The 69,032-nt window shown below is 65.0% G+C and overlaps 1 protein-coding gene and 1 pseudogene across 3 annotated transcripts; both read right to left on the reverse strand.

Moving 5' to 3' along the window:
* Nucleotides 1–380: 380 nt before the first annotated feature.
* Nucleotides 381–5,563, reverse strand: LOC116870283 (annotated as a pseudogene).
* A 10,585-nt stretch (nt 5,564–16,148) lies between these two features.
* On the reverse strand, nt 16,149–55,665 carry SLC12A7 (solute carrier family 12 member 7). 3 transcript variants are annotated; one of them, XM_032861829.1, is made up of 26 exons: nt 55,523–55,665; nt 55,417–55,477; nt 39,889–39,983; nt 39,453–39,578; nt 36,747–36,893; nt 35,813–35,867; nt 34,742–34,872; nt 33,841–34,082; nt 32,900–33,111; nt 32,512–32,679; nt 31,914–32,012; nt 31,370–31,427; nt 30,807–30,981; nt 29,338–29,456; nt 28,964–29,062; nt 28,477–28,596; nt 27,729–27,833; nt 27,162–27,330; nt 25,051–25,246; nt 24,613–24,782; nt 24,314–24,445; nt 21,965–22,072; nt 20,819–20,997; nt 20,405–20,419; nt 17,808–17,941; nt 16,149–16,749 (listed from the first exon to the last, which is right to left on the reverse strand). In XM_032861829.1, exons 1-26 carry the CDS (start codon nt 55,616–55,618, stop codon nt 16,658–16,660), a joined length of 3,303 nt encoding a protein of 1,100 aa, XP_032717720.1. In that variant the 5' UTR covers nt 55,619–55,665; the 3' UTR covers nt 16,149–16,657. The 3 variants fall into 3 exon arrangements, with proteins under 3 accessions (XP_032717720.1, XP_032717721.1, XP_032717723.1); XM_032861830.1 differs by lacking the exon at nt 20,405–20,419; XM_032861832.1 differs by lacking the exons at nt 55,417–55,477; nt 55,523–55,665 and adding an exon at nt 49,263–49,335 and having other exon boundaries at nt 16,658–16,749.
* Nucleotides 55,666–69,032: the final 13,367 nt, after the last annotated feature.

Here is a 69,032-nt window from a genome sequence, read left to right on the forward strand (position 1 = left end):
GTGTCCCGGGTGGGCGCTCCCAACCCCGTGTTGCAGGTTTTCGGCCATTCCCGGCACACGCTGGGCAGCCACCCCCAGCAAGGTCCACGTGTGGGGTCCTTGGGGGCTCTCTCAGGGGTTAGGGTGTTTTGGGGGTGGAGTGGGTGCTGCTAATCTCCCTAGACCAGGGTGCGTGGGGTTTGTGATCTATCCGTATCTTTCCTTAAAAAAACAAGCCAGAGCATGGCGAATCACGCCAAGGCTGAGACGGTGGGGCGGGGCTCAGGGTCCTTTCTGTTGCCCAGCCTCATCTGGGAAGTAAGTTCTGGCAGAGCTCTGGTGTGTGGACAGACGGACGTGTTTATTTCAAGAGACCCTTTGATCCCCAAATTACTGCGTCTCTAGACATAAATTCCAAACTGGGTGATTACACAGTCTGATTAAACAGCCCTAACGGAGAAGCACCGACGGACGGAACCCGGAAAGGCCCCTCTCGGAGCCTGCAGCCTTGTAATTCTGCAAGAAAGAGCCGGAAGGCATCTGCACCCGCCGGGCAAGCCTGCCGCCCCCCTCCCCGGGCAGCTGCGGTCTCGGGGCCGGATGGCCCTCGGGGCCGAGCGCACGGGTGTCGGGACCTTGAGCACGTCTGAAACTGTCCCGCCGCGGAAACAGAGCCGCAGGCTTCCAAGCAGCCCTGGCGGTTCCTCCGAGCCAGACTCCATCCCATAGCGCCCCCACCCGCCCACCTGCCTCCGCCTCCCGGGTTCCTTGTCCAAACAGACCTTGGAAGGAGCATCCTTCGTCCTTCGACACGTGCGGCAGAGGCACCCCCAGCCTCCCATCTGGTGGCTTTGGAAAGGGCCTCGGGTGCCTGGCTGGTGGGGGCTGGGCTTCTTCTCACTGGGAGAGCCTTGGAAGCAGGGGCCCCTGCCCATCCTGTGAATGGGGCTCCCGTCCCCTCCCTGCACCCGCAGCCCGCCTCCTGCCCTGCGCTCTTGACCTTGACCCTGCCGGCCCAGGAGCTTGTGCTCACTCCTCTAGGGGACCCCAGCCTTGCTTTTTGCCCTTCCCCATGAGGTCGAGTTCTGCATGCTGACCCCAAATCCCCACCTGTCACCCCATGTCAAGCCCACCCCATGTCCTGCACCCTGAAAACCCAAGCAGTAGCCCAGGTACTCCCCAAACTGCTCCAAAGTGGCCTTGGCCACCTGCAGCCCAAGCCTGCTGGGCGACCACCTGGGGGACCCCCCACTCTGGGCCTCTCTTCTGCAGCCCTCAACCTCCTAAGACCCACAGGCCCTCATGTGCCCTGTTACTCCACCATCTCCTGCAGGCGGCTCCCTGCCGTGGCTTCCAGTTGGCTCCCGGCACCCAGCTACCTCCACCCAGCACCCGGCACCCTCCACCTTCCAGCTGGCTCCCAGGGCTGCCGCTGCTGGCAGGACGAGCCCCAGCAGAGCTTGTCCTCTGCTCCCCACACAGCAACCCTTTGCTTCTGGGAGCTCCGAGCCTGGTCAGGCTGTTGTCATGGCTCCTTGCCACCCAGCCACGCCACGCAGCCACACACAGCCACCAGCTGCACCTGTCATGACAGGGGGGTGAGGTTCGGCTACATGCCTGGAGGTCAGAAGGCCTGCCAGGCCCGTGGGAAGCCCTGACAGGGAGGGCTGAGCTGGCATAGGGCCGGGCAGCAGCGGCACAGCCGTGGACAGGCGCTCCTCCGACTTCACGGGGACACTGGCGAACGGCAGCTTCTAGGTGGCATCTGTGTTACAGGGCCACCTTCCCTGAGGTTCCGGGAGGCCCCAGTGGCTGTTAAGAGCACTTGGATCTGGAAAATGGCCAGCAACACATCTGCCTGGGGTTGCTCCCCAGCTCCCCGCACCTGAGCTCCCTGCCCCCTGCTCCCCTCCACCAGGGTCCCTCCCTCCTCTCCCCCACCCATCTGGGTCTTCTTCTCCCTCCCTGCCCCTGCTCCCCCACCTTCTCTCCCCTCCCTCATCTCTCCCTCCCTCCACCCCTGCTTGGACTCTCTGCCCCACCCCCAGCCCACCTCCTGTCCCAGGCCTGCCCCTTACATTCTAGTTCCTAGGGGTCCCAGGAGCTCCAGGTCATGAGGGAGCCGCGGACCCCACTGAGTGGGCCACTCAGCAATTTTTAATGCAAAAGAAGGGGCAGTTCCCAGAGCAGCAGTGGGCAAGTGCGGCTCCCCAGTGATGGCAGGGGGCTCCCCCCACTCCTGCAGCCCAGCTCTCCATGGGGACAGGACAGAATGTCCTTGGATCCTTGCTCCTGCCCCTCCCGACTCAGCACACAGAGCAGGTTTCCGGGCAGGAGTAAACATTTGCCCCAGGGAAAGCCGGATTCTCTGGGGAGTCCCCTTAGAGTCTCTGGGAGCCATCTCCCACTCAGGACACTCTCACGGGGCCTTGGGTTACAACGGACCTGTCCAGGGTGCCCAGTGTTAGTCTGCGGAGAGCGGGCTTTGAAGCAGATGCTTTCACGGGTTGAGAAGGAAGAGGTCTTCAGCCCATGCCACTTGGCTGTGCAGTTTCCCTCGGGGTCTTCCCAGGAGTCCGGGAAATGGGTTTCCAAGGAAAACAGACCACTCTCAAAACCCAGGAGTATGTTTCCTAAAACCACAGGTGCAGGACGCCTAAGTTTGAAAGGCACACTCTCTCTGGGGGGATCGCTTGTGTCACAAAATGCTCTCCTTCCAGTGACCCCATCACCCCCACACCCACGTGGCCTTAAATAGGACTGGTCCCCTGGATGGCCAGCATTGCCACAGTTCCGGAGTGTGGGGGGTTCTCCAAGGGGCAGGGGATGTGCATGGGGTCCACAGGAACGTGCAGCTGGACCTTCTGTCTTCTCAGGGCAGACCCGGAGCTGAGAGTTCCCTCCCAAATTCCCAGCACCTGTGCCCCCACTGGTGGCTGTGAGAGCATCTGGCAGGCTCGCCGGGGCAATCCGGGCCCCTCCAGGACCCAACCAGGCCGGGGGCCGCTAGAAGGGAAGATGAGGACCTCAGGTTTGTACTGAGCTCAGTGCAGAGTCTCAGCCGATGTGGATGGTGGCCTCTGGGGCCTCCTCTGAGAGGCCCTGCAGGGTTAGAGGGACAGGGATGGCACCGGGGGGGATGGGTGGCCGAGGCCACAGCCACCCACCTGTGACTTGTAAGGGACGAGCCGGGCAAGTGACAGATCAGGCTCTGGTCCTGTCCCCGGTGGCCAGCAGTACCTGGCTGGTGCTGGACGATGTGTGGTGGCAGCCAGAGGCAGGAGCGGAGTCTGGGAGAGAGCTTTCCTGGGGATCAGCAGGAGACCTGGCCAGCACTGGGTGGGCTGAACTGCCCCCAGAGGCCCCTGTGGCAGGGACAGAGCCACTGCTGGCGACGGGAGCAAAGAGGAGCGTGCAGAAACCCTGTGCAGGGGGGCTAGCAGGCAGGGGTGGCCAAGGCAGATGGGAGCCAGGCAGGTGGGCAGGGGAAGGGGAGCGAGAGGTGGGGGGAGGGGCTTCATGTTTATCTGTAGGAAACTAGGGCCCCTTGGGGAGAGCGAAGGGCCTGGGTGGGCAGCTGCTGCCCCGCTGGCTGGGGAGGGTGCTGCTGCGGGAGGCAGGCCCTCGGTCCCCCCAGGCAGGGCAGGCGGTGGCCGGCCAGGGGTGGTGGGAGTTTCGATCCGTCCCAGTGAAAGCTCTCGGCCCTCGGTTTACCCAAAGCAGTGGAGATGGAAGGTTTTGTGTGACCTTTGTGATCAGGACGAATCCTTCTGGAGTTGTCGGTCACAGGGACCAGAATTGTTACTTTTCCCCACAAATGATGCCCTTTTCTCTATTTGACCCCCTCTGTGCTTCCGGGGGGCTCCTGTGTGCTCTGGCATCGGGGTGGAAGGAGCTCTGTCACGGAAGGTGGCCGAGCTGGTGTGGCTGCCCCACACCATGGCGCCCATGTTGGTGCCACCCCCAGTGGTGACAACTGCATCCCTCCTGGGGTACGACCTCGTTCCCGCAGGAGACCAGCCGAGGGTCTGTGCTCCGGCCTCTGGATCCCACGCCCCTCACCCACTGTGGGCTCCGGTGCAGCCGTGGAGGCAGCCTCGGGGCTCTGGCTGCCTCATGGGGGACGTTAGTGCCTTCTGCAGAGTTGCTGTGCGCCCTGGGTCCGTCCTCTTGTCCACGGGGAACAGGTCCTGCTGTCCTCCTTACTTCCGGGATTGTAGCAGGATGAGCGGAGGGCTGGGTCATGGCAGAAGCCTCTAGAATCCTGCCGGCTCTGAGCACACGGACCCTTAGCCTGGCAGGGGCCCTGGGGGGTGCGCGGAGCAGGGTGGTCAGAGCCCCGAGGACCTTCCAGCGGGCAGGTTCCTGTCCACCCAGCGGGGTCCCATGGGCGAAGTCTGATGGGGCCTCAGCCAACCACCCTTTGTGACATGATTTCTGTTGTCCTCACGCTCTGTGGACATAACTGTCTGGTGCCCAGTCCTTCCCCGGGGGAGGCCAGCCCCACGTAGGCCACGTCCCGGGATGCCCCACACCCCCTCGCTCGTCACAGAGGCGGGGCCTCAGCCTCACAGCTTGCTCTGTGCTGCAGAAAAAGGTTAACCCCAAACCAGGTTTGGGGAAGTGGCTGGCACCTATCTTCACATCCACTGGGGCAGGAGCTCAGCCCCGTGCCGCAGGTGAGGCCAGGCTGGGCTTCTCGGACCCCCGGGACCCCCTATAGCGGCACAAGGGCCCCACGCGCTCTTGGACTCCTCGGCACGGCAGCCAAAGCTCGCCCTGCGGGGTTGGCCGGTCCTGCCAGGACCCCACGCTTCAAGCACGTGGATGCTGCCTGCGGCCTGTCAGCCCAGGGCAGGCTCCTTCCCGGCAGCCGGACGCACCCGCTGTACACTTGCCCCTCAGCCCGCAGATGTCCCTCTGGGCCGCCCTCCCCGGGGACCCCCTTCTGCGCGTGGAGGGGCCCGTCTGGGCTGGTCCTCCCCAAACCCAGGCCAGTGGGCACCCAGGGCGAAGGGGGCCTCTGTTTCCCTGGGCCCAGGTATTTTCGGTGCATTTCACGTTTCTCTTCAGCACCTCCCACTGAAGCCTGTACATGTGGGTGAACGTTGCCGGTTTTTTCATGATTTTTGCTTTGTTCTTTGTTGGGCCTCGAGTGCAGAACAGACGCTGGAGAGGCGTGACACCTTACGCACTCCAGCTTCGAAGACGGCCCGTGCCCCTTCTCCTCCTGCTGGTGGACACAGGCCACCCATGACGGTGTGGGCAGGAGGGTGCCGGAAGGGCCTGGCGGCGGCACCGGACCTCTCACCGGGCGACCCGAGAGCGCGGCAGGGGCTGGGGACCCAGAACCCACGCACGGGCCTCCGTTCGCTCCCTGCGGAGCCTGGTGCCTCAGGCTGGCGCCTGTGGTTCCCCACGCGAGGAGGCTGCCAGGCCGCCCCTGGGGGCTCCCGATGCTTTGGCGACACCGCGAGGGACCGGGGACGAGGCTGCTTGGTGGCGGACAGTGGCCCCCGAGCTGCCCACACCCGACGTGCCCCGGCCAGCGGGTTGTCACCCGGAGTGCCCCGTGGGAAGGCATCTCACCCCCGTCTGTCTGGGCAACAGGAGGAAAGCTAGAGCGGGGTCCCTCCCCCACCACTGCGGCGCTGACTTCAGGCCCATTTGCAGATGGGAGTGGGGTCCTGTCCCTTCCCCTGCCCACGGCCTGGGGGTGGCAATGGGTCCGTCGGGAACCTTCCACCATCCCTTGCTAGGACCCTAACCAGGCTGTGGTAGACGGAGGCCCACTCCACCCGTTACTGCTGGGGGAGCCTGCACATCTTGGGGGGTCGGGTGCCCTCCTGGGGGGTGTCCCTGGGTTCCTTGCCAACTTGGACCCCAGGCTGGAGTCTGCGGCCCCGGAGACATGGGGGCCCCAGTGGCCTGTCAGCAGAAATGGTACAGCCGTAGGTTCCTGAGGACTCCAGCTGCGAGGCCAGGGGGCCCGTGTCCGCACGCAGACGCGGCCTCCCCTTCCTCCCTCTGCTGGCTCAGAGCCAGAGACGTCTGGGCAGCCCCGGGCACCCAGCCACCCGACAGCCACCCTGGGAAGGGCTCTGCTTCCCAGGGTGGCCAGCGTCCATGCCACCGGGGACCCTTTGATCCAACAGGGCCTCCCTGATCGCACTGCTTCCTTCTCCACGTCGTCCACGTCTGTGCATTTCGGGGACTGTGAACCTTCACCCTGCGGCTGCCCTCCCTAAACCACCCTCCGGATGGGCAGGGATCCCATCTTTCTGGAGCTGGTCTTGAGATGGGCTGAGGAGGCCAAGGGGCTTCTGCCTGGCAGGCACCCCCCAGCCCTTGCCCCTGTTGTCGCAGGAGGCGCAACGAGCGGCTGAGGGGTGAGCCCTCGTCAGCACCTGCTGAGCTGGGACAGGCCTGGGCTCCTGTCCCAGAGAATAAACGGGCACTGGCCGTCAACCCACCCCCAGAGCTTGGGCACGAGGTGCTGCCCGGCGGACATGTACCACACGGACACGCCTCTGGGTCCTGGCGTCCAGGGGAAACCGGACCGTGTGGGTGGGGAGGGGGAGCCGGAAGAGGCAGTCGCCCTCGCAGGGGCCCCTCAGCCGGGGACTGGCCTGCCAGGGACCTTCTCACTCTGGGTGCCGGCGCAGGGATGGCACACCTGGCCCCCACACCTGGCCCTGGCTAGCCTGGCGGAGACTGCCGTGCCCGTGGCTCTGAAGGGTGGGCTCTCAGGTGAAGCCTCGGTGGAGGGGGTCAGAGGCTGGCGAGGCCTCTGTGGCTTTCTGGCCACACCTACTGCACCTGCTGCCCGCGTCCCCATCTGGGCCCGGGAGGGATCCTTCCCAACCCTCTCCTCCCTCCCGCGGCGCTCCCCGCCGGGAAGGCTGAGACCTGCGGTGGTGCAGGACAGATCTTCAGCTTGATGGAGAGAGAGCAAGCCGGGAGGGTCCAAGAGAGATGGACGAGAAGCACCTTAGCATCAACGTAGGCGTTTGCTCCATCCAGCCCTCAGGAGGCCGCGGGCGGTGGGGGCGGGTGTGTCACTGCGGATTCAGTCGAAACTGGGCACCGTGACACCAGAGAAGTTGAGGTGCTTCCCGGGCATGGGAAGGATACAGAAACCCGCCTGGAGCTGGGGGAAGGGCTGGTCTTCCGGGGTGGGGGACAGGAAGGCCCTTGGACCCCAGGGTGACCCCGCCCGCATCCGTGTCCCCGCAGGCACTGCAGTGTGACATCCCCGTGGAGGAGGACAGCCACCAGGAGTGGATGTTCACGCTCTACAGCTTCAATCACAGTGGCCAGGCCACCAGGGAGTGACGTGCCCACCACCTATGGGCGGGACCTGGTACCCCGTCTCTGGAGGGAAGGACAAGCTGGGGCCTCTCCCAGGAGGCAGGTGGTTCCAGGAGCCACTGTCTGTGCTTCTGACAGATCCCTCTAGGCCTCTAGCTCAGGATGGATTCCCCGGGGCGGGCGGGGAGGCCGCAGGGCACCGGCACCCCGTCCCCTACCAGCCTATGCAGCACATGACATCTGACCGCTGAGGGTTCTGAACACAGATTCGGTTTCAAATTTAAGCACCCCGAGATGGGATCCCAGTAACAGCCTGGCTGTGCCCGGGAGGCCTGGGGCACGCACATAGCTGGGTTCGGGGGGACGAGAGGTCGCTGAGACGGGTGTGTGGGGGGGCAGTCGCCCGGAGGCAGCGGAGGGCCGCCTGTCAGTGACGTTGTGGCCGTCCTCAGGCCCTGTCCAGCCTGCTGCACGCCATCCACCAGGCTGTCGATGTCCCCGTGAGCCGCTCCTGTGGCAGCACCTAGACCCTCCATGTGAAGCCGTCAGCCCCGAGTCTTCCTGTGGGAGGAAAGAGTCGCCCCACAGGCCAGGGTGAGGGGCTCCCCTGCTCAGACACCCTGGCAGCCCCCACCCTCACACCCTGTCCCCACAGCGCGCACGCCCTGAGCCTCTGGTTACCAGTCCGTGCCCCGTCCCCCAAGAGCGGGATGTCCGTGTGGTCAGGGGGTGGGTGAGTGGATGAGTGGGGGACACACCTGGTCGCTCTTTCAGACCAGGAGCCCCCTCGATGCAGGCTGGAGGCTGAGCTCCCAGAGGACCCCAGGGGGCCCACAGGAGGCCATGCGCACACGTCACGCGAGGGGCTAGGGTCCGGCTCTGTCCTCAGTGGGAGCAGCCCCGCCCACCGCTTGCTGCCTGCAAGGCCTCAGGGCTGTGCCCTCAGGACAGAGCCCCAAGCTGGGCACCTGGGCGCAGAGATCAGGCTGCTGACCGAGGGGTTGGGCACGGCCGGCCACCGGGGTGAGGGCACCATCTCAGGACCTCTCTGGCTGGAGCTGTGTGTCTTCGGTGCCTGAGAGGTGGGCGAGGTTCAAAGGGCAGTCAGTGGCGGACTGTCCCCGAGACCCTCTATCACTATGCTCTGGCACTCTGGGCATGTCACAGTGACTGGGCATTCTGGAGGGCCTGAGCCGACCCTGTCCCAGTGCGCTGACCCTCTCCCTGCCACGCTGGCCCTCTCCCTGCCACAGGCAGTAACGCTGCAGCTCTCCTGACCCTTGCAGGGCACCCCTGATAGCGGTGCTGGGGTCTTGCTAGGGGCCCCCGGGGCTGGCTGGGGGCTGTGCCATCCCCGATGGCCTTCCTCCTGTTCCCTCTGGGGCAGTGGGTGCTGGTTAGGGTCCCCGCCCAGGACCCTGAGACCGCCCACTGCAGGTGTCCCTTCCGCTCTGAGTGTCCGCTCTGGCCTCAGGCGGCAGCGAGAACTCAGACCCCCGTCCCCGTGCGACACACAGGAGGCCGGGCGCTGACCCCCAGCCCTGCTGCGAGCGGGGCCCCACTGCGCAGACGAGAACGCAAAGGGGAGAAATCACTACCCGACCTGGCCAGAGTCGAGAACTACACGTCTAAGTTCGGCCCGGTAGGTGCTGGAGACCAGCCCCGGGTCTGAGGCCGTTGGGAACCGGAGCCCTGTCTGTGGGTCCTCAGGTCCCAGCAATGAACCCCGTTCAGGTGTGGGGGTCGTACCTGCCCCGAGGTGAGATGTCGGGAGCCTGCGTGGGTCTCACGGCACCCCGTCTCTGTAAGGCCCCCGCCGGCAGGGCAAGCAGGAGCACCCGGGCAAGGCCGCACGCCCCCAGGACAGATCCTGCTGGCAGGAGTCAGACACACACCCTGCACGGAGGCGCAGGTCGCAGGTGCTGGCCAACCACCCGCCGGCCACACAGTGCACTGCCGGGGCCCTGGACGTCCAGCCCTGGCTGAAGGGGCAGGAGAAGTCGCTCCTCAGGGCCCCCAGGAGCTCGGCATGGACGCCGGGGGCACCCAGCAGAGGCCAACCCAGGAGGAGCTCCGGCTACTTCCCGCCAGCTGCCCCACTCCGGGCCCCCGGGACGGCCTCCACCACAGCCCCAGGGCCACAAGCGGTCCGGGCAGAAGAGCAGGGAAGGGCACTGGCCTCTCAAGGCACCGCCCGGCCGGCCCACAGGGCTGGAGCACAAGGTGGTGCTGGCCCTGCGGGCAGCACGGGTCGGGGAGGACTAGCGGGCCCGTGGTCCACCACCACTACGCACCCCAGCGTGGGCGCCACGAGCCGGCAGGGGCTCCTCGGCGGTGGCAGCTGTGGGGGGAGGGCCTCCTCCACCCCCGCTCCCCTCTGCGCTCCACACAGACGTGGGTCCAGAGGGACGCGGGGTCGTAAGTGTTCTAGAAAACACCCAGTGTCTGCGTTTGTCGGATTCAGACGAGGCTGCGGCAGCGTGGAGGGCCCCGTTCAGACGCGCCGCCTGCTGGGGTGCTCGGGGTGGCAAGGGCTCCTTGTTCGGCAGCCCTCCCCGTGATTTATTATCACAGAGGTCAGAGGAGCTGGGCTCCGGGCAGCTGTCCCCCGTGAGTTCAGAGGCCACGCGGCCCCCACACCCTGATGGATGGAAGGAGGGTGGTCCCGTGGGGCAGGGAACTGTCAGGAAACGTGGCGGGAGGCAGCGGAGCGGAGCTGAGGGCCCGTGGGATGCCCCTGGAATCTTTGGGGACACAGACGTGACAGCACGCAGTCTTCTCATCTTGGGGGACACAGACATGGACATGGAAATGCTCGGGCACAGACTCGGTGAAGCTCCCCTTTGGGACACTGGGATTTGCTCTGGGGCGGAGGAGAGGGGCAGCAGACCAGCGGGGACCCGCAGGGAGCCCTGGGGCACAGGCAGTGGCTGCTTCCGTGTTCCAAGGGTCACATTGACGGCCGGCAATGGGCGGGTCTGTGTGGACACTTCTGGAGCCCTTGTGGGGAAGAGCTGACGCACAAGCCCCCCCACCCCGGGCTTATGCAAACACGTTCTGTGCTGTGTCGTGCCTGTGCCCCCACAGGTCGTCCAACGCGTCTGGTCCCCTGTGCCGCCGCGTGTGGCCCAGGTGTGCCGAGCAGGCTGCCCTATGGGTGTCGGCCCCTCCGCACACGCACAGGCACTTGCACACTCCGTACCGAGGGATGAGTGTTCCCCGCGCTGTGCTGCAGAAGCAGACAAGAAGCCCCAACACCCAACACCCAAGCCCCAAACTGGGCTCATGGCAAGGGGACACTGGGTGCCACATCTGGGGCTGCACAAACCGAGGCCGACAGGCAGACGGCACTTCACATCACAAGACCCCGGCTGCAGAGGAGTGGCACCTGCCACAGGCCCCTCCTCCTGACATCCTGGGCCGGGCACTTCCAGTCGTCCTCGGGATTTCTGAGTTTCTGCTGTCTTCCCCAGGGCCTCCACACCCCCTCGCCCCACACCGGCCCCCACCCCTGGGAGATCCCCACACCGCCCCCCCACCCCTGGAGACCATCCTCTGTTTCCTCCTTCCTGTCCCACACCCATGCATGTCTCCTCACTTGGGGAGACGCATGTCCGCGGCAGCAGCCAGGCTTCCCCCTGCTGCGGAACCTCGTTCCATCTGCTCCCGGACACCAGCCTGCGAGCTTCGAGGCCACACGCCTTGTCCTCGGTCCCAGACACCTCACCACACACAGGGGGAGCCCAGAGGGCCCCGGAGAGTGAGGGAACGAGGACCCCAATGCACGTGCCGGTGAGAAGCCGCACTCCGAGCCGAGCCCCCTCTGGCCCCTGCGTGGGCTGCCGTGGGAAGGGCCCCCAGAGGCTAGGAGGACGGGGAGGATGGGCCCAGGGATCCAGGGAAGGTGAGAGGCGTGGGCGCTGCTCGGGCGTGCGGGTGGGAGTCAGGGTGTCTCGCCTGCCCCGCCCCAGGGGGTTTGGGAACACGGATGCCCCCGTCCCGCAGAGCTGGGAGGGCGGGCAGTGCCGGGCACCGGCTGAGGGTCCCAAGTTGGGGCTGTGGGCAGGGGCGGGTGGACGCGGGCCTGGAGTGTCAGGAAGGGTGTGGGCTGCTGGGTGGGGGTTTTGGCCAGAGGTTCTGGAGAAGAGCCGTGGTTTTAGGAAGAAGGGGTCTCAGAGCACAAGAGGAGGGTAGGGGCAGACACCTGGGGGAGGCAGAGGGACCGCCCGGGATGAGCCCTAGATGCAGGACGGTCTCCCGGTCAGCCGGGGGGAGGGGAGGAGGGGGAGGGCGGCGCTGCCCCAGGAGGCAGCTGGGAAGGAGCCTCTCGCTTCCTGTGGCGTCCTCAGATGCTGGTGGTGCCCGCGCTGGGGCTGAGGACAGGACCTGGAGAGGGCGGCCTCTGCCCAAGGAGGAGCACCGTGGACAGGCCAGTCCCCGCAGCACACCTCATCCCCAAGACCTGGGGTCATGGCCAGGCTGCGACCAGCGTCCCTGACAAACTCCCAGGAACCTCGATGTCATTGGTCCAGAACCACGACTCAGAACCACCGGAGAGACTCTGCACACAGCGAGTGACAGTCCCCACTGGACACCAAGACCCTCCCCACACCTTCTGCCTGGGAGCACCAGAGTTTGGGCTGACGTCTATGCAGGTGCTTCTGACCCGGCAGCCCTCCCCGTGCACAGGCACCACCTGACCCATCCGGCCCAGAATGGAACAAAAAGGCCAAGGAAGGACCGATTCTCTCAGCTTGAGCTGCGGCGTCCCGGCTACTCCCACGCACCCCAGAGCTCCAGGATCTCAGGACTCAGGCCTCGGAGGTCACGGGAGCCAGCTCCTGCATCTCCGTGGGCTACAGCGTCTGTTTCTCTGCGGAACCCTAACACGAGACCGCTTACACCAACCCCCAAATGCCAAACGCCTAGACGGACAGGATCTCGGCACCGGCACCGTGAACTCCATCGGGAGTCATCTGGGAAAGATGGAAATGGAGGGGCGTGGCGTGTGCGTGGGAGGGTCAACGCAGGCGGCTCGAGGCCGTAACTCAGTCCCGGTGCGCGCTCAGCCAGATTTCTGATCCTGAAATGCCCAGGAGAGCTAAGGGGTGAGAACACGCTCAGCGCGGTGAAGGCCTGGCCCGCTGGGACATGCCGCAGCCATGGCAATGAACGTGGTGCACTGAGGCCAGGCAAAGCGAGTCCCGGAGAGGAGCAGGAGGCCCGACACAGCCCCTAAGTACAGCCACTGAATTTGTGGCCCTATGGAGGTTGGGCCGTATCTTTCCCCACACAGTGATGGGACAAGTGGGTCCCCACGGAGAAACCGACGCCTGACCGAAACCGGATCCCTCCGGCGAACACGGCACGTGCAGGAGGCCCCAGGGGGCTGGCGGGTGGGCGTGCACGGGTGCGAGCGCCTGGAGACACCTGGAAGCGTGAGTAGGAGCCAACACCTAGTGGCTCCTCTCCTGGGGGTACGTTCAGGGGCACGCGTGGGCCCACGGGGGGGTTCACACAGGGGGGTGCCTCCCGGAACGGAGATCCTCACCGCCCACCATGCCTGCCAGGGCCCCTCTCTCGGGACAGACCCCCTGTGGCAGGCAGGGCCGCTGGAGCCCACCCACCAAGCGGCCCCGGAGCAGACATGTCTCCCAGCCACGTAACCCCACCCAACCGTCAGCGACCACGGGGGCAGACTGGGACCTCTTGGTTCCTGTTCCTCTCACCTTCACCCCTGCCCCTCCCTCGGGGCAGCAGAGGTCACCGCAGGGTGGGGGGGAACCCGCAAAGAAAAGCCAGAGGAGCCGTCTCATGCCCTGAACACCTGTCAAGGTCCTGGTGAAAGTGTGGGGACTGCCTGGCCCCCAGCCGCCCCGGGAGAGGCAGTGGCAGGGCCGGACCCCAGCGCCTGGGTACAGGAGCCGAGGCATGGGGCCAGCAAGGACCACATGCAAGGTCTGGCCCAGGGAGGAAGGGGCCCCAGAAGCGCCAGGCATGGGTGATACCCCCAGGCAGGCGGTGCCACCCAGCCCAGTCCTGCCAGGAGGGGACGCCTGTCCGCCTGGGGTCCCCACAGCAGCCAAGCGTGTATCCTGAGTTCATGTGGGCCGCTGACATCATGGTCTCCACTGAGGACACATGCTCCGCTGTGACTGTCTCCGCCCGGGAGGAGCGCTGGAAACCAGCAGCACACAGCCTTCTCCTTACCACCCCCGCCCCGTGAACACGGCCACGTTTCCAGTGCCACTGGCTGGGCCACATCCACCGTGCAGGCCAGCGTCCCCCAACCTGCCCTGGCCTCACGTCCCTCCCGTCCCGCCAGCCTGGGGCCACAGGTCAGAGGGGAGAGCCTGCAGCAAGGGCCCAAGGCCCAGAGGCCCTGCCCCCCGGTGCTGAAGTCCAGCCCCTCCCTGCCCTGTTGCGCCCTGACCCGCCCTGTTTCCAGTAGGGCCCCTGCCCCCTGCTGCGGGCACCACAGCCTCCAACGTCCACACCGCAGGCACGGCTTCCGGCTGCCTGGCGCGTCCTGCCTCAGAGCCCCGCCCCCCTCAGGTTGTGCCTGTTCAGGGCCTTTGCACCTGCCCTTGCCTGTGCCCGGAGAATCTGACCCTCCCCTCCGCCGTCTGTCCCAGCTTCCCCACACCCAGGGGCTGGCAGAGGCTGCCTCCCCGAGCCATGGACAGAGGACGGAGGGTTCACAGCTGTGCAGAAGCGTCTCGGTCACAACTTCAGGGCACAATGGCCACTCCGGCTCGTGGGGGCTGGAGTCCCTCTTGGCAGTGACAGGGCTTGCCCACCTTCTCTGAGGCGCTGTCACACCCCATCTGAAGCCCCAGGGCGGTCGCTCTGCTCTGCTGCCCACACTGTCCAGACTCCCGCAGCTACAGAACTGCCCGAGGGCACCGGGCACCGGAGGCGGAGTCAGGACCCCGGATTCTCCCAGGTCCTCCCCTTGCATCTCCACCAGCATCCCCCCAATCCCGCCGTCTCCATGCCTGTGACATCTGGGTCCCCGGCCACAAAGGCCAAGCCTCCACTCCAAGTCACATGTGTGGGCGCCCCGGGCTGGGCCAGGGCTCCCAGTGGGACTGAGGAAGGGTCACTCCCCAGGGTGCCCAGCCCCTTAGTTGTTCGGAACATGCAGATTTCACACCCCCCCACGGCACACCTATGTCACCCCCTAAGCAGCCCCGTGCCTGCAGTCACGAGTCCCCACTGTGCCCACGTGCCCCCCCAGGGGCGGTCACCAGCTTGCTCCTGGCCCCGTCTATTCAGGCGGGCATCACGCGTAAACGTTAGCCTAGGACGTGTGCCCCGATGGTCTCTTTCTGCGTGACCCCACGTCCGAGGCAGCTAGAACTTCGTTCCCCGGAACGCACAGACCCCGTGGTTTCCCCCTCACCAAGGGCTGATGCCAGGCTTCTGCACGTTTTGGCTGCTGTGAGCACGTGGGGACACCAGGTCTCCCTGCTGCGGCTCTGGGAACGGGAAGGTGGGGTCGGGAGGGTCTCACGGTTCGGGAAGCGCCTGCACACGCCCCCAGCCACGACGGTGGGCTCCGGGAGAGCGTGGTAAGCACTCATGCCTGGGCCTGGACGCGGGAATAAGGGGTCCCCTCCAGTGCCGGGTGTTGCCCACGGAGCCCCCCCTTTCTAGAAGGTACGACCTTGGCACGTGGCTGCATCCCATTCTCATGCTGAACGTCTAAGTTCTCGGACTTTCCCGCAGACCCAAGCCTTGCCCTTCCCTCCTCTTGCACCAGCGATGCAGCCTGAGACAGCTGTGGTCAGACTGGAACACCTGCAAGCCAGGGACCCAGGCGCTGTCCCCGCCGGCCCATCTACACGAGACCCGTCCACCGGCTCAGGTTTTGTACCATTTATTCTTCTAACAACAAAATCATACAAAGCCAAGGCAGCTACAGAACCCCATGGGGCCCTGACCAGCGGCTCACAGGCTTCCTCGAGGCTCCGTGTGGACAGGGGTGCATGCGGCTGAGCCCCCACCCCCGCAGCCGCACAAGGTCTAGGTCATGGGTACAGGGTAGGGGTCCCGGGGGTCCCAGGGCCATGCCTCCGACCCCGACACACGAGGGGAACCGAGGGCCAGGGAAATGGGTTTCACCACTGACCCCGGTGCAGACCCACGGCAGGAGAGTATGGACACTCCAAGCCCGGTGTGTTGGTTTGGCACACGCTCTAGCCATGGTCACTCTGATGCGACGTGGACCCTCCGTGCCACCCAAAGGCGCCTCAAAGCGTCTGGACACACACATTTAGCCTCCACCCAACCGGAAGTCTATGGACCTGGCCGACTTCCCTGGGGGTCCAAGAAAGCCAGGAAGAGCCCAGGACGAAGCCATGGGCTTGTTCACAGAACTGGTCTCCTTACAGACACCCCGAATTATCACCGGAGAGCCCCGAGGTGCTTTCATAAATAAGTACACCATGCAGTGAGGCCCGGGCACAATGACCACGACCGTCGACAGCCTTGGACCATCCCAACAGCCCCCAGTGCCCTGCGCGTGGCTGTCACCATCCTGTGTGCTGGCCGGAGGGGCAGGCACGCGGGCTCCAGCTCAAGTCCCCCAGGACCTCACGCGGCCCCGCGGCCCCTCCGTGGAGCCTGGTGCGTGGCAATGGAGGACGATGGGCGTGTGCATGCCGGTCGGGGAGCCGTGGGGTGAACACACAGAGGCCGGGCCTGGTCGCCTGTGCAGGACGTGGCTCACGTCCCAGCTGCAAACCCAGCTGGGCCTCTGTCCCTCAGGCAGCTTCCTGGAGCCGGAACCCCCAGAACATGCCCACACATGATGACCACCCGCGTCCTCCTGCAGACGTTCCTGCACTGGGCAGGCAGGCTGACCAAGGCCACCTAGCTGAGCCCGGACGGACGGCTCTCCTCGGCCGTAACTTACAGGAACACAAACAGGCACTCACAGGGACAGGCGCTGAGGAGGCTGACCAAGGGACTGAGGCCCTCGGCCACCTTCCTAAACAGACCTGTGGCACAAAACGACCCTAAGTCTGAGCAGGGTTTCTCGTGAGTGTCCTGGGTGGGGCAGAACTTAAACATAACCATGGCAACCAGGTAGGTCTGGCCACAGAAACCACCTTTGGAACCCACAGTCTGAGCGTGTGGCCAGTGCTACTGGTCTTGTCCCGTGTCATCGTGAGCCTCCCTCGGGGGCACATGACATGCTGAGCGCATCCACGCCTCCCCTCCACACGAGGAAATCTTTGCAGCTGTGTGCTGGCTCTTGGCCTAGGGAGCAGAGCTGTGGGGCTATTCTGGGAACTTCTGTAGGAAGCCACATGTGGCACGATCCCCAGCCTGCCCAGTGTGCTCCTGGGTGGGCTGAGTGTCAGGAGTAGATGGTGACCACCTCCCGGCCACTGCCCCGGACCAGAAGGACCCTGTCAAGCCCCTCGGTCAGGACCTCGAGGAACTCCATATCTGGGGTGACCGAGTTAAGGACACAGCTGGCTGTGCCAATGGTACTCCCTGGCAGAGAGATCCACACACGGGAAGACGGCCCCGCCACGCAGGCTGTGACGCCAACCCTGCCCACCACGGGCCACAGCCAGGTGCCCCACAGATGCTCAGGGTCAACAGCTCCCCCACCTGCCCAACTGGGAATGGGAGGCCGCTTGCACCCTGGGGCCCCGGGAGCAGACAGTAGAGTCTGCCAAGAACCCACCGGCCCGCCAGTCCCAGTGTGTCACCAACCAGGCACAGGCACAGAGTCCTCCAGCTTATGGTCAGATCAAGGCTCGAAGCCCAGGAGCCACCTGCTGGCCCCCTCCCCTGCCTCCCATGGTTAGAGAGGAGGGCAGGGGCGTTACCCGGAGGACACACGGTTAAGGGCGTGAGCCCAGCTCCGGGTAGAGCCAACCTGTGACCTCCAAGGTCAGGCCTGGCAGCCTCCACCCAACCAGGAGGCACCCCAGCTGAGAGGGACTGGGGGATGGGGAACCACATGTACTGTGGCTTGTCTAGGACAAACGGGACATGGGGCTCCACATCTCAAGGACGACATCCAGCATGGGAGCCGACCAGACAGGAGCTTGAAGCCAGCACCAAACCTGTCCCAGGACCAGAGGTCCTCACTGTGCCGTGGCGCGTCCGGTCCGGGGTCAGGGATGTGGTGATGGGCCCCATGGTGGGCGTTTCGGGGCCGGGGCTCTGTGTCTGCATTCTGCTCACTCGTGGTCTGAGGCCCTGTGCGTCCCAGGGTCTCCACTGAGGGTCTGAGTGGCCCAGGACACCCCCCAGGTATAGACACTCGAAACCAATCAAGAACCATTCACCTAGGGCCCCCAGATGCTGCTTTCTGGCACCCAGACCGGAGGGGGCAGTCTGCTCCCCATGACTCCGAGGTCGCAGGTCCAGCCCAGGGGTGGAAGTTCTGGGCCCCCTACCCCTGCCCCCACCCCAAGAACCCTCAAGCAAGAGAAGCCGTGCCCCACATGCCCCACCCATCCCCGGGGAGCGGGCTGTAGCACAAAGGATACAGTTCTCGTCCCCCTGACGGTTCCGGGGGGGCCCTGGCATGTTGAGCAGGACCAGCTGCGCACCCCGGGACCTGCTGAGGACGACCCCGTTGAGCTTCACGGCCGTGTGCATTCTCCGGACATTGGACTGGTTCCTGTGGGAGAGGGTCACCCAGGGCTCCAGCCCAGCCCCAGGGAAACAGAGCAGGAGTCAAGTGGGGTAAGCTCCCCACAAACACCCACAGGGGAGGAGCCTCCATGTGTGAGGCTGGGAAGCCCCAACCGGATGTCACCTGCCCACGAGAGTGCTCCGGTCTCTCAACGTTCTGGGCGGGGGGGGGCATCACTAAAACCCCAAGCTTCTGCATCTACGCGAGTCCATTGGACACTGCGCGTTGCTGGGCATGAAGGGCTCTCACTCGTGCACCCCAGCCAGAAGGCCAGGCCCAGCCCTGCCGCGCATGTGGCCTTGAGCTAAGCCCCCCAGTGGAGCACACAGGGGCTTCTCATTGGTCCCAACAGGGGCAGGAGTCCCCAGAGACCCCTGAGACGCCATGCAGAAGCAGCCCAGGCACCCGGCACCCAGGCCAGGGATTCCGGTCAGAAATGAAGCCAAAAGGGTTCACACTGGGTCTTGGCCGCCTGGACACTGCTGCCCTCGGCAGAGGACGGATGGACAAACTCTTCTAACCCCTTGTCACAGGCTTCCACCAATGGTCCTCCAAGCATGCCGGGCAGACTCCTGACTGCTGCCTGCACTCCCTGGTGCTCAGGCACCCAGGGGGCCTCATCCTCATCTATCCCATGTGCACCACGCGGCCACGGGTCCCCGCAGTACTGAGCATGTCCCAGGAAGCACTCATGAGACGCTGCCATGGAGGGCCGACTGCCTCCAAGATGTCCACCGCCCCCTGAGCTGGAAAACCCTGGAAATTCCGCCGGTCCCCGGGTGAGCTGCACGACAGGATCCGCGGGCAGCCCGGCCACAGCCCTGCTGAGAGCAGGTCACTGCACCCCAGACGGGTGGATAGACAAGAGGCCACTGCACAGTGTTCGTCGGGGAGGCCACACCCTGTCACCGGCTCAACCAAACACACCCCATCACAACCACCAGTTCCCAGGAGGAAAACAGGGAGCTGGACCCCCTCTGTCTGTCTAGTTTCTCCTGATGAAATTACAGACTGGGCACCTGTCCATGGCACAATCAGGGACCTTCCATCACAAGAACCACGAGTTGGCTGCCTGGATAGACCACAATTACCAGTGTCTGGGGACAAGAGCCACTCCAGAAATGAGCATCTGTGATATCGAAGGATCCCTTACGGCTAAAAGTCTGAGAACACATATAATCTTAAAATCAGGGGTTTGGGTCTGGCTGGAAGGGCTCTAAGCTCCAGGATGACGTGCCCTGTTGAGGTCACAGGGGTGCGGAGATGGCCAGCATGGCCCCCGTGTTTCCAGGAAGCCAGCAGAAACCTGCTTCTGCTCCCAGCAGCTGGCCGAGAAAGAACCAAGAAAGGGGACTGGTCACCCTCGCACTGAATGTGGCACTGAAGCACTTTTGAAACAGCCTCCAAGTGGACTCTGGGGGTGGTGGGCTGCCTGGGGCCCAGCAGCGGCTGCCGGCCATGTGCCGGCACATCGAGGGCTGCATCAGACAAGCAGCTGTGTGGACAGAGGCCCCAGAGCACAGCCAACCACCCCTGCCCACAGCCAACGACCCCTGCCCGTCAGTCCCGTGCCACCTACAGGCCAACCTCCGCTCCTCCTGAAGCTACCCCAGCCGAGCCCTCAACCGGGAGCCCCCACGGACCCCGGCGACGGCATTAGCAGGCCCACCACTCACACGGTGTTCTAGGCAAGAAACCCTATGCCCGCGTCTCCGTGCTTTTGTTTTCTTGAGGGTTCACGCAGGAGTGCGCCTGGTTTGCAGGCGACCAGAACAGACGGGGAACCGTGCACCCGCCTGCCCTGCAGATCCCGCCACACACGGCTTCACATGCTCCACGCCCATGTGCGCCCATCTCCGGGGTGCATGCTCCACGGGGGCTCCAAAGGCTACAGAAGAAGGGCAGCCGCCCGCCGCCCCTCCGCAGGGGGCACACCCGCAGGCGCTGGGGGGCAGGGGGCACGGCAGCCTCAGGCAGGCCCCCCGCCTGCCCGCCCGGCTGCCCCCCAGCACTGCAGCACACACGCAGCCCGCCCATGCCCCTCCCCACGCCCCGGCCAGCAGCTTCCTGGGTGAAGGGGACCCAGGGCCGGGAGCAGGAGGTTCCGCAACCCCCAGAGCGGAGAGACTACCCACATGCTCGAGCCCCGGGGACGCTCAGCCCCCCAGATGCGGACGGAGCCGCCGATTGCGCCCGCTCCTCTCTGCTCTGGCGCCGGCTCAGGACCCGCCTTCCCCACGGCACCGTCCGTGCCTGGAAGCATGGAGCCCGGCTGTGCCCTGAGCCGTCGGGACAGATGGGAGCCAGCGACGCCCAACTCCGCCCCAGGCACGTGCGCACACGCACACACGGCTGCACACACGTGCACACACACTTCCCGAGAGCCACGTGGGCAAGCATGCGAGGCAGCAGGTCTGAGAAGCACCCTAAATGAGCGAGAGCACTTACAGGCTTCCCCATTCTCTAGGCAGGAGAGAAAACACAAAGAACGAGTTACTTCGGGAATGAACGTGAGGAACACTTGTGAACACTGGGCACATCCCCACTGCCCACCCCAAGCCCCCCTGGTCCTTCTCCATGAGGGGGCCTGACCCCCGGGCCCTCCCCCCACCTATGCCAGCCCTGGGGGTGCCTGGCCCCATTCCACGGGCCGAACTCTGTCCCCCGTGGGCAGGCTGCAGACGGCGGGGTCACAGCTGGGAGTCCCCAGCCCCCATGAGCGCTGACCGCCAGCGGCTGGGACCCGGCAGAGACAGACGCCAGAATCCCCGTGACTGCTGTCCCCGGGAGTGCCTGCAGCCAGTAACCCTGAACCGTGAACCCTCCCCTCCCCAGCCCCCGGGCCCGTGGGCCGACACTCACGGCTTCAGGCTGAAGAGGTCCTTGAACCCGGAAACGCCCGGCTCCTTGTTCTTGTACTTCTCCGCAATCAGCTTCTCCTTGGTCCAGGTCATCTGCACTTTGTCTGGGGTGGACGGGGCCTGGGTTCTGGTGACCACCACGGAATGGGATGCGGTGTTCCTGTCATGGATGAGCTGAGCCTGGCGGGAGAGCAGGGCACGGTGACAGGACCCATTCTGTGACCTCCTCGCTCTAACTCACTCCCAAGACACGGGAGGATGAGATGCCAGGACCCAGGGACCAGCCCTCCCTCGCAGGGGTCACGATGCCACTCCAGCCCCAGCTGGTCCCCCTCCTCCTGGGCATCCACACCAAACTCAGCCCTCTTCCTGCCCCAGCTCTGAAGGCCACTGAGAATGGCCCACGCCTCCATGACAACACAAAGGAACATTTGCACCCGAAGTCTGTACTTTATACAGCACCACACACACAGCCCGCCCGAGCTGTCCATCTGTCTCTCGGTCCTTTGTTCCCCGTTTTTCCGTCCACCCACCCCCTCACTCGTCAACAGCACAGAGAAAATCAGGGAGCCCTGGTCTCGGGTGGGGCAGGTGCGGGATGAGGACGCTGGCATCGCCAGGACAGGCTGGACAGGCCATGTTCAAACAAGACCACAACCCAGAGGTGCGCTGATGGAGTTGGGGCCAAGGGGATGACAGGAACCAGGACAGAGAAACTGTGGGGTGACGTAAGGGAGGTCCAGGATGGCGCCCGGAGGAGGCTCAGCAGGCCGGCTCTCGGGCTCACCATGGCTCCCGGCCAGACGAGGGACAGGAGGGAGGAGGGAGGCCCGGTGGGGGCCACTGCGGTTCGGGCAGGAACAGAGCTGGGATGGCCGGAGGACACTGGCTCTGGGCAGACCCGTGTGAGCGGACAGGGGCCCCGACCCTAGCCTGGGTGTGAGAGGTAACAGGGGCAGAACCGAGCCTCCCAGACATTCAGAAAACCAGGCGTGCGGACAGATGGTTCCTGTGATCGCCAAGACCTGGTGCTGCAGGTCAGGCCTACGCGGTGCGGCTGGACACTCACAAGGACGCGGCTCAGGGGGGCTGTCGCCGCTGTGTGTGCGTGGGGGGCCAGGCGCCCACCCACACTCTGCGCGCGCACCTCTCTCTCCTGCTCTGTCTTAGACAGCTGCATCTGCTTCAGCATCTGGGACCGCTGCTCCATCAACAGCGTCTTCTCGTACGTGAACGCCGAAATGTCGCTTTCAACCTGGGCAGTGGGGGAAGAGCACACGTGATCACGTGCTCAGGCTGCCGAGCGCTTCCGTGGCCGTCTGGGCTGTGCCCGGTGTCCCCCGCCCCCATCCATGTCCGTGGCGGCACCTGGTGCCTGTGCCAGCTGCCCCCTGCCCTCAGCCTCAGTGGCCCCTGAATGGTGCGTGTAGGTGACCACCATAGCTGCACTGTGTCTGCTCCTGCGTCTATCTCCGACGTGCGCCACGGCCCATGGGAACCCCACACCAAGTGTGCACCCCGCCCCATCCCGCACGCAGGAGGCACGACGGACAGACGCCATCTTTCGCGCAGGGCAACCAATGGCCTGCACAGGATGTGCCTGGCGCTCGGTGTGCCCGGGGACCACAGGGCCAGGATCCTCTCCAGCCCCTGGCCTGACCCTAGGCAGGTGGCCCTGGGTCCTCCCACCTGTCCCGGGTGGGGTCCGCGTCGGGCAAGCACCACCTCTGCCTTCTCCGGCCTGAGAGCATGGAGTGCCCTGAGACCCTCCATGGGGCTCTGGGCTCCGGTCCAGCAGGGCCACCCACCACTCCCACAATCTGGCTCCCGTCCCACAAACGTGAGGGGAGGGGCTCTGACTCATCGTTCCTGCGTCAGTCCACCTTACTGAACTCTGTCTTTTCTCGGGTCTTCCAGACAGTTGGGGGACATCGTCCACACAAACATCTCCTGCCTCTGACACTTGGGCTCCAGCACCAGCTTTCCAGAAAGGGAGATGGGCGTGGGCAGCCACCTATTGCCGACCTCTGGGGACATTCACGGGGGCTGGTTGTGGCCCAGGAAACCAACTCTGCCAGCCAGACAGCCACGGACCCTGACTCCCCTGGAGCTCCTTACAAGATCTGTGAACTCTGCTCATTGTGAAACAGATGTTAACGATAAGCCCAAACCCTTCCTGCCCACACGCCCGGGCTCGGACGGCTTTTTCTAAGTCACGCTGACCAAAGTCATCTCCCTCATTAGGGACCCTGGCTGGCATTCGACACTGGCCTCCCCTTCGCCACGGGGCTCCCTGCCTCCCGAGAACGGCGCCCTGGGCCCTCGCTATCCATGGAGGTGGGCGGGCTGTGCTGGTGAGCGGGGCACAGGGTGGAGGCTGGCCCAGAAGCAGCGCAGGGACCCTGCCCACCTCCCAGTGGAAGGACCTGGAGAGGCGGGTTCCAGCCACGGTCTGCTCACGGCTCCCACAGGCATGTGTGGCCACGTGCGGCAGGACAGTGGCCCAGTCTCACGAAATAGAGGCACCGCGTCCCTTAACGCCACTCCCAGCGAAACTTCTGAGACTGAAATCAAGCAGGGCCACGGATTTTTGCGGCAAGTAATTATGCACCAAGTACAACTTGGGAACCTGAGTGAAATCAGCAGCTTTAAAACACAACTACAGGGCGCCTGGGGGGCTGCAGCGAAGCGTCTGCCTTCGGCTTGGGTCCCGATCCCGGGGTCCTGGGATCAGGGAGTCTGCCTCTCCCTCTTCTCCCTGCCCGTGCTCCGCCGCCAACTCTGTCTTTCAAGTAAATAAAATTTAAGTCTCAAATATTAAAAGAACTGCAGTTACTGTAAAATCACGCGTGTTCATGCCCCATGGTGCGATCCTGCCACACCCGCCCGACTGCCTCCACCTCGGTCCTATCCAGCTCCCAGGACCCAGTCACATAAGACACTGAACACGGACGGGAAGGGCTGGCAAAGTGACAGCAAGGGACAGAGGAACAGAGGAGCCACCTCGAAGACGCCAGGGAGCCCACGGCAGCATAGCGCAACGGAAACACCACATGATCCAGTGTAAGGCCTGAGGTGGGGAGGTCGCATGAGTGCACGTGGACATGACCGGGGGAAGCCACGCTGAGAGATGCTGCTGGCAGGAGAGCGCGCCCCTGCCCCAGGGGGCCCGCTCCAGGGCACGGTCTGCAGTCGGAACACTGGGAATTTGTAGACCAGGAGCCTGGACCACAGGTTCATGACCTGCGATGGGCCGGCTGCCACGGCTGCCACGGCTGCCCGCAGGACACACTGAGGAGGGTGCGTCCCTCTGCTCTAAACCCGTCAGCCCAGGGCAGCCCTGAGCCCGGCCAGGGTAAACCAAGGCACAGTCTACACAACGCGCCACAGCTCCGCAAACTGGCCGCGGCCCAGAGGAGCCACGGAGCGTGGGTCCCGGGCAGGCGCACGAGGGCAGCGGGCTCAGAACCTCAGGGAACCCCGCAGACCGCCTCACCATCTCCACCACCTCCACCTCCGCACTGATCCTCAGGTGGTACAGGAACATCTGCAGGTCCTTCTTCATCTGGATGCTGTTGTCATCCACCTGGGCCACCGTGAAGATGCGCATGCGGCACTTCCTCCACACCTGTGAGCGGGGCGGGGCGGGGCGGGGCTGGCAACCGATCAGCTGGCGAGCCCCGCCCCCGCCACAGACCCTGCCCCCAACCAGTCCTGCCCCCATGCTGCCCTGGGACCCCGCCGCCCAATCGCCACCACAGACCCTGCCCCCATCCGCACCCCGGCCCCACCCACCTTGTGCTGCCGCAGCAGGAAGGGCAGCAGCATGAGGAGGCCCCCGTCGTGCACCACCCACCACACGTCGATGTCCCCGTCGCTGAAGCGCTCCTGGTTTTGTGGAAACAGGTCCACGTTTTTGGCCACAAGCAGGGCCTGCTGGGCAGCCGTGGTGTCTCGGACAGTTTCTGTGGAGAAGCAGGTCGCCCCGTGGACTTGCGGGCTCCGGCCGGCACGGGAGGCAGGCAAGGCCACGGCGTCCCCGTGAAGCCCCAACTGGCCGCACGCTGAAGGCAGCCCACCCCGGCCAGCCATGGTGCCACCAGCCTGAGAGGGGCGGGACCCCCGGGATCCGCCACACCGCAGGGCTGGCCCACCCGGCAGTGAGGCTACCGAACCACGGGCTGCTTTCCCACGGGACCCCACATGGCCCACGGGCCTGAGCGCAGTACCCACCCACAAAGTTCTTCCAGGAGAAAGTGTTGTCCTCCTGCTTCCAGGACTCGGGCCAGGCCATGAGCACCGTGTTGTGCGTCATGCCCCCCAGGCCGGCCGACTGGATCAAGTGGGACATGCCGTCCCTCAGGTTGGAGGACACCACGAGCTGGCAGAAGCCCTTGGTCTTCTCCACGCCCATCAAAGAGCGGATGTTCTGGGGAGACAAGCTGGGTCGGTGCCTTCTCGGGAAACTGGGGGGCCAACCGCATATGGCCCCCAGCCTCTGGAACGCCACCTTGCTCATGCCCCCGGGAGATGGGACGAACTCCCCCTTCCCCACATGTTGGCTGGCCCATGAGCCAGCTCCACGGAGGCTACATCCCAACGGGAGCCAGCCTGGCCCTTCCCCGAGAAGGCCCCACTCAGTGAGCAGGGACACCAAACAACGGTGGGAAAGGTGGGGGACAAGGTCAGGCCCAGCCAGCTGCTGCCACTTATATGGCGGGATGAATGCCATGTGCCCCCCACCCGAGCTGAGATGCTCCTGGTCAGTCCAGGAATCGGGCCAGGTGGCAAACCTGGATCCTTGTCCCGAGACAGCCACTGCTCCACCACGCCCACGGACGGGGCTCCCCTCCCTTCAGGGACACCATGGCTCTGGGCCCCCACTGGGGCTGCATGTCTGGGGTGAAACCCAGCTGGACCACCTCACACGTGCTCTCTAGACTCCCGGTGCGGGGACAGGTCCAAGCCACCAAGACACGACAGAGTGGGGCCACAGCAGTCCCTCAGACACGCTCACGCAGACTGCCAGGTGGACCAGAAAAGCGGAATCTGGCGCAGACTCCGGGAGTCCACGCCACCACTGACCCCATGACGTCCTCCTACAAACAATCCCGCGGCAAACGAGACGAGTCCACGGGCTACTTACCAGACCGCTCACAACACGGAGACCCCAGAAACCCTCCCAGCACGAGCGCAGGGGCCTCGAGGCACAGAAGCCCAGACACGCACACGACAGGCCGCGAAGCTGACACCAACACACATGGTGCTCACAGGGGAAACCGGTGTCTCACCGCCAACGCCACGGGAAACGCGATTTTGTGGGCAAAACCAGAGAAGTCCAGGCCTGGGCGTGTGCACGGACAGCAGTCCCTGTCTCACAAGGGGAACGGACGGGGAATGCAGCCACACCACAAGCGACCCAAGCCACGGACACCCCCCACCCCCACAGCGGGGAGAGCTGCAGCCGGCGACCCCGCGGCCCTCATGCTCCGAACCACACCATGGCCTCTCGCACACCGCAGCGGCTTGGGGCCGGAGCTTGTCGCCACACGCACGAGGCCATCCACGTGGCCAATGCCCACCCAGTGAGTGGCTGTCCCGCCAAAGACACGATAGCGTGGAGAGCACAAGGACAACAACGTCTGAACCCACAGCTTGTGGTCAGCAATCTCCAGTCCAGAACCCACGGGCTTGGGGTCCCGTGGAGAACAGTGGAGCTTCGGGGACATGGAGCAGCACCGAGCACATCTGTGGCCTCCCGGGACTGGGCTGAACCCACAAGCCGGCGACAGCAAGGAGCTGGCTGTCTGGCGGAGGAAGGAGCCAGGAAGTTCACACACCACTGCCCTGCACGCCCTGCGCGGACCCAGGGAGCCTCTGGCTGCAGCCTGATTCGGATGCACAGACGTGTGGACACAGCAGCCCACCCCGACGCGGGGCTGCTCCGCCATCCGGCGACAGGGACGCACCCGAGAACAAGAGACTGAGCTGCGCCGCCTGCACGGGTGAGAGGGGAGCACGGACCAGCAAGGGACAGAGCCCAGGCCGAGTTGTGGGGGGCACAGGGGAGCGAGCTGGTGGGCAGACGTCTCCAGGGCCAGGGCCTCCAACCTGCAGATGCTCCACCCCGTGTCTCAGTGCAGTCCTGACCGAACCCAGAAACCACGGTCCTCCACAAAACCAGTCGGCGGGCCAACACACAAGGCCGTGCTCACAGGCGTAGAGCCTCAACCGTGCAGAACCTGCTGGTCCGACCTCCCTGCACAGGGCAGGCAGCGGACGCCGCCCTCACCTGCCCATTGTCCCCACGCTGCCCGCCGGCCGGCCCCGCCACGCCTGCCCACCTCCTCGGCCCTCTGGGCCTCCACGTGCTTGTCCAGGTAGGTGCCCTCCAGCACGGAGCCCACGATGGTCAGGCCCTTGCCGGCCTTGAGCTGGGCGGTGAGCGACAGGAGGCGGGGGTGCTTCACGCGCTGCTCCTCGTCAAGGCTCAGCATGACCAGCACCTGGGGCCTGCGGCACAGGCGACGGTCACCCTGCACTCTCTAGCAGGGGACAGGCCAGCCCAGCCTCCGGGCGCCTCTCAGCACAGAGATCATCCCCGTCCTCCCAGAAGCACGGACACGCGGCTGGCGGCCCACACGCTTACTCCCTTCCTTGGCAGGACCCCAGGGAGGGCAACTCAGCCCGTGCCCCACTCACCACACTACCTGGGTCAGGCCTGGTGCCCAGAGGCACGCTGACCACGCCCCGGCCCACCACTGTGAAGTGAAGGAAGGTGCTAGAAACTCTCAAAATAACCACTCCCAAAAAGCAGCAGCAATGTCTTTTGTCTCTGAAGCGTAAGACTAGAGACGACACTCCGTGCCTTCAGAGGGCGTGAGGCCGGTTGGGAAGGCTGGGGTGCTCACCTCCAGTTCTTGGTGTGGGGGGGGCCGTGCTCCACACGCAGCAGGGCATAGTGGGCTGCGTTTAGTGACAGCCCCCTGATGCCATCACCCCACTCCTTCTCGGCCCTGTGAGGAAGGGGCAGCAGTGAGGTACTCGTGAAGGGACCCCAGGGCCAGGGCCCAGAGCTTCATTGGACCACAGGCCTCCTGGGGCAGCCTCCCGGAGCAGCCGGTGTGGGGTCTGTGTGGACACGGGGGACACTGACAAGCGCAGCTGGCTCGGTGGCCCTGGCCTCACCAGGAGTGGTCACATCCCGACACTCCTTGACCAACCTGGGAAGAGCTGGAAGGGGGCCTCCAGGCAGTGGCCAGGACCCCTCTGACCCCACCCTCCAAAGAAATGCCACAGGGATGGACCGGGTGCGCTGGGATGTGCTCTGGGATGCAGTGCACTTTTGGGAAATTCTGAAATCTATCACACGTCACTGCTCTCGTCGGACAGATTTCGAAGTTCTCAGAAGTGTCACAAGTAGCAAGGAATCGATTCAAAGTAACAAACGCGGGTCTCCCCTGCCGGGACAGAGGCATGCGGCTGGACAGAGCAGCCCAGCTGGGCCCTGGGACAGGGGTCTGACTCTCGCTGTGAGGGTCCCCAATCCCCTGGGCTATGCCGACCCCATAGGGACACCCCACACCCCCCCCACGCCAGGTGACGCAGAGCCCACGCGGACACCCCGCAGGGAGCCCGGCCCCTGGCCACGGCGCTCACCCGCGGTACTCGATGTACTTGTAGATGCACCCCGCGATGAGCATGGCGACGAGCGCGTAGTACCATGAGCAGATGAACATGAGCGCGAGGCACAGGCTCATTCCCAGGAAGGACAGCGCCCTGGAAGGACACACAGTCGCTCGCCTGCCACACCCAGGACCCCTGAACGAGGACTCCACTCAGCTGCGACAAGGCAGCAGCAGTGACACAGGCGACCACGTGCCCCCGCCCCCCTTCCCAGGGCACTGGAGCACCCCACGGGCCACAACGCACAGTGGGCTTCCCATATCCGCCATGCACCCTGGCGGCACGGAGACTGAGCAGCCCACAGTAACAGGTGCTGAGGCTGAGGCCCCAGCGGGGACCGTGTCCCACTGGATGCCTGAGGGGCCTGGGTGACCCACCCAGGCCCTGGGTCCGCCCCAGCTTGGCTGCAGCCGGTTCTACAGAGACCATCAGGGCCCCTGTGGCCAGCGGGCCTGCTCACCAGTGGTAGTATCTGAAACGTGGACGCCAGTTAGGTGTTCGCAGCAGGGTCTGCACGGCGCACGCCAGGTTCACGAACATGTAGCACATGAGGAAAAACCTGGAGGCCCAACGCCAGGACCACAGAAGCCAGGTCAGGTCCCATGGTCCCAGCCTTCAGGAGCTACATGGTCTTCCCACCCTTCCCACTACAGCACGGTCCCTCCCGTCCCCCTCCCATCCACGGCACCGTTCCACGAGGGTCACGTGGCTCCCATGACCATGTGCATCCACTCTCCCCAGAGCAGGGCCGCATACGCCTCCTCGTGGACAAGCGGCAGCCCCATCTCCGTGGCCCGTCGCCTCGCACCTCCTGCTGTGCCCGCAGCCACTCACATGGACAGGATGGGGGCCACGCTGTCCAGGGAGGCGATCAGGATGCCCGTCTCGCAGATGAGGGCCGTGAGCAGCAGGGCCCACGTGGGCTCCCCATTGGCCTTACCGTGGCCAAACACCTGCAGGAGAGAGCAGGTGGGCTGCGGGCACAGGGCAGATGCCACGGGAGCAACCACCCGCGTTCCAGAAGCCCAGCATCTCACGTGCAGCCCCAGCGCGGCTCGGAGAGGACGGAGCCTCCTGGACCCTCCCCAGCTCAGGCAACAGGAAAACCCAGCATCCAGAGCCACCACCAGGCCTCCCAGCGCTCAGGTGGGGGGCGAAGGTGACCCCTCCATGTGCTGGAGGGCAGCTTCCCGGGCATCCTAAGGCCAGCCTCGCAGGGGGAGATGCAGGGTCCCCATGGAACAGGTACTGAGAACTCCACTAGGCCCCCCTGCAAGGGGCCTGGACCCTTCGTCCTTGGCCACACAGGGAGGACCACGTGGAGGCCACGCCTGTCTCTAGGACTCCAGCTTCCAACGCTTTTCTAGCACAGTCCCTGCTGCCTGGGGGCTCTGGGGAGGGACCTGCACAGCACACTGCAGAGACACATGTGAGGACCCCAGAAACAAACATGGGGGCTGGGGCACCAGGGACACTGCGACTGCCACCTTCACTCCTGACAGCAATGCCCGATCCAGGGTCCCGGGGCAGCCAGCATGTGACCTTGTCTGCACCTAAGCCCACGATGGGAGCTGTGGAGTCCGCTGGAACCCTCCCGGGAGCGGAGGTGAAGACTGCACCCCAGAGCAGGGAGACCGGCCCCACACCCAGATGACAAAGGGGCCTTCCATGCCCCAGAGCCCCACAGAGAAACCCCGGCCCCAGCCCCTCAAAAGGGACTCGACTTGTGTTTACAGATGTGAGCTTTACAGTGACTCAGCCCGCCGGGAAGCCCTAACCCAGATGACCGACGTCCTTGTGAGAAAAGACGGAGACAGAAGCACAGGAAGGCCAGGTGCAGACTCGGGGCAGGTGGTGTCTATAACCGAAGACAAACTTGCCCTGCCCACACCTGTGTCTGCAACTTCCTGCTCCCAAAATGTGAGCAAATCATGGGTTGTCTGAGCCCTAGCCTGTGGCCTCTGAGGCACTGGCCCCAAGACACTAAGGCATCAGCCCCTCGAGCTCATTCCAGAAGCCTCCGACCTCGGGGGAGGACACTGCATCCCAGCAGGATGGATGCTGGCCCTGCAGGAGGTGGGGGCTCCCTGCGTTGCTCCCACAGCCCTGGGGGAGAGGGGCCATTCCCCGCCCCACTCCCACACGCACCTGCACCCTCAGCCCGTGACCACCTGGGGCAGGACTGCCGGCAGTGGGGATGCGGGTCCATTAACCGTGAAGCTCGAGCTCTGGACACACACTCAAGACCCGGAGACACACCCCTTCCTGCAGGTCCCTGCTCTCTGGGCGGCCACCCCGCTCACCTGCAGGAAGGGGATGATGCCGTCACGGGCGATAGCTTGCAGCAGGCGTGGTGCCCCCGTGAGGCTCTGCAGGCCGGCTCCGCAGGTCGAGAAGAAGGAGCCTATGACGATGACCCAGGGGGACGGCCAGGCCAGCATGCCGATGACCAGCTTCCCCTGCAGGGCCTCCCCGAACCTGCAGGCGGGCAGGCTTTCAGATACCAGCTGAAAACATAAACGTCTTCCCACGTTTTGAGCCAGAATGAAGGCACTACCACCCTAACTGTCCTCTCTCACGAGCAGGGAACCACGTCACTCCTGAGAATGGGCGCTGGCACAGCCCTGTTGTCTGGGGCAGCACTCCCACGCTCTCAGGGAGAGAGCTCCCCTGCTCCAGGCTGAAGCAGGACAGGACACACACCACGAGCTGAACAGAAGCCCCCAAGAGGGGCCACAGGGCTTCCTGCTCTCCCCTCAAAGCCTCAAATCCTGGGGGAGGTCCCAAGGTCAACGCTACCATCGTCTATGAGAAAACAGATGCTGACCCGAAAGCTTACAGAAGCCGCAAACGCAAACCAACATACTTATCTCGTAAGACCACGCCTTCAATGCAGGCCCCAAAGAGCACGATGCAGGACAGGTCTGTGTCGGGTGTCAAGGAAACGGTGGACCCGGCGTCATCCGCAAGGTCCTGGTTGCAGATGCGCCTGAAATGGCCTGCACCCATCCTGCTCCAGCCCAGCGCACTGCTGTGACCCCACAGCCCTCAGAGTGACTTCATCACTGTCCCACCCTGACTACCGTGGGTCAGGCTGCACACGGCCCGTGGCATCACGGCCACGGGAGCCCAGCAGAGACAGAGCGTGGCAGCCAGCATGCCACCGCCGTGACTGTACACGGGCCCCACGCACCATGCCTGCAGTCATGGGTCGCTGCCACATGTCAGCTTTGATGACACGGGGGCTACCCGCAGTTTAGAGAGAACGGCTCGTGCGCAGCCAGCCGAGAGGGTGGCGTCCCTGTGGCGTCTTCACTGTCCTCCAGCAGGCAGACGCCAGCTGGCTCCTCAACCCTGGGGCGACAGCGGGCAGAGCATGGGCTCCCGCACCTCGGCCCCTCTGAGGATACAGATGAAGGACGTCGTCACAATGGCCAGGATGGTCCCTGTGGGGATCGACTTCTGGGCGTCCCTGAGGTCCCCAGACCGGTTCGAGCCCGCCATGATACCTACAGAAATCGCCGAAGGGCCCACGGTGACCACAAACCCGCCGAATGCTGCCCGCCAAGCCCACGACCCACGGAGAGGGTGCCGCGGGACTGAAGAGACGCACCGGGGACCCGCACCTAGCCCCTGAGCCGCGGAGTTCCGGCTTGGGGAGGGGAAGCCCAGGCGGCAGCCAAAGGGCCCAGCAGAGGCCAGACACGCAGACGGCTGCAGGCGCCAGGCCACGCGGGGGCCGCCAAAGGGCATCCCGGCGGGGGTGAGGCACCAGTGCGTGCCAAGGGTTGTCCCAGAAGGTCAGCCGACTGTCGCATAAGCACGACCCGAGGGTCCACGTGTAGCCACCACGGTCTGTGACTTTGAGTGAGACAGCTCCACGGGGGGTGCTCAGGACAAAACTCCTTCCCACACCCCAATCAGCATGCAGGGAGCAGAGACCCCAAGGCCCGCTGCCTATGGGACGGGGGCAGGTGTGCACCGCAGCGGCACAGGACGGGGCCTCACCAGTCACAGATGGGAAGTAGATGCCGACCAGCACGGTGAAGTACGTCATGATGTCAGTGAGGACATAGGGCAGGCCACTGGTCCTGCTCTCCTCCTGCACAGACACCGACAGCGAGCCTTTCCTCTCCACCAACGCTCCCTTGTCCGCATACGTGCTCCACAGGTTATCTGCAAGCAACAGGCCAGTGGTAAGACTCCGGAAGGCAGCGGGGGCGAACCACTGACCAGCTCCCATGGGCTTCCACCCGACGGGAGGAAACACAACCTGTCCCAGAAGAACCAGACAAGCCCCGTCATCCCTACCACAACCCTGTGTGCGCCCGGCAGCAAACCCTGAGGAAGAAGGGTCGGCTGCCTGTGGCCCCACGCGGAACCCCGGGGCACTCACCCAGCAGGACACCACTAGCCACGCCAGGGATGCCCTGGATCTCCGTGAGGTTGTTCTGGGCGAAGTACTCGTCGCAGCTGGCGTTGGGCATGGAGGTGTTGCAGAAGAGGCCCCAGAGGGCGGTGGGCACCGTGCCGTTGTTGGCAGCGTGGAACTTGGCACACAGGTCGAAGCCGCGTCTAGACAAGGTACGGTTCCCCAGCAGACAGACCCTAAGGCGGGGGTCTGGCGTGAGGGGGGCGCACAGGCCCTTCTCGGGCCACTGGCGTTGGGCACAGCAAAGCCACTTGTCACTCCACCCTGGGCGCCAGGAAGGCCACGTGAGCTGTGCGGGGCGGGTGCCGCAGCAGGACCCCAGCGGTCCCTCGCAATCCTGCTCCCGTTCCAGGCTCGGCCCAGTGCAGTGCAGAGCTCGGCACAAGCTGGGGCGTCTGATGCCGGCGTCTCCCTCCGCACAAGGAGCCGGGAGGGGTCGGCACTGACCACCACCCAGCTGGCCAGGCCCCTACAGCGTCAGCCCTGTGGGTGTGGGACCCACATGCCAGCCTGACAGACCACAGCCCGCTCCCCTGTTCTGTGACCTTAGCCCCCTTCCTTGAGACTTAGGCTCCACATCCAGAGGACAGACAGAAAAGAACCCACGGGGGTTCCTGGGAGGACCAGGGGAGCCAGGGTACAGGGAGCACGGGGGGATGGGCCACCCCACGAGGAGCTCAGGGCTACCTGAATGCCCTTGTGATCAGCAGTCCCCATTGACCTTGACCGTCACCAGACCCATCCCACCTGTGCAGACGGCACAGCCACACAAGAACCCTGTGGGCTCAGCCCTGAGCCGGGCCAGAGCAGAGCCGTCCGCACCCCCAGCACGGCCACCCAGACCGCCCACATGGTCACAGGCACACGTGAGGCTGGAGAACTCGCTGCCCAGGCCCCAGACTCACGGGATGTCTGGCGGGTCGAAGGCGGTCTTGATGACGCCGGCGTAGATGGCGAGAATGGACAGCACCACGCAGGCCAGGAACACCAGGGCCAGCTTATTGACGTACTTGACACCCACAAAGACCACCATGGCCATGAGCGCCAGCGTGCACGTCCCATACACACGCATGTTGTGGAGCATGGCCGCGGCCTCGCCTTCTGCTGTCTCCGCCTGGATGATGGCCGCGCCGGGGGAGATGTAGGTCTGCAGAGCACAGAGGGTGTCGAGGAGGGCTGCCAACCCCCCACACCTGGACGGTGGCCCCGCAGGGCCGGTGCCTCTGTCTGCAGGGCTGGGCCCTCCCCTGCTGTGGGCCCACCCGCCCGGACGCGTTGACAGCGGGCCCTGGACAGCGGACAGACATGGAGGCTCAGAGACGCTGCCCCTGCAGCCCGTGTTGTGGACGCCAGCCCCTGGGCAGCCTCAGCTCACCTTGCAGGCCGGGGGCCACCACGACCTAACAACCTGGGAGGGAGCTCGTCTCTGGGGGGCCCTACTGTGTGCAAGAGGATGGACCGATTCCTCACTGAGGAGCCGTCTCCTGGCCGGCCCTCCACTCGGGGCTACAGCCCATCACACACCCAGATGTCAGCCTGGCAAGAGCCCTGGTGGCCGAACCGAAGGGCAGCTGGGGGGCCCTGGTCACTGCCACCAGCCACGGCCAGCACGGACAGTGAGGCAGCCAAGGGACAGACCTCGGGTCACTGCCATCATCCACGGCCCGGCACCAGGAGAGGGACGCAGCCAGGCCCCTGAGAGCCCAAGGAGGCAGGTGTCAGAGTGAGGGGGCCCGTTGTGGGGGTCCGTGTGCCTCAGGAGGGACTCCTCGGCATCCAGAAAACCAACCCAAAACAAGAACTTACCAAAAAAATCTCAATGGTCCCCAAAATATACATGGCCCCGGCGAAGGTCGTGCCCAGGTAGAAGCAGAGGCCCACGGCGCCCCCGAACTCAGGCCCCAAAGACCGTGATATCATGTAGTACGAGCCACCGGCTGCCAACGGGACAGGGAGCAGCAGTTGGCGTCGCCCGCTTTACCGCGATGCCCGCGCGGAGCCCAACACCGCGGTTCTGTGCGCTTCGCCCCATAAAGGCCACGAAGTCTGCGGCTGCTGGGCACCGTGTGCACCAGAGCACGGCCAACCCCAGACCCCAAGGCCAGGCGGCTCGGCCAGTGGACGGGGACACGGCCACTGTGGATCCACACTGGCCACACCGGCGGCCTCCCCAGAACCTGGAGGCGCAGCACAGTCCCTCCCTGTCCTGGCCTGCAGCTCCCGCTCACCCAAGCCGCCGCGGTCCCTACAGGCAGCCGAGCCTCAGGGCTCCGAGGCCAAGGAAGCTCCCCACAGACTGAAGGCTGTCCCCGCCCACGGTGGCGCTTCAGCTGGTTTCTAAATAACAAGGGTCTGCGAGAAATTAACTCCAGAACCAGGAGCAGGAAGCGTCTCCGACCACGGAGCTGATGCGAGATTTCCTAAGGAAGCACCGTCCCCACGGGGGCAGAGTCCCACTGTCACAGCAGCTCTGAGAGCGGGGTCAGGCACTGGGGACAAGGGTGCGCCTTGGTCTTGGGAAGGCCCACAGTGCCCTTGGGGAAGACACCCAGGACACCAAGCACCAGCTCTCGGTGCGTCCGTGCACCGCTGAGAGCCAGGAACCCACGAGCACCTCCGCCTGGAGGCAGGGTCCCTGCGGACAGGGCATCCGGGAGAGCTGGCTGTGCTGAGGGTGTCCCCAGCCCGCCTGCCTCTCCGTACCTCTGCCCGCCAGATGTGGAGGTCTGTTCTCTGGGCTGGCCAGCAGGCGGGTGAGGGCACGGGCACACTGGGGCCCTCTGGGGCAGAATGCCGGCCACCTCAGCAGAGGCCAGCGGTTGGGTCCCCAGCACGGCTCAACTCGGGACCCTACGCGGCCTGCCCTGGCACCCTTACCTGGGACCACACCGTTGGTGGCGATGGCACTCATGGAGATGGCAGTCAGCATCGTCTGCAAAGACACAGGTGATCCTCTCAGAAGAGAGGCCACTTTGGGGCTACACCTGGCCCCATCACAGACAGGCTGTCCCACAGGCAGGAAGACAGGCTCCAGGACGCTCAGGGCTACGCCTGTTTTCCCCCTCGACTGACAAAGCTGAGCTCCTACAGGACACCCAGGAGTACCTAGCTCGGGACCCCACCTGGAATGAAAGGCTGGGCACCCGTCCACCGTGAAGTACGGGGGACCGTGTCTGGGCGCTGTGGGGTACGGGGAACCTGTCTGCATGCTTACCCACTGTGGGGTATGTAGGGGACCCCATCTGGGTGCCCGCTGCCCGGGGGTGCATGGGGGACCCCATCAGAGCACCTGCTCTGGACAATGGATGCAGAACGTTCCGAGCTGTCCTGGGGGGCTGCCTCGAGCTCCCACCTGGCTCAGGAAGCAGCCACACCACAGGCTGGTGGGCAGTTTGCAACCAAAGGGCCAAAACGAACGGCCTTGGGAAAGCTCAGGGCCTCAGTGGTCACTGCGGTCCTGCCGGGTGCAGCCTTGGCCGGGGGTCCTAGCAGGCATGCCTGCTCCCTCAAGAAGTCCCTGGTCTTCCCCCGCCTTTTCTCTGGTGTTACGGCAATTTCTCCAGACGTGTCCAGAGTATGCCAGGGGACGCAGCTGAGATGGCCCCACCCGTGAAGCCGCAGGGGGATGGGCCGTGGGGCCTGAACCCTTGGGCTGGAGCCCTCCGGGGGACGCCTGGGGGACCAGAGGGGCCGAGGTCCGCTCCCCACAGCGAGAGCAAGGCAGGAGAGCCCAGGACGCGCGGGAGCCACGGCCGAGCCAGGAGCGGTGGGGGGAGGGCGGGGTGCTGTGCGCGGGGCTCTGGGGACTCACGCAGGTGCAGCACACGGAGACGATGAGGAAGGACTCAAGCACGCCGGCCGCGCCCACGATCCACGTGAGCCGCAGGAAGAGGATCACGCCCAGGATGTTCTGCAGGCAGGGCAGGTAGACGCCGATGAAGGTGCCCATGCGCGGGCTCTGGAAGAGAGCACAGCGGTGCCCGGGAGCCCGGGGGCCGCGGCTGGGATGCGGGGGGCACGCTCCGGCTGCGCGGGAGGAAGCCGGGCCACTGCGAAGGGAGGCTTTGGGAGAAATCCTCCGGAGCGTGGGTTCCGGGAAGACCTGAGACCATGACACTGCCAGGGAGCGGGACGGGGCGCCACAAGGGCAGCCACGGCCACATCGGGGAAGCTGAGAGCAGGACGAGCCAGGCCCCGTCCGGCGGACAACAGGTCAGGGCTGCAGAGGCCCAGGCGGCCACTGACGCAGGAGGAAGACGGGAAGCTGCTCCCCAACTGCATCAAGGGCCCCACAGAGCCAAGTTCCGCAGAGTCTGCCGTACCCTGAACCCGTGGGAAGAGTTCAGACGGGACGTGCAGCTGCGTTGAGCTGGGGGACTTGGGACGCGGTGCTGGGAGGTGCCCAACAGGGTGTCCTCTGAGATCCTGGAGGTCCCAAGGCTCGGCACACCAGCCGGGTGGGCAGCAACCAGGCCAGAAGCCAGCATGAGGGCAGACGGCGCCGGGTCCCAGCCTGTCCTGCCCTGCAGCAGGCGAGACACCGCAGGCAGGGGGCACACCCAAGATCTCGGGGCCGACGAGCCACCAGAGAAGGCGAGACGATGCTCCACGGGAAGGTGAACAAAATCGGCACAACTGGGGATTTGCTTTGGAGACATTTGCTACCAGCGAAGAGCTACAGGAAGGCACGAGACGTCAAGGGCGCGGGAGAAGGCTCTGCGGGCTCGCCAGCCCCAGCAGGCTGCACCCACACTCAGGGAGGCAGGCGGGCTTCCCGGGGCCAAGGACTGGTGTGCACCCAGAACGCCTGTCCCCACGCCGGGACGGGGCAGGGCCACTGAGCACCGAGGGATCCCCCAGTGTGGCGCTCCCAGTCCACACCTGCCCCCCCATGGGGCACCTAATTCTCTGTGAGCTCCTGGAGGGGTCCCAGGGGAGACCCAAGTCACCAGGCAGGCCAGGCCTCCCATTCTCTCCTACAGGCAACTCTGATAGACCAGCCTGGCTGACGTGATGAGCCCCGGAAATGGTACCCTGCAGTGGGGGCTGGTCTCTGGGCACAAGCTCCTGTGTCCGGAGGGACACAGAGACAGGAAGGGCAGTCCCCACACCCCAGGACCTAGTCAGCCCCGAGTGGGGTTGCTGATTCATCCCACCCAGAACCCATCTGCCTGTCTCCAGGAAAGCTATGCTGCACCGCTGTGACCGCAGCCCTGCCCCTGCGCCCCCAGGGAAGAGACACCAGACAGGGCCCCTGCCTCAGGGACAGGACCTCCCAGTCCCAATGTGGCCATGGCACCAAGCCACGTGCTCTGCAGACTCACCCCCGCGGACGCTTAGACGACATCTTGGCAGACACGCCCAGAAGCCTAGGGGTGCACTTCTGAAGACGGTGCTGGGCTGTGCCAGGCAACAGGGGACAGCGGGGGCAGTGGGGGACAGCGGAGGGCAGTGGGGACAGCAGGGGACAGTAGGGGGGCAGTTGGGGACAGCAGGGGGACAGCGGGGGGAAGATGGCAGGGGCCACAGGAGGGTTCTAAGAAGCAGTAAGACCCAGGCCACCCACAGGAAAGCCCCATTCCTGAAAGCAGCGGACGGTGCCCTGGGACACAAGCTCCAGCACACAGAGGGACAGACGTGTGCCGACTGCATGGGAAAGGCCTGCGCCTCCCAACATCTGGGCCCGAGAAGAGCCCAAGAAGCCCCAGGCAGTGCCCGGGAAGGAGCAAAACCCCAGAAACACACCAGTGAGCATCTCAGCCGCAAGCGTGGTACCCGATGCCACAGCACCCACAGCTGTCAGCTCCCCACACGGTGTCACCTGGGCCCAGCGTCCCCACAGCCCTCTGCCCCAGGAAGCCGACCAGGGCAAAGCTGTGCCGAGTCACACCCCAGGTCTACCGCTCAGTGCCGAATGCAGAGCAAACACCCCAGTGTCAGGAAACCCAGCGTCTGTCCTGCTGCATTTACAGTGAGAAATCCCTTCTACGGCCCGACTTCCTAACGGTCCAGGTCAGGCTGGACACGCATGCTCAGGGAGCAGGCAGACCCCTTTGTGCGCCGAGGGCCTGGCACCTCGGGCACGAGGCTGGCACCACAGGCAGGGCGGACAGAGGAGGGAGAGGCAGGCAGGGAAGCAGCCATCAGGACACCCAGGCCTTTCACCAGCTCCCATGCTACCCCAGCCAGCTGGCGGGGACCCCGCAGAAACGCTGACCCCTCAAGGCCAGCCACTCAGACCTCTGCTCCCCACGCTGCCTTTGCCTGCCCCCGTTCGTGGAGGTGGACAGTTTCCACTCTGAACTGAGCCTCAGGCAAGAGAGAGGAAAGGAGTCACCTTTCATGGGACTCGGGGACGGCCCCAGGGAGGGAACAGAGCTATGGGGGAGGGTGAGGACAGGGGGACATGGGGAAGGAGTAGAGGAGTGGAAGGGATGGGGTGGGAGAGGGCGATGGGATGGGGCCTGGGGGGATGTGGGGGAGGACAGGGGCAGGACCGGCGGGGGGCAGGGCGCACCTTGACCTCGCGCCTCTTGCTGTCCTCCTCGTGCTCCTCGTGCTCCACGACGCCCTGGCTCAGGTTGGTGTAGTTGGCCAGCTTGTTGAGCAGCGAGGACACCATGGGGTTGCTGTCCATTTCCTCCTGTTTGGGGCCGAGGCAGGGCTAGTCCCCCGGGTCCCCACACCCACTGGGGTTCCCACGGGGCTCCCAGCGCTTCCAGCTCCAGAGCCGTGATCCACGGGGCTGAGGTGGGCCCGCGTCACCCGACCCGTGCACACCAGGCCCCAAGCCAGGGGTCCAGGGCTCCCCAGACGGCCCATCCTATGCAGGTGGTGGCCACAGAGGCTCCCGCGGTGTGCGGCGTCCGGTCAGGCGGGCGCCCCCACCCCACCCCCAGCTCCTCAGCAGACCACAAGGTCTCGCGTGTCCCAGAGGAGGGAGTGCAAGTCACCTCAAAAAGCGCCATGTTCTTCCCTTCCAAGAAGCTCTCCTGGTCCACGTCTGTGTGGCTGATGAACGGGCTGTTCTCTCGTGGGTTTCCATCTCCTGGAGGGGCGACCACTCAGCTCAGTCTTACAAGCCCAAGGGCCTGAGGGGGGCCTGAGGGGACACTAGGACCCTTGGCTCCCCCAAGCCAGGTGCAGGACAATGGGGGCAGCCGCTGAGCCCCGAGAACACAAACGCGCGTGTCACCTGCAGACATCACCCCGTGCCTGGGATCCCGCCAGCAACGCTCCTCGGGGTCGTGGCCCTGGCTGCTGGGACAGCTGCTTGTGCCCGAGCAACCCAGCCCTCCCTGCCTCAGTTTCCCCACCTATGAGACACGACTCAAAGACACGAGGACTGAGATTAAGTGACAGAAGGGTCACCCTGTCCCAGGTGGGGCAGGGCTGGGGCGGGGTGGAGTGGGCTGCAGTGCCCAGGGCAAGAGGCGGCCAGGCGTGGGTGCGAGCCCACATGGGAGCAGAACAGGCTCAGCAAATGCAGAGCTCAGGGCCCCATCCCTGCCAACTGGTGGCCCGGGTGTGGACAGATGGTGACAGCGAGTCAGGCCCTGTGTCCCGCCCCCCATATCAGACCCCCACAGGGGAAAATCACATCATCCTGTAAGCCGGACCTAGGTCTGCCACATTCACGCCCTGGCACGACCCCCACCTCCAGCAGGACCTCCTGACCCCCTTCTCCATCCAAGTTGAGCCCCCACTGATTCTCCTGGAGACCAAAGCTGGATGCCAGGGTTGGGGGTCGGGATGTTACCACCACACCCAGGACCCCAGCGGGACAGCGGCCTGACCGCAGGGTAGACAGCCTACCTTGTGGCCGTGGCGCCATCCGCCAGGTCAGCAGCCCACACAGGGGCGCGTGAGGTGCATCCCCACGAGAGACAAGCCTGCAGTCTGCAGGAGCCCCACTGCCCAGGGCTGGAGACTGCTGACCTTTGTTCCTGAAGCCGGGGTCCTGGCCCCACCACCCGGTGCCCTGCCTACAGGCACGGCCTCCCCCTCAGGATCCTGCACCCCCGCAACCCCCCACCAAGAGCCTACCCACCGCACATCCGTCACCCTGTGCCTCTGAGGAAGGAGGTGACCTCCGTGTGGGCCCGGGCCAAGCCCAGCCCCTAGGCATGGCCGCTGATTCTCCCATTTCTGCGAGGTGGTTCCAGGCCGGCACCAGCTTGCAGCACACAGCCATGTCTACAGACCCCAGAGCTGACCAGACACCTCCAGCCCGAGACACCCCGTGCCCATCAGAACAGGAAAAACCCGGCACCTCGTGGCCCGTTAGCAGGCACTTGGGCTTAGATGTGGCTCGAGACACAGTAAGGCTCTGTCCTTATCTCAGACATGGGCCACGGTGGACACAGCTGTCAGGGGAAAAGCAGGAACAGGATGTGGCCCGTCATGGGGGTTCAGCCTCCAAGAAACACACAGCGCCCACTCCCAGGTGCCGGGCTCCCAGGCAGCGCAGGCACTATCCGCAGGGGGTCGAGGAGAGGGCCCTGGGAGCACCGCCCCCTCAGGAACGTCAAGTCCTGAGATGTCCCTTGGGTCCCACGGTGCCCCCCGACTCCTGGGGACTCACGGCCACGGCCTGGCCAGAACCGCCCCCAAAAGGAAAGCCAGCATGCTCACACAGGGCCAAGAGGAGGAGTGATGCCAGCCAGGCACGCAGGAACACGGAGTGCTCAGGTCCCAACCCAGTCCGTGGGCTCCCGACCCAGTCTGTGGGCTCACTACCCAGACCCCGAGACCGGGCACTGCATCCTGAGGTCCAAATGCAAGCAGAGGGACGAGCTACAACCCCTGGGTGACAGGAGCCCCATCGCAGCCCCACGTCACCCGGGACGGTGATGCTGCCCCACATGCAGAAGCCACGGACGGGGACAGGTGGTGTGAGCAGCCCGGGGACCGCACCTTCTTGCCGGGACCCCCTGCGTCCCCCAACACCGTACCTGCCTAGGAGTCACCACCCCCAAGGAGTGGGGGCTCATGCCCGGATGTCCAGAGTTCAAGGAGGCGACCCTACGGAAGGGCAGACACCCGCATGCAGGAGGACCCCCCCTGGGGTCCAGTCCTCAGTGAGGCAAGAGACCCTCAAACCCACAGCACCGGCTCGGGCCACCTGGGCCTCTGACCTGTGACCACTGATGCCAACTGGACGGCTCCCCAGCACGGAGGGACAAGTCTCCACAACTAGCGTTCTCAGGCCCTGCGGCCCCCAGCGCTGTGCGGGGACTCACGGCAGGTCCTGTCACTCCAACATCCCAACAGAATTCCCACAAGGGCCTCACAAGCAGGTAGGCCGGCCTCAGGGGTCTTGCGAGGGCCAGCCGTGGGGACGGCGGGTTCTCGAGGGTCACGTGTGGGTACTGCGCTTGTGTCTGGGCTGCACGGTGTCCGAGCTCAAGGTCACTGTTAAGACCTGTCAGCTGCCGGAATCTGGTCACCGTCCTCCCCAGACACTCGGGGGTGGGGCTGGGGAGGTCCCCAGTGCGTCCCCACAGCAGCTCAAGGTGACAAGGGTTAGCAAGAGCGGGCCGCCATGCTGGGCACAGGAGAGAACCCCCATCCTCCCCAGCCGAACAGCCCCCGAAATCCAGGCACACCCTGTCCCTGATGGCACACCCAGCCGCCCAAGGCCCCCCCAGACCCTCAGGGTCCCAGCCGTGACACCCACCCCCCACACCCCCACACCCGTGGCTGCCTGCCTGGTCAGCGCCACACGGCCTCTTCCAGACCTCGGCCCCTGCACTTGTCAGGACAGCGGCTCCCTGACCGGCTCCTGAAACTGCACCCATTTCCCACACCGAGAAGAGACCAGGAGGACGGACAAAACACCAAGCAGAGTACAAACGACCGTATTCCAACCGACCGCCATCATCACCGCACACGGGGGCTCAAGGAAACGGCCCCACGCCCTGAGCACAGGCAAAACCCTGCAGTAACCACCCCGGAACACCGGGGCCCGGCGGGGGTGCCCCTTGCAGACACGCGGGTGACCTCGCCCAAGACCAACCTGTGTGTGAGCGAGCGCCCCAGGCGTGGCCGCGGCTCCCTGCCTGGCGGGGGGCTCACCGCCACCCACACCCCCCGCCAAGAGGGCCGGCGTCTCCCAAACCCCGAGTGTCAGAGTGAAAGCTCACAGCACACACCCAAACCCCCGCTGCAGGACAGGGGCAGGCACACCCACCGAGGACCCAGTGTGGCGGGGAAAAGCCCCCGGACGACCGTAGAGCCGCCTGCGCCACCCACAAGCAGACAGGAGGCCCGGGCCGTGGCACCTGCTCGTCACCAGGCAAGCACACCCATCTAACCAAGGTCACGGTTAAGCCAAGTAAACACCAGGGTCACAAGCCAGCCAACACCCGGAACCGAAAACGTGTGACAGCAAAGACTTCAGGAAGCTTGAGGCCACCCAGACAGGGACCCACAGAGAAGCTGCGCCTCAGGTACGCCACACCCTGGTGGACAAAGACAGGCACGGAAGGTTCTGGAAGCTGGGAGACCAGCGTCGGGAAGGGGAAGAGCAGCTTCTGCCTGGGGTTCCTCTGAGAAAGGACGGCACTGGGCCGGCTGGTGAAGCCGGAGGAAGCGTGGTCTCGCCTCCCAGCGGCTCGGGGACACCCTGCAGGGCAGAAGGGGGCAGAGAGATGCCATCAATGCCCGGGCAACTCGGGCCAACAGGTACGCGGGATCCTCCAAGCACTCCCCATGCCCCCAACTCCCGTTCGAGGCAAAAGCCAAGCTTAGAAACAACTGTTCAAACAGAAAGGAAACGGCTTCTAGCAGGGCCCTCGCCGAAGGGAAAGCCCAGGCTGGCCGCTTGGGCCGACGGCTCAAGGCCCCCAAACCGCCAGCCGCACGGGGCCCGCCGGCCCTCAGCACCCCATAGGCGCAGCCTGAGCACGCCGCGCTCCCGGGCGTCGGGCACGCCGAAGACCGTGTGCCCAGCGACAGGGGCCTGGGGACAAACCTGGGCAGACAGCCCGGCCCCACGTCCTGCCAGGACCACGCGGACGGACAGCGGCAGGGGCAGCGGCCCACGCAGCCCGCCCAGCCGGCCGCCGCGCGCGGTCACAGGACCGGTCCCCGCACCGCCCCAGCAGGCTCCGCTCCCTTCCTGCCGCGGGGAGCCCGCGTGGGGCTCGCCTGAGCCCTAAGGACTGAGTCCGGTTCACAGAAATCTGCTGAGAACCTGCTTGTTGTACCCGCCCGCGGGCGGCACTGAATTCCCAACACTGCTGAGCCCCGAGATCCCCTCAGAGCGAGGCACAGCGCCCTAGAGCGCCCCAAGCCAGAGCAGGGCACGGTCCTCCGTGGAGCACGGGTCTCGGGGTGGGAGGGCGAGCCCCAGGGCCATCCCCCGAGCCCGCCCCTGCCGCTCCTCTGCTCACTGGGGACAGACTGGGTTTACGGTCATTTGGCCCGCACCTCCCGTGGGGAACAATCGTACCCGGCCCCGCGTGGGCTGCTCCCCACAAGCTCGACCACAGGCTGCGGTGGGGACGGCGGGCGTGGCGGAGCCCTAGGAACGGCGCACAGGAGGTGCCCAGGACGCTGGCAGAACGGAGGAAGCTCCCTCTGAGGGCGAGAAGCGGGGAGCCGCCCACGGGACCGGGCCAGGGAGCGTGTGCCTGCACGGCGGCACCATGAGGGGCAGGGCTCGTGTGCCAAATTCCAGAAACGCCAGCTCCCGCCCCGGCGGGCACTGGGTTTGCGGCTGCGGAGGCTCTCGCCGTAAGGACTTGGAGGTGGTCCCGCGTCAGACCTGCTTTTCCACGACCTGGCAGCGCCTTCCCAGAGGAGACACTGTAGAGCCCCACAGCAGTCACAGCGCACGTCCCCCCACTGCCCACGGCCACCGCCCTCTGAGCACTTGGGTCCCGAACCCACAGCCTCACGAGAAAGCAATGCCACAGAAACTGGCACAGGCCAGGTCGCCGTGGGGACCCCTGCGGCAGGACAGACACGGGGATGGACTCGGGGCACTGACCACGCAGGGCCAGGGAACGTGGCATCCGACCAGTGCATGTGCAGGCTCTGCAGGTCCAGAGCTGTGCCAGACATAAAACTCACTCAGCAAATAAAGAGATAATTTTTAATCTCAAAGAAGCCAAGAGAACGCTTACAAACAGGCCTGAAGAACAGGCAGGCGCCATTCATAAACACGGGCACACGCACGGCCAACGACCACGTGTCACCAACATGTGGAGGGATTGCGGCAAAAATCCACAAGATCCTACAGCCCCTGGGGGAGAGGGAGAGGGGACGGGTCCCCATATAGTCAGTACAAAAGGGAGGGGTCCAGTACCAGGGTCACCTGAGATCACCTGGGCAGTAAGACAGTGACCCCCCCCATGGCGTTCCTGCCACAAAGCATTTCTCCTGCAATTTATACCCACGAAATTCATACCCACAAAACGGCCACGTATAAACCCTATGGCATCCTACAAGGCTCCTGACCCACACTGCCCAAGTGTGCTGACAACAAGACAGCATGTGGCAGAAGACTCTAGACACAGGCCGGCAAGCTCCCTCTGTAGGCAGCCACGCTGCCATCCACACGCATGTGGAGCGCCACGACCGTGAACACACCCAACGGCGAGGCCGTGTGCCAATAGAACTTTCTGGACAAACACAGACAGCCAAGCCTTGGCTTGCAGAGCCCAGGAGCAGAGCAGGTCCTCAACACTCAGCTGTTTCCGCGTGGCCACAAAGCAGGGAAGCGGCCATCCTCTCTCTGCCCTCCCCGCCAAGTCCCCAGCCTCGGTAGCGGTCTCTGCCCACCGCACAGCATGCAGAATCGGCCTTTCAAAGCTCCTCAGCCCGGGGACCTCTGTGGAAGCCAGGGCCTCCCGCAGCACTCCTCGCTGCACCCCGAAGAGACCGCAGGGGCCACGCCTGGCTGCCGGCCCCCCGGGTTCTCAGGGAAGGCTGGCGGCACACCTTCTGCACCTGTTCCACACCCTCGCCCCCAGGCCCGGGGCCCAGAGGCCACAGATGGGCTCCCCCAGGAACGACCAGACATGCTGTCTGCTGGGCCCAAAACAAGGTTTCAGGAAGACCTGGAGCCTGGAAGGGACACCGGTGGGCACGGGGTGCGAGGGCCTGGGTGAACCACCACGGCTTCACCTTGCTCTCTTCTTACAAAATGTGCACCACACGTTCCATGAAAGCCCCAGCACCCCGAGCATGGACATACATCCTGATGCCTGTCTGTACTCACGGCAGTGACCAGTGCCCTGTGTCCCTGACCCCGCAGGGACAGAGAGCCCGGGGAGCCCCCCATCAGTTCTGACGCCCATCTCTGACGCCACGAAACATGAGGGCCATGAGCACTCGGCATGACCAGGAGCAAGGTCATCCGGGCCAACCGCACCCCCTTCCCCAAACCCGACTCTGGGCACGCCCCAGACTCCAGACTTGCTCTCTGCACAGCCCAGCGCCCCGTCCCTGAAAGCAGCATGTGCATCCCTCCCATCCCCAAGCAAACACAGCAAGTCCGATGCCAGGAGGGAGGCAAGGCCCGGGGGCAGAGCGGGGGGGGGGGGCTCGCAGAGGCAGGGAAGCGGCCGTGACCCTGGCAGTCTGCTCCTGAGGCCCGTGCAGAGCCCTTGTTCCCGCAGAGGGCTGCGGCCCCACGCAGCCCCAAGTGCCCCCAAATCCGGCCATGCTCAGGTTACAGCCTCCGTCCGCCCATCCACCCACCCCGCCTCCTCCGGAGTGAGCCAGACATCACTGCCGGGCTCCTTCCGCTTCTGCGTGTGTAACTGGGATGTCCCCCACCTCTCCCCCAGGACGGCTCTCAAAGCAGCAGCAAAAGAGACCTCGTCGGGACAGCATCCACCCACCGTCCTGCACCCCCCAGCATGGAATCCCGTCAGGTGACCCCCTGGCGCATCCAATGGCCAGACCCCGGGGCAGCCCTCGTGGCCGGATGTCTCCGTAGTTCCAGCCGGAGTGAAGCGTTTCTGGGTTCCACGACCCGAACAGTGGACTCGTGACACCCCCACCCCACCACGCTCCACATCCCGGACCACTGCTGGAATCTGAAATCCAGGCCAGTGGGATTCCCCCTGTGGTGCAGAAAGACGTCTGCCTTCAGGCCAGGAGACCACTGCCAGGCTCAAGGTCAGAGTCCCCATGGCTTTCATGGCAGATTTCTGGCTAAAACAAATACTGTGTCAAAATCAGAGCAAGTATCGTGAGGACAAGAGCCCTCAGAGGGCCCACAGCAGAGACGGAGCTGACACCGCGCAGCCCTTCTTCAGGGAGGACGGACGACCCTTTCCCGTCCCAGGGCTCCCTGAAAGCAGAAGGAAGGACGCCTCCGGAGCATGCCTGGCCAGCGAGGAAGCAGAGAGGAACTTGGGCTGATGGGAAAGGGGACGCCCTTCCTGCCGGCCCAGCACCAGCTCATCCCAGGGCCTCCTCAGCGCCCAGGGCCTGCAGGGCCAACCCTGGGGTGGACGCCAGAGTCACTCTTTCCCAAGTTCCACGCAACGGTCTCACATCAGCACGTTAAACCTGGTCTCCTTTGCCCCACACCCCGCACGCTCCCCCAACACAAGGCCCTTTATGTAAGGCCAATCACACTTCTGCTCTGGGGTCCCTGATGCGGGACGGAGGCACGGCTTGCCCTGACGCCAGGGTCCACCCACGCATGAGGGATGTCCACGTGGGCACAGCATCTCCCGGAGACCAGCACCCCACAGGGGCATGTCCAGCCCGCAGGGGCAGCAGGGCCTGCACGCTGCTCCGAGAAGGCTCCCCGCAGGGACACAGCCTCGCCTGCAAAGCATCCAGCACTTCCTGGCCCAGCATGCTTGCGACAGCAGGAGTGACCCGAAACCACCACCCGCCAGCAGCCTCACGGCCAAAGGGCAGCGCGACCACAGGCTCCAGGCCCGCTGCATCCAGGGGCCTCCCGCCATGCCCGTCTCCCATGCACCCCCCACTCCAGAGGGGGCTCCCTCGGGAAACAGCTTGGGGACCTCTGGCAGAAGGGGCTGGGAAGGTTCCAGACACCAGAGGAACACAGTCACCTTCCAACAGAGACCAAGGCCGCCATGGCAGCTCACTACGGCTACTCACAGGGCCTTCGGTCCCCAGGACCAGCCAGTGGCCCCATGCGCAGCACGTTTCCTTTACGTCTGCCTCGGTCCAGAGAGGGAGGGGCATCCCAGGACAGGTTCAGGTACTGAGAGGCGGCAGGGCCCGGAAGATCCCGCGGGCTGGACGCGCGCACACGTGTTCTTACACACGTGGACGTGGGGCCTCTCTGGGGACCCGCACCCTGAAGACCTCACCAGACTCTCCCCCAAAGGGTGTGTCCCCAGCGCCGGAAACGGGGGACCCCACTCCCCAATCAGTCCCTCGTCTGCACCGATTCTGGTCCATCCTCTCCCACGACCTCTCCCGTGACTTCTCCCACATGGGGACCCGCCGTTGGCACACTGAGCCCCAAGGAGGGGGTGGTGAGTCTGCCAGGGGCACCAAGCCCTCCCCCTGCCTCCTGGGGCAGATCCTGTTACGCACGCCGGCTCCTGTCTGGCGGCCACCAAGCCGGGCCCCTACGGCCAAGGAAGGAGGAAACCCGAGACCGGCCTGCGGCTCCTCCTGATCTCCGCCCCACTCGATCCCTCCCCAGTGACCGTCCGGGCTCCCAGGGAAGCAGCAGGCCTGCGGGCACCACAGCCAGAGGGAGCGGAGAGGTCACAGCCACCTCGGGGACAGACCCGCTCCTGGACGGGGAAACTGAGGCACAAGGCGCACGCACTCCTCAGGGCCCCCGGGAGCACAGGCTGGCGCACATGGGGCGTGGGACAGCCAGTGCACATAAGAGAAGTCCCCACTCGTGCCAGCGCCCGGCTACCCCCACCTCGCAGGCGGCGCCAGGCCACGGCCACCAAGCGGGCACGGGCTCAGCTCCCAGCTGTGCGCACAGCCCATAGCAGCCCCCGCTTCGCGGAAGTGAAAGCAGCTCTAAGTGGCAAACACACCGAGATGGCCGTGGGCCGCAGGCCGTGAGCCACACCGGCGGAGGGGGGCCACATCCCGGGACGCCGCTCGGTGACCCAGCCCAGACCACACAGGGCTCAGGACAGCACCTCCACCCCCTCCAACTGTTCCTCAAGAAACCACCCAAGAGCAGAAAAGGAAACAAGCCCCAGGCACGCCAGGGCTCCAGGGCCTGCCAGAGACCCAGGCCAAGGTTCCAGCCCTAACACCTCCCCTCCCAGCGCGGATGCAGCCTCCCAGGTTCCCCCGGTCCCCCCAGGACACAGGGCCACCTGCTTGGGCCCCACCACCGGGGCCTGCTCACCGGGACTCCTGAGAGGAGGTTCAAGGACCCACATCATGGCAGCAGCGGGGGTGCAAACAGGACAGGTGGCCAGGGGACCTGGCTTCGTCTGTCCCTGATCTTGGTCCTGCTGAAGCTGCCTGTCTTATCTGCACAGTCCAGACCTCTGCTCTGAAGACGAACTTCCCTCTTTCTCGTAAGGGGAAGACATTAAGCCTCTGTGCTGTCTCAGCGACAACACTGGCCCCAAGTCCCCCCGGGTGCCCACAGGTAGCTGCCCGACAGCCTGGACGGCCCCAGGCCCGAACTCCCACGGCTCGGGACACGCGCCCCACTGGGCTCTCGTCAAAGGCTCTCCCACCCCCGCCGTCGTCCCCGCAGGCTTGTGCTTCCGGAGCCGCGTGGACACAGCTGCCCTGCCCAGCTCAGCTGGGGCTACAGCAGCAGTGGACACAACCCGAGGAGGGCTTGGCTCGCAAAGCCAGTGGAGACGGAAAGTGCCTGGCGCCGGGATCGGGAGTTAATACCTAACATCAAACACCGGGCACGAGTCTGCAGCAGCTGATGGCAGAGTTCATGTCCCAACTTGGGCGACAGCAGGAGACCCCGACACAGGCCGGCGGCACACACACGACCAACAGAACATGGGCCCCATGTCCCATGTCCTCCCCACTCACCGAGCCCGGCCCTGCTGCTGCCCCGCACGGGTGCCGTGGTGAGGATGGCGGCCCTGGAAGGTGTCCCTGGCCCAAGGTCACCTGTCCCTGATGCAGGAGCCTGGGCCAACCCAGGAGCCACCCTGCCAGGGACCCTGACAGAGGGGACTCCACTGGGCTGGGAGGGGAGGATGGGCGCCTGCACGGTCCCACCTGGCACCGCGCCACCGGACCCAGTGCAGCCACCCCGTGCCTCACTGACCTGCTGTAAAGACCCCTGAGCCAGCCGCCTTGCCCGCTCCAGGTGGCTTCAGCCCTGACCAGCTCCGTGCTCACACGAGGCACCACCCTCTGCAACGCCCCCAAGAACCCATCCGCACCCCCGAGACATGCGGTGAGCCTGTCCTACACCTCTGGGAAGGAAACATCTGGGACCCTTTACCTGAAAGAAATCCCCTGAAATCCACAAGCACCTCCACCGCGGGGAGAGGCGTGGGCCACGCCACGGGGCTCCCAGACCCTCAGCAAGGGCGAGGAGGGCTCCTGCCCCCCGACAAGACCCAAAACACCCACCACTGAGGCACCACCAGTGGGTTCCCCAGGCCCACCCGACCCCACCGTCTGCCCAGCGCAGAGGGGCAGTTGAGGGCGTGGGAGGACGCACAGCACGGCGGCCCCTCCACACCCAAGCCCTGTCGCTTCAGAGCCTGCTCCTTCCTGGAAACAGGCCTCAGTGAGGGGCCCCAGACGCCTGGGAGCTGCCCAGCCCGCGCCCCTCCCGAGGCGGTGAGGCCCCACCCCTGCTGGCCCCTCCAGGAATTCCCCTGGGCCAGCTCAGTGTCCCGTGGCTCCAGAGCCTGAGGCATCGCGCCCGTCTGGGGCAGGCTCACGCCCCGACCAGCGCTGGGGGCAGGCTGCTGGTCCCGTCCCCATCCCACGGTCTGACTCCTGAATGCGGGGACAGCCACAACCCCACGTGCCCACGTCACCAGAGAACGCGGAGGGAGCAGAGGCTCCGTCTGTGGGGTCAGCTGCCTCCCGCTCTTGGCCACAGCTCCCCTTACTGAGAGCAGCAACTGGTGGGTGGTGTGAGCCCCAGGACGGCCCAGTTCCAGGCTCCAGAACACCCCCAGCCTACGGGCAGGCTGCAGCTCAGATGTGCCCAACGTCCGAAGCCACACAGCAAGGGCCACAGAGGCCCCAGGCACATGGTCTCCAGAGGGGCCCTGCCCTGCCTCCCGGCCACCCTCGCTGCTGGAACCCTCGTGCCCAGCACCTCATGGCTCTCCATCGTCCCCAGTGCACCACAAATCACGTGCTGGTCTCTGCAGCCTCTGTGCCCGCAGGAGACCACAGACTGCTCGGCTCACCAATGCACCCAAGGCCATGAGGGACCTGCCAGGCTGCAGACTCCACAGGCTCAAAGAACAAACGGCAGTGGCCGGTCACCAGCACCCAGCAGACCCCAAGGTGCGCGGCTGCCCTGGGAGCCAGACCCTCGGAGGCGTCCCTCATGCTCACACTCAGGGCAGACACCGCACCCCACCCCCCTGCCCAGCAGTGACCACCACCACTGGTGTCCACGGCTCAGCTATCTGCTCCAGCACAGCGGGTAACAAACTCAGGTCTGGAGAACTTTCCAGAACAACACAGACCTGGATCTATGCAGCAAGGCTCCTCGTCCAGGTCCTGGGAACAGAGATCAGAGGCACAGACGTGTCTCACCACTGCTTCCGAAGCCTGCCCCGATGCCCTGGAGGCACACCTCCAGCCACTCCACGGGCGGGTCCACTGAGGGCAGCAGCCCGACACCGCGCGACCACCAAGCCCCCGTACCCACCTCATGGGCATGCACACACATGCACACACACAGGCCCGCATGTGTACACAGCAAACATGCGTGCGCCCCAAAGACCGGTGTGTGACACCCGTGGGCTCTGAGGGGGACTTACTCAAGGGGAGCGCCTGTCCCCAGGGGACCACCTGGTGCTTAGAGGACAGGGGAGCCAGCGCCCAGCCACACGCTCTGCTCGGTGTTTCCGCTTCCTGCTCCTCTGCCACTGACAACCGCCTCTGGTACACAGAACGCTGTGGCGGCCCCCACCCACCAGCGGCCATCACTGACATCTCCCACACAGCCTGGGGACCACAACAGCTTGTCCCCCGCAGCCGGCGTGGCCTTCCCTGCAGCACCCAAGGCTCTGTCAACGGAATGGCAGGGACACCGGTCCCTTCTGCTCCCACAGCCGGCGTGACACCTCCCTCCCTCCCGGAAACCCACATCCTCGCCCGGCACAACCAGACCATGAGGAAGCCACGCTGTCCTCACTCCGCCGCCGCACCAGTCACGCAGGCCCTGCCCAGCCTGCCAGCAGCCACACGCTCACAGGACCACAGCGTGAGGTCCGGGGCTGTGACCTCAGAGTGCGGCCCACACTGCCCGATGGCCGGCCTGCCACACACCCTGGCAGGGCATGGGCAACGCTCCCCGGGACCGTCTGGGTCGTGCCTCCGGGAAGCACGGGCCCACTTCAGAGGGTGAGGGAGAGACCCCTGGGTGCCCAAGAGGAGCCGAGCCACAGAAAAGTCACCAACAGGACAAGGAGGCTGGAGAGAGTCTCAGCAGGGGACAGAGGACACAGGGCGGATAATCCAGCCTCCGCGGGCTGAGGCCCGACCTCCACCCGGGCCCACAGCCTGTGGTCACGCCTCACTGCACACCTGCCCGCTCCAGGGCCCACCCACAAGGCCCAGACGGGCCTCCACCCAGGCCCACCAGTCACACGGCTAAAAACCCCACGCGTGGGACTTAGGAAGACAACCTAATCCTCACCACCCCTGCTCCTAAAGACGTTTCTCCAAAAACACAGCACAGAGGGACGCAGAGCCCCTCCCACTTGCGATCACTAATCACAAGCAAACGCAGGACCAATGTCCCGGAAGACCTACAGGACCCCAAGGAAGGCAAACCTGTCATTGCAGAACACACCCCACCCCACTGGCCCAGGGTGGGGAAGCCGCTGCGGATCCCGCCTCCACACCCCCCGTGCGTGCCCAGCCTCCCTCTGCCCAGGCCTCCACGGACCACCACTGGCTGTTGCTTCCCATCTTTCAGGCTCTGAAGCCAGCCATGGGCCTGCGGAGGCCAGTTAGGGTCAGTGCTAGGCTTCCTCCCGCCTCAGCACTGAAGGCCTGTAGCTGGGGGGGCCTCCCACGGCCAGAAGACAGGACCCGGCCTCGCCCTGCGCCTGACACACAGCGCTTGCCTAGGGTGCGTGGAGCAGGAGCCTGGGGGCGGGGGCGGTGTTCGGGCTCCTTCCAGCTCTGGTCCACGGTTCACCAGTCCTCACTGAGGCTGGGCAGACCCCACGGTCCCGCGCAGCTATGCCAGACTGCCCAGGACAGTGCCGCTCCTCCCGACCGTCAGTCACTCTCAGCACACACACTCTCAGCTCACCCTCCAGTGTCAGGACTCCTCTTTCCAGACAACTCAGGGCTTCCAGAAACACCCCAGGAATGCCTGCTGAATCTTACTTCACTGTCACCAACTCCAAAAGGCCCATCCACAAAGCCAGGACCTTCCCCAGGGCACTGGCCAAACCCGCGACAGGGCCAGATGTGGCCGCTGTGGAGACCCCAGGGTGCACGGAGGGGCTCCGGCCTGGCCTCCCCAGGCCCCTAGTCATGCTGGTGACTCGGTGCCAGTCACAGGGTCACTCTGAGCCCCAACTGCACTCCGGGACCTGAGAGGAAACGGCAATGCCCACCCTAGCAGAGGCCCCAAAACACGAGTGCAGTGACACACGCAGGACACCACACCCCCAACCACCGTCCGGGGGACAAGAAAGAGCGTAGCACACAAAATGTCAGACCCAGATGACCTCTGTGCAGGCGCGGCTCACAGGGCAGGCTTCATGGGGGGGGGGGCATGAAGCCCCCATCCGCATGTGCCCACGCTCTGGGCCAGACATCACGCGGGGCCATGAGATCCCAGGAGAGCCCTCGGCAGGAAGGGAAAGGGCGAAAGCTGAGAGAGCAGGCGGCACTCAGTGAGGCCAGCTGGGGGCTCAGGAGCCCGGCCGCCCACCAGCCCGGATGGGCAAGCCGCCCAGCCCTCCTGGCAGCCGCAGCACCTGGCTCCAAGCCCACAGGCCCCAGAGCCCAACATAGAGCTCCTAAGTGGAGGGACAAGGAAACGAGCAGGAAGAAAATTACCCCGGCTTCAAAACAAGACCCACTCCAAATCTGGAGAGAAAGGACCCCAGTTGGCCCAAGAAGGGGCCAGTGGACGGGGAGCGGGGCAGGCAACAGGGAGCCTCCTCTGGAAACACGATGCACGTCTGGAGGCTGCGAGGACACGGCTCATCCGGAGGACGATGCCAGAGCGCGCTCACAAACAAGGAAAGGCCGGGTGCACAGACCCTGCCTTCTTCACCTGCCTCCTGTCAGGAGCCCTCAAGCCAGGCCCCAGGACACACACAGAGAGCTGGATGGGGGCCTGACCCCACAGGCAGGAAAGGACACCTAGGGAGGGGGCTGCACCCCACGGGTGGGTGCTCTCAGAAGGGCCGGCCCTGCCAGCCAGGGCAGGGGGCCTGCAGGGGTCTGGGCCATGGGAACGGGGAACCTCTGCCCAGACACAGTGGAGAGCCACGACTGTGGACTGCTCTCCCACGACCCCCAGTTCTAGAGAGTAGCTACCGGAGGTGACCCAAGGGTTTGGAGCCTGGAGGACAGAAGGAGCGGGCCTGGGGGATGCCCCCAAAAGAAAGTGAAAGCGCTGGGCACCTCCAGAAACAAAGGCGGGGGAGAAGGACCCTTGGCCCTAGCACGGTTCCGCTGGGATGGGCGGCCCCTCCCCCAGCCCCGCCGGGACCCGCCGACCTTCCCGTGATGACCCCGCGGAAGAGAGGGCCCGTGGGCAGTCAGGCGGTGCCCACAACTGGGCGCTCGGCCGGGGCTTATCGGGCCGGAGGCCTTTGCCCCAGCGCGCAAGAGCAGAGCAAAGGCAACAGGAAGGAAGCAGGAAGGCACGGGGGCCGCCCTGGCCGCGGCCGCCCGGGACCCGGGGGGCCCGGACGTTCTCACGCAGGGGGAGGCCCCTCCCCGTCTCCATAGCTACCCCGGGCGTCCCGGCCCCGCTCGCGTCCCACCCGGCGAGCGAGGAGGAAGGAGCCGGCGGCGGCCCAGCGGGAGCGGCGCTCGGACCCGCAGCCCCGGGAGCCCTGGGCGCGGCAGGAGCCCTGCGCCCCCGGGACGAGCCTGGGGACGGGGCTCTGCAGGCCGCTGCAAGGGTGCGGGGGTCGAGAGCGGGCTCGTGGGGGAGAAACGTCGAGCGGAGGAAAAGGGGCCGCTGGGGGGACCCCGAGGGAAGGGGATGCGAACGGTGCGTGGAAAGTAGCCCTCCCGGGCCGCCCCCTCCCCAGACCCCGCCCGGGCCGCCCCTCCTCCCGGCCGTCCGCGGGCCCCGCGCAGCCCGGCCCCGCCTTTGTCCCGCGGGCAGGTGCGGCCGCGCTCACCCGGGCTCTGGCAGTCGGGCTCGCCCTCGGGGGGGCCCGGCGCCTCGCTCCCCTCGGCCCCCTCGGCCCCCTCGGCCCCCTCGGCCCCTTCGGCCGCCGCGGCCGCCTCGGCCCCCTCGGCCCCTTCGGCCGCCGCGGCCGCCTCGTCCGGGCCGCCGTCCGCCCCCGCGTCCACCGGCACCACAGTGAAGTTGGTGGGCATGGCGCCCGCTCCCCGCGCGCTCCCCGCTCGCTCCGCGCTCCGGCCCGCGCTCCGCCGATGCGCCGCGGGACTTGGGCGCAGGGGCGGGGTCCGCGCGGTCCGCCCCCGGCCCGGCTCGCTCCGCCCCCGGCCACGTGACCTCACCTGCCGGCCCCTCGGCCTCCGGAAAAGTTTGCGCGCGGCGGGGCGGGGCGCGGCGGGGCGCGGCGGGGCGGGCGCCTCCCGCAGAGGTCCCCTCCCCCCGCCTGCGCTCCGGGACCGCCCGCGCCCGCAGGGTGCCCCCTCCCCCGGCGGCGCCCCGCCGGGAGCAGGCCCTCGCCCGCCCTGTCCTCTCCAGCACCCTGCCCCCACCCCCGCTGGCCCCTGCCAGCAGGGTACCCCCCACCCAACCAAGCGGGGATCGGGTCTTCCCTCTCCCTCCGCGCCTGACTCAGGCGCCCCCGACGCGGTGGTTTCCAACCCGAGGGAGCCGTGCTTCGGGCGGGGGGAGGGGTGGAGAGCGAAGGCCACTGTGCGGGCGGCCGTCGGGGCTGCTGTGGGGGTTCCGTCCTCAAAAGACATAACCCAGGCAAGTTACCAAGGGTCTGAGACGGGTCCTGGCCCACAGAGGACCCCAGGCCTTTCCCCTCAGCTCAAGGGAGTGCTTCCCAGCCTCTCTCCTGGGGAGCCCTCCCTTTCCTTCGTCGAGGCCAGACTGGGGCAGCCATGGAAGGAAAGGGAGGCCAGGCGAGGGAGGGCTCCGGACCCCAGCCAGGCACCCCCCCACCCCCCAAACACCTGGCACGTTTCTGAGCAAAGGACGCATGGAAAGGAGGGAGTAACAGCATGTCCATCCAAGTGGAAGTCAGTTCTGGCGTCCGAGCTGTGACGGCGCCCAGGAGCAGTAGCCCAAAACGCAGGCCAGGGTTAGGGTTTTCCAGCCAGAAAGCAGAGACGCGGGGAGGGCAAGCAAGGCCACATCACACCAGTAACCCAATGACCAGGAGGGGCCGATCACAGCTGGAAAATGTGCCTAGAACAGCCAGCAGGAAGGCCCGTGGCTCTGGGCCTCGGGGTTACAGAGGCCTGGGTTCTCTCTGTATGTTTCATATTCACAACAAACGCTATAAAGCCAAATTCAGAAAGTCCATTCTCAATCAAAAACAAAAGAAGCCGGTCGGGTGGCCGGGCTCCTCTTCTGTCCCAGGCTCCCGCCCCAGCCGGCACCAGCACCCCAGCCAGCACTAGCACCAGCTTCCCCAGGGGCCCCAAGCCAGCGGGACTGCACTCGGGAACCCTCCTGGCCCAGTCTCCACGGAGAGATACGGACAGATACGGTCCCGTGGCAGGGGTTGGGAGTGTCAGATGGCAGAGGTGCCCTCAGCTGCCCTCCTGGGGCAGCAGCAAGAAAGGTGGGGAGAAGGCCACCCCCCCAAAGGACAGAAGGGTTTTCAGGTGTCCTGCTCGGGGAAGGCCAGCTTCGTTGAAGAAGTCTGGGGTCCATCAGCAAGACTGCAGAGCACAGTGCTTAAGGGTGGGCGTGTGCGAATGGAGGTTTGCCTGGCCCTGAGCCCCGGTGACTGCAGGAGCGCCCCAGAGGAGCCCAGCCTTCACTTTAGGATGAGGACGTGAGCCCCAGAGGTGCAGGGTCATTCTCAGGTGGCTGGGGGGTTGGGGGGGCTCTCTTCTCTCTTTTTCACGGCCTATGGAAGATCCTCCAACTCTCATGTCCCCAGAGTTCTGCTCATCCTTCCCGGCTGGGAGCTGGGAGCGTGCTGTTGGGACCCACCAGGGAGGATGGGCGAGGGACGGGGTGCTGACTGCCCCGGGGTCCAGGGCAGATACCAGCCCTGGGAGGCTGAGACCACCTCTCCCAGGAAGTGTGGGCCTGGGCCAGTCCTAAGGAAAAGGCTACCTCTTGCCCCAAAGGGAGAAGATGCCCTAGGACACTCCTGCACTGATTGTGAGGCCCACAGGAGGGGGGGGGGGGGGGGAGAGGGAGGAAATGAGGGGCAGGGAAGAAAGGAGGGGAGGCAGGAGGAGAGAGGGAGAGCAGAAGGAACCTGAGAGGCTCAAGAGGTGGGAGGAGGGGCGGGAGACCCCTTCACTTAAAACCAAGTGTCTTCTTCTGAGCAGACCGTGTTCGTTGAGCCGTCCCTGGCCGGGGCAGTACAAGGACAGCAGGGTACAGAAGTCCGGGACGGGAGAGGTCACTTCAGGAGCCTTTCATGGCTCTGTGGCTACTGGACTCTCCTGGCTGGCAGGGCGGGCAGCATTCTCTCTGCGGCGCCACCCAGGGCCGTTGTGGCCTCTGAGGTCCGCAGTCGGTCCGTCCTGCTGAGGCTCAGGAAGGGGCTGCTGAAGTGCAGGCGGTGGGAGGGGGTGTGGACGGGCAGGCCAGAACCGGGCATCTGCCCCTCCCCCGCCCCGGCTGCAAACGGGAGCCTTCGGGCCCCAAGCGCACACCCTGTGACCGGCCCTGTGACCGCTGGCATCTGGGTGGCTTCCTGGATGCCCTGCAGCCTGCCCTGGGGACATGACTCCGGCCCTGAGGGGGGCAGGGCAGGCTCTCTGTCCCGAGCACTGAACCTGTCTGGGGTTCTGCAAACAATGGCCTCACTCCTCCAACACGTCATTGTCACCTGAGGACACAGAAGCAAGAACCGGCCAGGCCAGACCAGGGACAGCTGTGAAGGACGTTATGGGACCATCTGGGTGGTGTGACAGCCCTCACACTAGTCTTGCACTTTTCTGTAGCTTGGAAATCTTTCAAAATAAGATAATTTTAGGGGCTCTTGGGTGGCTCAATGGGTTAAGCCTCTGCCTTTGGCTCAGGTCATGATCTCAGGGTCCTGGGATCGAGTCCAGCATCGGGCTCTCTGCTCAGCGGGGAGCCTGCCTCTCTGTCTCTCTCTGCCTGCCTCTCTGCCTACTTGTGATCTCTGTCTGTCAAATAAATAAAATCTTTTAAAAAAATAAGGTAATTTTACAGCTCTAGGAAAATCTCCTCGTTTTCAAGAGACAAATGGCTGTATGTTAAAAACACTAAGCTATGCATGACCTCCACTGCCCCCTGGAAGGTTCTCATGGCCACGGCCAGCTGTCCCCACCTCAGGACGTCCTGCGGGGGACTCTGGGGCCACTGGCCCAGGCGGTGCCGAGGGAGGGCCTGCAGCCTGGAGTCGGAAGCCAGGAAGCCGCCATCCCACCTCCTGAGCTCCGGAGACCGTGCCGGGCTGTGTTTTGTGAGATAAGCCAGTAACGGTAAGAGGCCCTGGAAGTTAGAAAGCGCTAACCAGGCTTTATAAGCCTTTCACAGAACAGGATTCCCCTTCAGCCACGGCCGGGCACCCCACAAGGCTGGCTGGCAGGAGGCCTTCCTACCGCCCCCAGGGCTCCCCTCTGCTGGGAGCTGGTGGGAATCCTGTGCCCCTCTTCCCACCTCGTTGTTTACATAACAAAGGCTTCCTTCCCACCCTCTTCAGAGCGAGAGACGCCAAAACACCGCTTTGGCTTCACACCCTGTTCTGGTTTCACACGTCACTTCTTTTCAAATAAATGTCACTTCTTTTCAGATAAATCTTGGTGGAAACTCGAGAAGCCTCTTGCAACACAGGTGGGGTTTGAAAGCCTGTGGACAACCGAGCTGAGATGCTGGTCCCTGACGGCTGCGGCCACCTCCTCCCCACACCCCCCCCACCTCAGCCTGGATGCAGGGCACCCACAGCCCTAAGCCAGCACCAGGCCCAGGCAAGGACCCTTAGGCCTCCCCGCACCCACATGGCACTCCCCAGGCCCCTGAGGGCCGTCGGCTGGACGATGCACCCCCACCCCCAGAAATGTCTGAAGCCACGTAGCCTCAGAGTGACCTCTGTATCCATTCCTGCCCGTCTCCCCACGACAAATGTCCTGGGGCCCACGACAGTCAGTGTGCTGGCCTCAGCCCCTCCCGCGGGAGCTGGGGTCATGGATGGTGGTCAGGAGCCACAGAAACCGTCAACAACAGGGCTTCGTACCAGGACTCTCTTGTCTGCCCCTCCCCCAGACCCTGCTCCCCGGGGCCCTTCGCCCACGCTCCTGGGCACTGCCGTGTGGCTCCCCGCATGGCTCCTGCTTCACGGACTGTCAAGGAGCCAGGAGCACCCCATTCCCCTGGACGTCCCCCAGGGAGTTCCTGGGAATGGGCAAGGTGGGGACAAGAGTGTCTGGCTTTGGGCTTTTTGGCGCTCCTGACTTCCCTTAAGGCACAAACGCCTCGTTGTCCCCCCAAGGTCCACATGCAGGCAGTTCCCAGCCACTGCTCCCTCTAAAGGCCTCCCACATGACTCCCAGGTTCCGGAGTGACTCCCAGATCCATCAGGATGTGATGAGGCAGGCCGGGGTTCACCCCTCAGCCTGCCACAGAGCCCCCTGCAGACCCACAGGACATGCCAGGGGACCCCTGCGCTGGGCTGGGCCTGGGTATGTGGGGACGCCATCAGGGAAGCCCCAAGCTTGCGGGAGCACAGCCTAGAGTCAAGGGGCCGCAAGACAGATTTACCCTAAAAATGGTGGCTAGGCATTCCCTCATGGCCTCGAAGGCCTTCCTGAAGAAAGTGCCAAAGTGGTTTCTGATCCTCACAGAGCGGAAACGTGGGCCCCACAGCACCCAGACTGCTGTCATCCAGGTGGCCGGCCGGGCGTGTCCAGATCCCGTAAGGACACCTCACAGATCAGTAAGAAGGTGCAGAGGGCAGCCACTGCCACGTGCAAGGACGTTGGCCCACGGCTGCACACCAGCCCAAGTGTGCACGTGGGAAACAGGCAGCCATGCTGGGAGACCCCCACATGCCTTGGCGAGGACCCCCAGTCCTCCTCCCCGCAGGGAGTTACAGGCACCAAGGACACGTGCGGGGATGCTCGGAGTAGCGCGATCCTGTCGGTCACCGTGGAGGCGGACCACGAGCCCGTCCACACAATGGGAGGAGGGACAAGAGTGTCCACAACAGGGGTCGACCACGTGTTGGTGAGAGGAGGCTGTGTGACCTGTGCCGCTGGCAGCTCGGGGCGGCAGGGCCAGTCCAGACCTGCGTCAGGATGACAGCCCCGAGGCGCCTGCTCAGGCGTGGGGCACAGAGCTCGCCAGTGCAGCCCCAGGAGGGCACCGCCGTGCAGGCCACGCCTCGTGGGAGAGAGAACCACTCTTCCTGATGCCCGGGGACGCAGCTTCACTCCATGAGGGCAGGGGCAGCAGCGCCTGAGCCCCGGGCCCCCTGGCGCACCTTCACCGGCCCGAGTCCCTCATTTCCCCACGCAGGGGTCCGCCCGGGCCATGCCTCCCACCACCTCTGCCACCGCGGGCCAACGGAAACAACTGTTCAACCACAAGCACATCTCCAAAGAGCTCCATCTGGCCCCACACAGTCCCAAGGCTTGGAGATCCCCGGTGGGAATCCTGCAGGCACAGGCAACGGGCTTGGAGCCCCATGGATGGTCGGCCCGGACGGGGGCCAGCACTGAGGCCAACGGGACAGCCAGGCACCTGCCCCCTCAAGTGGCTTAGAGCCTCGTGGGGGTGGGGAGGCCGACATCCAGCCCCCAGGTGCTCATTTCCCTCATCCTGACCCCAAACCCCATGTGGGGACTCGCCCAATACTCACCATATATACCATATATCACCACTTTTTCTGTGTGGCCCCAATTAGTCACGGAGGAAGAAAAAGACGACCATCTGTGGGCAAGATAATGACCTCCGTTCCGGGAGTCCCAGAGAAGGCCCTCGGCACGCTAGACATCACACAGCACCCGGCGAGGCCGGGACCAGAGGAGGCAGCAAAAGCTGGTGTATCCACAGCCCTGAAGGCAGTGAACGCAGGTCCAGACGGAGCTGTGCCTTTCCCGGGACTCGAGCCCCCTGCCCACCCATGCCCAGCCCGGGTCCCGAGGCAGGAAGCCCCCGACGCCCGTCCACAGGCCACCCTCAGAAGCCGGGTGGGCTCTCCCAGGAAAGGGTGGTGGTGTCCTGACAGTAGGGCAAGGGTAGGGGTCAGGTGGCCCCCAGGGCAAGCCAACTCCTTGGCTGACCAGTCCCTCCATGGGCTCGAGGCTCCATCCCTGAGAACCACCGTGCCAGGCCATGTGGCCATCCCCAGACCCACAAAGTGGGCAAGTGGGCCCGGATCCCAGGCTCTGTCTGCGCAGGAAGCGAGGTCTGCAGGCCTCGAGGAGGGAGGTGGACGGTATCTAGGGCTTCAGGGGGCGGCCCCATGGGGGAAGGGGGCCCTGGCCATGGGCCTGCAGGGGTGCCGGTTTGGGGACCAGGCCCAAGCAGAGCCAACTTCAGGGTCCCCCTATCCAGACAATGGCATAAGGAGCTAGACAGGAGGCCTCCAGGAATGCAGGGAGGCGGGTGGATGGGCCACACCAGGCCCTAGAAGAGGTCCTAGAGGACCTGGTCCCTTGGGGGTCTGTTCCCGGGAGCCTCAGCCCAGGGAGGCTGAGTATGGCCCGGAAGTCCTCGCACAGCCACCCCCAGGGAGCCGTCCGAGGACCCTCCCCACTCCCACGACCAGCTGCAGGAGGAACCCTGCCGCCCCACCCCCAGCCTATTCCTTCTTCAGGCTCACTGTACACTGGGAGAGCCACCGGGAGGGCCAAACTGCCCTGGGGTCTCCAGGCAGCCCCGGGCAGGGGCCATCACTTTGGACACTGCTTTCGCACCGCAGCTCGGCCCTCGGGCTCACGGTGAGTGCACCCCGTTCCCACGAGCCCAGCCCTCCCGAGGCTCCTGAAGGGCCTTCCGGAAGGCCAAGGGTGGGGCAGCGCCGCCAAGGAAGGGCCTGGGCAGGGCTGTTGCCGGCCTCCGGCTATTGTCCATAGGAGCCCGTGGTGACCCCCGCGGTCCCCAAGTCCCATGGGGGAAGGTCACTAGGTCATCCTGGAGTCCCCGGGACCACACCAACATCCCCTCTGAGGACAGGATCCCCACGCACCGTGGTGGCGATGGGATGAGGTGTCCTCGGGAAGGGGACAGCCTCGCACCTCGCCTGGCATCGAACCTCAGTGCAGTCAGTGGGGGTGGAAGCCGTCCCCGTGGCACCGAGACCATGTGTGGGACACCCAGCCCCGTGGTCACAGGGGCTCTGAGCCCTGGTGCCGTGGGGCTGCTGGGCTTCCATTCAACCTCGGGTCCTTGACAAAAATGTCACTGGTTTTGACTTTTCTTTCCTTTTCTAAAAATCTGTTTTTGTGAGGCGCCTGGGTGGCTCAGTGGGTTAAGCCTCTGCCTTTGGCTCTAGTCATGGTCTCAGGGTCCTGGGATCGAGCCCCGCGTCGGGCTCTCTGCTCAGCGGGGAGCCTGCTTCCCCCTCTCTCTCTGCCTGCCTCTCTGCCTACTTGTGATCTCTGTCAAATAAAAAAAATAAAACTGTTTTTGTTTAATTGTGGTAAAACATACAGAATGTTAAATTGGCCATTTTAACCGTATTTAGCTGTGTAGTTGGGTGGCATTAGGGAGGCTCACAAGTGTTAGCACAACCGAGGAAGCCGCTGGCTGGTGTGGCCCTGACGCCCGGAGGGGACGGGACCTGTGAACAGCCTGTGGCCTTCCCGGACCCGCCAGCCACTCAGGCTATGGCCAGTCAGGCCCTCTCCTTGCGTTGTCATTTCTAAAAACCCATCTCTCGTTCCTGGGGAAACTCCTAACCACTTCTGCTCAATCGGGGTTTGCTCAGATGAACTCCTAAAAAAATTTTAAAAATAGGAACGTGCCTCAGTTTACCTTTGAATACACGGTTGTGCAAACTGTCGCCACGGTCCGTCTGCAGAACGCTCACTGTCTTGCAAGACAGAATCTGTCTCCAGGGACACTAAGCCCCGGCCCCGGCCCCTGGAAACCACCGCCTCCTTCTGTCTGACCATGGTGACTGAGCACGTCACAGACCCAAAATCACGTGGTGTTTGTCCCGGTGACCACCGGTTTCACTGAGGCCCGGCCACGCCATAGCCGGTGTCCGTGTCCTTCTCCGTAAGGCTGAATGACACTCCAGCCTGGAGCCGGGCCGGGTTTTGTTCATCCAGTCGCCCCGGGTGGGCTCTGGGGCTGTTTCTACCTTTTGGCCGCATGAATACTGTTTGTCTCACTAAATGATGCCCTGCATGGAGCGAGGCGGACAGCGTCCAGGGAACACGCCTGAGCAGGCACAGACGCATCAGAGGTACGGGTCACACCCCACGCAGTGGGAGGAGACTGGACGGACAGACATGCTCCCTGGACCTTCTGCTTCGGTGGCCAAAGCCCACACGCCTGGACAAAAATACTTCATCATTTCAATTAAGCAGCTGCTGTCCAGAGATAAGCAGGTCACGCTCCCGTGCCCCGGGCGGTGATTTCTATCCTATTATTATCCGCAGCATAGATAAGGGGACCAAGAGCCTCTTTCAAGGTCACATCAACCAGCCCAGGAAGGTGGGGACCTGCCCAGGGCTTCTGCAGTCCCTGTGGGGGAGGGGGGGACTGCTCAGACGCCAGCCCGAGGAGGGGGGAGGGGCCTGCCCCTCAGGGTGGGCCCTGGCCACCCCCCCGCAAGCCGCCATGCCCCTGGCAGCTGACCTTGGGAACTGGGGCAGAAGGACCCTCCATGTAAATAATTAAAGCCTCACGGCCGGTGCGCCCCTCTGACCCGGCACAGCAAGGCCACCCCCAACCAGGGGCTGAGAGACCTGGCCCGGACATCAGGGGCCCGCAGAGCACCCCCCCACCCCCGCCGGCTTCCAGCTGGCCACGGCCGGTTCTGGCCGGTTCTGCTGTGCAACCGGAACCCAAATCCGTGTGGCGCTCTGGACTTTCTTCCATTCTGTGCGGAGGAGAGGGAGGGGCCGCGCGTGTGAGCCGAGCTGCGGAGCCAGATAACCATCTCCCGGCTGAAGTGCTTTTTCCAACGCTCAGTATTTGGCCTGAACCGCGGGGGAGCCCACGGAGGAACGCACTCGCGAGCCTGGCTGCCGTCTACACAGAACGTTTGTGTAAATCCCGCAATCGTTAATTTCTATTTTCTCGGGCAATGAGTTAAAAATACACTTTAAAAATAAGCTTGAAGGCTGCGGAAGTACACCAAGGTCACTTGGGCCTTACAGCTCGAAGCCGCAGAGTCCGTGGCCCTGGCAGATGCCACGTCCTCCCGGAGGCAGCCGTCCCCGGCCCAAAACGTGTGCAAGTGTGATGAGCACAGAGAAAATCCATAAAGCATGGGCCGACGAGGAGTGTGGGGCGCGGCGCTCTGCTTCTGGGGATGAAGGACTTGTACATCCAAAGGGCAGAACCAGGAAAGGCGGCCGCTTCGGCAAAGCGTGCGAGGAAACGGCAGCCGGCCTTGACGCCCAGGCCGGCAACACAGTCCTGGCACACGGGGCGGCGGAACAGCCTTTCCAGGGGACAAACCTGGCCCGAGTGGCAGGCGGACGGCCCCGGAAGATGCCCAGAGACGCGGCACCGGCAGGCCAGTGAGGAGGTCGGCGGGGGTCCGACACCTGCCCGGCCGTGGCCCCGTGGCGCGGCCCACTCGTGCGCAGACGTGGGGTCCTGTGTTGACCGGAGCTCCCCAGCGGCCACACAGCACGGAGAGAACAGGGAGCCGGCGGGCGGCGAGAGCCAGGACCGCAAACACATGCCGCACCCAAGAGGGCGGGAGGAGAGGAGCCCCCGACTCGCCGAGCAGGCTGCCCACGGACCGGCCCTCCTGAGGGCACAGGCTCCACGCCATCTGCCCGCACAGCCACGGCCGACACAACAGCCTCGCCGGCAGGGGCTCCGACATGCCTCTCGGGAACCGATGGGGCAAGTGCACGAGGGAAAGAAGCCTGTGGAGGTAGCGGAGAGACGCAGCACAGCGGCCACGAGACTGACCAGACCAACAGCTGCTGGGGACGCCCGGCCCACCGCCTCCACAGCCCTGCGCCGACCCAGGGCCTTCACAGAAGTGAGCGAGGCAAGGTCACGCCGGGTACGTGGGCCCTGCGCCAGTGCGGCCGGCGGCATCGGAAGGAGAGAGAGACGTCTGAAAATGTGCAGGGGACAGGGGCAGGCTTGTGGTGGCCGCACAGCCATTGCCTGGGGACGCCCGGGGGCCCCGGGAGCTGGAAGAATCCAGGCGAGACGCCCTCGAGCCTCTGGAGGGAGCACCCGCCCCTTAACACAGGCCCTGTCGCTTCCAGAAGGTCAGAGGGGAACTGCTGTCGTCTGAAGCCATGGGTGCACGGGGACTTGGGACAGCAGGCCTCGGCGGAGCTGCGGGTCGTCAGGAGACGCTGGGAATCACACTCTGAAGTTGTATGCGACAGAGACCGGCTCCTGGGGGAGCAGGGCACATGTCCCCAGGGCACAGCCCACCCAGGTTTTCACAAGAACAAGGCGTTCTGAAGAAGCGCTGTCCCCCGGGGAGACCCAGACCTACCCCCGCGCCCCTGCTCGGCCCAGACGGCCGTGCCGGCGTGACTTCCCAAACACGGGAGGAATCGTGTCGATCACAGTCAACTCCTCCAGACGGCGGAAAGAGAAGAAGGAATGTTGCCCAACTCGCTTTCTCAAATCAACATTTGTCATCAAGGAACCGAAAGATGCAACCAGGGCGAGCCATCCTACGCCCGTGAAGACAGCCGCAGCGCCGTGCTCGACGGGGGCCACGCGGCCCTTTCGTCCTGGGGCTGGTTTCTCAAGAGATCACCTTGTGCTCATTCACGAAGAAGAGAAAGCAGGATTTGTGCGTTTCTGATTACCTGTGTTACCTGTCTGTGCACGTTCACTGAGAAACGGATGTGTCCAGGGACACGCGCGTGTCTCTCTGTCAGTTAAGCCTCCGTCTCTCGGTTTTTGGCTCTGGTCATGATCTCTGGGCCGTGGATTCCAGCCCGGCGTTGAGCTCTGCGCTCACTGGGGACGCTGTGTGTCCCCCTCCCTCTGCTCCCCCCACTCACGCTCATTCTTTCTAAAATAAAAATAAAATCTTAAACAAAATGGATGCGTCCTAGGGGCAGGACAGATGGGGACAGTGGTGGCAGGGGGACGCTCTGCCTCGCCACTGCAGAGCCGAGTACGGCTGACAACCTGTCCCCATGCCAACCGGCTGCGCCGGGGCAGGAGGTCAGCGGCCCGGGAGGCCCGTGAGTCAAGGTCCAGCAGGTCCTGGCTGCCTGGATAAAGCGTCTGCTGTCCCGCGGCGGGAGGAGACCCGCAGGTCCACACCGCTCTCGCGCAGAAGCCCCCGGGGTTCGGGGGCCGTGGAGACCTGCCCCAACTGAGAAATCTAGCGACTGCCAGCTGATGCGGGGCCTGTGCCTGCGCCTGGTCCCCAGCCACGGGGTCTCCCGATGCCAAGGCACGCCCACGTGCGGACGCCCAGGGCAGTAGTTTCTTTCCTCCTCAGCCTGCTGATGGAAGGTTCTAGAATTAATTCTCAGATGCAGAAATGTGTGCTGCCCTCCATCACTCCACGCGGCCCCTGGCAGTGCTCAATAGTTATCCACTAACCGATGAGCTTGTCTCTCCCAGACGGGTCCTGCCGGAGGTGGCGGGGGGCAGCCCACCCAGTTCTCACTGATCCCCACGTGGTGCGTGCATGCGTGTGTGTGCGTGCACGGGACAGTGTGTGAGCACGTGAGACTGAGCCACCCGGGCTCTGTCCTTCCTGGCGCACAGCCGCATCTTCTGGACATCAGGCACCATCCCGGGGCCCTCCTCCAGGCACCTCGAGCCCCCCTGCTGCCCGCCTTGCTGGGGTGCAGGCGGCGGCTGGTGTGGAATCCACTGGGTGCTTCACGGCCACGGGAGAGCCCTGCCTCTTGCCTCCGAGGTGGAGACCCTGCACCCGGCTTGGACACGCCCAGGTGGCCCCAGGTGCTGCTGGAGGTGTTTGGAGAGTAAACAGCTCTGTCTGAGCTAACACGGCCACGGTTGGGCTCTGTGGCCACCACACCAGCTGCTGGGCAGGGACGCCGGGTCCCGGGTCCAAGGAGCAGCCCCAGCTGTGGGTGGGGGAGGGACACAGGGGGACGGTGAGGTGGGACGGGGCCATGGAGGAGTGATGCCCAGCGGGGGTGTTGCGTGTCTTTTGCCACGGTTCCATGTAGCTCCAGCTAAGCATCGGGAGGGCAGCTGGCTGGGCAGAGCACCTGCAGTGAGCGGCAGAGCACGCCGGCACCCGTGCCCTCTCCTCCCCAAGGGGTGGGGTCCCATGGTGCCCCCACCCCCGCCCGAGGCCATCAGGAGTCACCTGGGGACCAAGCGGGGTCAGTCGGATACCCCAGGGATTTCTGGGGCTTCCCATGTGCCCTCCAGCCCCCTGGGGCACGCAGACCCCACCAGCCCAAGAGAAACCGTAGCGCCCTCAGGGTCCCACTGGCCTTGACCAGGGGCCTGGCCAGAGCTGCCAAGCCCCACAGGGGTACACCTGCAGGCCCCCAGCAGCCCATGACAGGGACGCTGGCCCAGGGCAGAGCCCCAGCCTGGCCCCTGGTGGGTGTTCTGCGGGAACAGAAGGGTCTGGGGGTGCCTCACAGACCCCATGGAGCCCTGCCCGGACCGGGGCTGCAAAAGGAAAACCCGCTGGCTCGGAGGCGGGAGGTCCCGTGCTGCCCGTGGTCACCCGATCCTCAGGGCCCTGGGCTCCCACCACGGGGCCCACAGTACGGGGGTCGGATGCCCAGGGAGGGGCGACCAAGCAGGGGCAGCCCTGCACATGCCCCTCATCCTAAAGAAGGAGGTCAGCAAACCCCCTCCATGACTTTATTTCTGAATATGGTTGAGAAAAATATGCAGAAAATCCCCTAAGACTGATTTGTTTGGTGTTCACAAGGCTGTGGTGGCAACCATCCGGCTGTTCCCTTGAGGTGGCCACCGTGGACAGCTCCAGGACCCTCCAGAACCTTCCGGAGGGCACAGCACTTGCTTGGGCCTGGGGCAGGTCCCCAGGGGCGTGTTCCACAACCTCGGGGCAGCTTCACGGACCCTGGCAGAACCCTGGCCAGGGAGGGTGGCCTGGGGGTGGCACGGCCCAGTGCCCTGGGATGGGGGTCGGAGAGACACCCAAGCACAGTGTGGGGGGCGGGGAGAGGGGAGGCTGGCCTGGAACTTTCTGGAACTCCTCTTCGGACCCCCGGCCTCCCAGCAGGATCTGAGATGAGCAAGGGGACAGCAGGGTCTGGCATGAGGACAAAGTCTCAAGGTGACCCAAGGACAAGGAGGCCTCAGGGGAGAGCAGGCCCCTAACGCAGCGGGTGGGGACACGGGTCTGACGTTGACCCCACCTCCCGCAGTCCGTGCCTGCCCCCTACTGGCTGCCCTGCTCCTCGCCGGCACGGCCTGGGCACTGCCCTCTGCTTCCCCAGGAGCCCACAGGACAGGCAGAAGATTCCAAAAACCCAGCCTGAGCTACACACAGACCCGCCCAGCCCCATGTGCCCG

Source organism: Lontra canadensis, unplaced genomic scaffold (genome assembly GCF_010015895.1).
Source record: "Lontra canadensis isolate GAN:19392208 unplaced genomic scaffold, GSC_riverotter_1.0 scaffold22, whole genome shotgun sequence".
NCBI lineage: Eukaryota > Metazoa > Chordata > Mammalia > Carnivora > Mustelidae > Lontra > Lontra canadensis.

Coding starts and splice junctions, on each gene's coding strand:
- SLC12A7 (XM_032861829.1), bottom strand. CDS start 55,618: ATGCCCACCAACTTCACTGTGGTGCCGGTGGACGCGGGGGCGGACGGC. Junction 27,331..27,728: donor CCCCACACCAAGAACTGGAG/GTGAGCACCCCA, acceptor CCTGTGCCGCAG/GCCCCAGGTGCTGGTCATGC. Junction 16,750..17,807: donor CCGTCAGGGGGACGAGAACT/GTATCCTTTGTG, acceptor CGGTCACCCCAG/ATATGGAGTTCCTCGAGGTC.